This window comes from Spermophilus citellus (assembly GCF_964194105.1).
Source record: "Spermophilus citellus genome assembly, chromosome: 2".
Taxonomy (NCBI): domain Eukaryota; kingdom Metazoa; phylum Chordata; class Mammalia; order Rodentia; family Sciuridae; genus Spermophilus; species Spermophilus citellus.
In genome coordinates this window covers 250,890,410-250,959,613 of record NC_138183.1, presented here as the reverse complement: position 1 = coordinate 250,959,613, position 69,204 = coordinate 250,890,410, and the positions used below count along the sequence as shown (strand labels likewise).

The following is a 69,204-nucleotide window of genomic DNA, read 5'->3' as shown; positions in this document are numbered from 1 at the left end:
GTTGTTGTTGTTTTTTGTTTTTTTATGTCAAGTTTGTATCAACACAAAATGAGTTGGAGAGCAGGGTGTGGTGGTGCACGCCTGTAATCCTACCAGTTTGGGAGGACTGCAAATTAGAAGCCAGCCTCAGCAACTCAGCAAGTCAGTCTCAAAAAATAAAAAGGGCAGGGATTGTGGCTTAGTGGTAAAATACCCTGGGTTCAATCCCCAGTACCAAGACAAATAAATTAGATTAAATTATATTACAGATTGGGGATGTAGGTCATGTATAGTGCATTTGCCTAGCATGTACAAGGCTTTGGGTTCAATCCCTATTACCACCAAACAAAGATTGGAATTCTGGATTTCTAAAATGTTTAGTAAAATTTTCTGTAAAACTAACTTGGCATTTCTTAAGGAGGTGACTAGATTTTGACTTAGATTTTTGTTTTGTTTTTGTGATGCTGGGAATGGAATCCAGAGCCTTGTACATGCCAGACAGGTGCTTTTCCACTGAGTTACACCTAGCTCTGAACTTTTAGTGGTGAAAGGTTAGTAAGGTTTCCTGTTCTTGAGTCAGTTATACTCTCAAGGAAAAATACTTCCATATTTTCTCATTTTAACTATGGCTTTAAATCTACTGGCACAAAGTTATCTGTAGACTTACCTTAGGTTTATAAGGTAAATCTGTATCCAAAGTTATTTCCTTTTCATATCAAATATCATTTATGCTTTCTCCTTGTATCCCTGTCACTCTTGGCAGAAGTTCATTATTAGTCTCTTCAAAGCACCAGCTTTTTGCCTTCATTCCCATTCATTAGTAGCTGTTTCTATTTCATGAATTTCTGCTCTTGTCATATTTTCCACTTACACCCCTTTGGGCTTATTCTGTAGCTCTTCTCCCCACATTTGTAGTTGTATACTTAGCTCCTAGTTGTTCAGCTTTTCCTCCTCCAAACCAAACATGAGAATTTTCAAACTTAAATAAAGGTTGAATTGTAAAATAATGCCCATATCCCTTCAACAGAGTCAGCTAAGAGCATTTTGCCATATTCTATTTATACACACAGCATTGTTACTTTTAGTTAATATCTCTTTAGTTACTTTTAATTTAGAACAAACCCCTTAACTTTTTTCTTTATAGAATTGGCTATTTTGACAAGCTCAATCACCCGACAAAAATATCCGGTGTTGGATTTGTATGATTGCTTTTGTGTGCTTAGATTTGAGACAAACAGCTTTTGCACCAACAGCACAGGACCAAGGTCTTACTGCACCTCTTGATATAAAAGTATGGTGTCCTGTTGTTTCTGAGTGACTACTCTAGGTAGTGCAGGTAAGGGACATCACATGCTTCAGGAGGAGAGGTCTGGTTACAGCAGATACTGATTTTAATCACCTGGGGAAAGGGGGTGGCTTCTAAACTTTTTCCATGTTGTTATGGTGGATATGAGGTGTCCCCTAAAAGCTCCTGCTAATGCAGGATTAATCAGAGGTGAAAGGTCAGATTACAGGAGCTGTAATCTAATTGGTCCATCTTATTTGGACAGACTAGGTGGTCATTGTAGGCAGGTAGGGTGTGACTGGAGGAGCTGGGTCACTGGGGGCATGCCCTGGAAGGGTGCCTCTTCCCTGTGGACCTTCCCCCTTTTCTCTCTGCTTCTTGGCTGCCATGAGGGGAGCAGCTTCCCTTCCCCACACCCTGCCCCCATGATATTCTGCCTCACTGTAGGCCCAGAGCTATGGAGTCAGCCACCTATGGACCGAGACCTCTGATCATGAACCAAAATAAACTTTACCCCGTCTAAGTTGTTCTTTTAATGTTTTGATCACAGTGACACAAAAGCTGACTAAGATACCTGTGAGGTACTATTATTTTCCCTTTGTAATTACCAGGTACCTGTGGGGCTAGGGCAATCAACCCTTGTAGGATAAAAAGGCTAAAGTTTCCCTTGATGCAACTTTTTTTTAAGTGTTGGTTTCTAGTGTTTTTCCTAGGTGTGGTAAAATACCCAATAATATGTACCATCTTAGCCATTTTTTCAGCATACAGTTCATTAGCATTAAGTACATTTGCATTGTGGTGCAGCCGACCTCCAGAATTTTTTACCCACTGACGATAGGGTACAAACTGAAAGAAGTTCCAGCAGGACAGTTCCCTACCCTCCAAGTGCTCCCCAGCCACACACTCCAGCTTCAAAGTGCTGAAGAGGAGGATGTGTCCCCAGACATTCTGATAATGCCTTAGTAAATGAATACCGCTAAGTATGTGGAACTTGATGCCAGTTGTAGAGTCCACCAGACACCCCAACTTTCTTTCTGCATACTGACCACAGATCACAGAGTGCCTGTCACCTGGTCAGCAGCAGGCTTTCCCAGCAGGCTGAGCCCAAGCCAGAGCCTTGAATATTCCCAGCTGTTTTTGCCCAAAACACTGAAAGAAACCAGTCTGGTATGGAGCCGGATTCTCTTACAAGAGGAATAGAGAGTACATGTGGGTTCCTTCTACAGAGTATGTGCTTCTCAGTAGCATGGGAAGTGCCAGGGCTAGTGAACACTGGTGGCATATAATTTCCAAAGACTCCAATCAGCTTTGGGAACGTAATTCCATGGGGCTAAGGGAGATGAGGCTCAGTGGCAGGCCTGCCTTACAGCTTCCTGATCTCCTGAAGGCTTCCTGTGGCAGGGGCCCACTTAAACATGACTTCTTGTCTGGTGGCCCAGTACAGGGCTTTAGAAAAAAATCTTAAATGTGGACTATGCTGGCTTCACTATCCAAAGAAGCCAAATTGGTGTAGGTCCTTCCTTTACAGTTGAAGACAGAAGGCCAGCACTTGATCCCTAGTAGTTGCTGAGGCAACCCCTCAAAAGTTACTTGGGTTAAGGACCCTGGATTTTCTCCTCATTCAAGGTCCAGCCATCTCTACTTACCTATTTGAGGAGTTTACAAAAAAAAGTGTGGGCGGTATTCCTCAGGGGGAACCACTGTCAGAATATCATGAATGTGAAAAATATAGTACCCCACTAGTGGCTCATATTATGTCAAGTTTGATCCTTTGGCATATTGCAAGAGAATCCAAGTGCCTATGGAAGGAACAAGGCATGTTGTTTGTTTGTTGCTTTGGTTTTTGTTATTTTTGCAGAGATGGAACCCAGGACCTTGCACACGTTAGGCAAGCACTCTACCACTTAGCTATATCCTAGCCCAGTTTTAATCTCCTTTAAAATTAATTTCCATCACTGATAAATACCTGAGATAAACAATTTAAAAGGAGGACAGTTTTATTTTGGCTCGTGTTTTCAGTCCATGGTTACTTGACACTGTTGCTTCAGGCCTGTGGCAGCATAGTACATCACGAAGGGAACACATGGCAGAGGATGACCAGCATCCCCTTTGAGAGCAACTCCCAATGACCTTACAACTTAATTTGTTATTCTATTAGGCTCCACCTCTTAAAGCTTCCACACTTCCCAATAGTGCCATAGGCTGGGGACCAAGCATATGACCTCTGTGGAATATTAAGATCCAAACCATAACTGAGCATGGTGGTACATGCCTGAAATCCTAGCAACTTGGGAAGCTAAGGCCAGAGGATCTCAAGTTTAAGGCCAGCCTCAACAACTTAGAAAAAAAAAGAGTTGGGGACCTAGTGAAGTGGTTCAGTATCCTGGGTTCAGTCCTCAGTACTGCAACAGACAGAAGATCCAAGCCATAACACCCTGTTCAACATTTGTTTTTTAATGCCATTTAAATGATTTTGAATCTGATTCTAGTTCTTTTTCATTTATATCTTAGTTAATATACTGGCTACAAGTTCTAATCTGAAAAAAAAAAATCTTAGAAATCTCTCCATTAATTCTTTCGTGATTGTGACAGATTCTGATGATGCTAAAATGTCTACTTTGTTATTTAACCCTTGCTAGGTCCTCAGTGAGTTGCCAAGCACCTGATACGCTTGTTACTAACCAGTCCGGGTCATTAACACTTGGACAGTATGGGCTGTCCGTTGCTTTAGTGCCTCTTGCTTGGACAGAGTGCTGACTTTCCTCCTGGTTCTGCCTGCAGGACCCTGGCCCAGGTGAGGAGATGCAAGCAGTTACTGGCAATGTATTCAACCAGTATTAATAGAAGCCACCAGCAGAGGCCACAATAAACACATCCACCCAGCACGTCTGCAACTTGCCCTGGGTTGCAGAACCCTAAAACATGACACCCAATTATGCAAAAAGGAAACAGTAACTTCAGGCCAGTCTGAGGGTCCAGATGCCCCAAACAGCAACTGCTGAACTCTAATGTGGCCTCATCCTAAAAGCTGTGGCAGGGGAATTTCCACAAAGGATTGCCTCAAATCTTCCTGAGATGGGGCTAGTTGGGATTCCAAAAAAAGAAGCACCACACGCCAGAGTGAGCAGTCCAAAGCTTTTGTTAGGAAAACTTGCTCACAGAGCACTGCAGCATATCCCTGGGATAGACCAGAGTGTTCTACTGTTGGGGGAAACAGGTCAGAAGCAGCAAGCAACACTCAGAAGGAGAGCTCCAAAGCCAGGTGTGATGGGGCAGGACTGTGAGTCCAATGAGTTGGGAGGATCATGAGTTCAAAGCCAGCCTCAGCAAAAGAGAGGTGCTAAGCAACTCAGTGAGACCCTGTCTCTGAATAAAATACAAAATAGGGCTGGGGATGTGGTTCAGAGGGTGAGTGCCCCTGAGTTCAATCCCGGTACCAAAAAAAAAGGAGAACTCTACCACGCGACCTGCGCAGTGGTTTCATTAATGAGGTTCTGGCATTAAGTTAGTTAGAAGAGATCAAAATAAAACACACAGACAGTACCTTATTTTACATTGCTAGACGGCTTGCCTCCCTGGTTCCCCGCCTCCAGCCGCCCAGCAGGGCAGCGAGGATTACTCTGGGCTAGCAGGAGAGAGAGAGAGTGAACACGCCTGGGAGTAGCCTTTTATTTGGGGGACAAGAGATTCAGGGGAGAATTCCATCCAATGAAGGTTGAGGGGGGGCTGCACTCCAAGGTCAGGGTCAGTGATTGGGTCTCCGGGGTCAGTGGTCACGCACACCCCCACACGGATGGGCTCTCTCATCAGGAAAGGGTCGGGATAACTCTGACACAGCCAGAGCGCCTCAGGCCCTTAACGGGAGTCACCCAATCACGTGTCAGAATGGCTCCCCACAGAGAACTCCAAACTTTATTTTACACCACCGGGCCCAGAAAACAAACACCAAATTCTGAGCACTGATCCACAGTTTCTCACAATGTTTATAGGCTATGTGGTGCCATAAAATTTCTAGTCTAGGGCTGGGATTGTGACTCAGTAGTAGATTGCTTGCATAGCATCCATGAGGCACTGAGTTCGATCCCCAGCACCATATTAAAAAAAAAAAAAAAAAAAACTAAATAAACAAAATAAACGTATTGTGTCCATCTAAAACTAAAAATATCTTTTAAAAAATTCTAGTGTACATGACAGAAGGCCTTGTTGGGGAGGGGGGTGTTGAGGGTTGGGGAAGTTTCCCTATTTACAGGAAGCCTATTTACAGAAGCAAAAAGTGATAAGAGAAACCAGCTCTTTTCACAGCCATCTCTAGCCTTGTCTCTGAAGCTTCAGGGGAGTTTACAGTTCCAAAGGGAGTAGTCAGATTCCTAGAGACAGTTATTTACAATCCAAAAGTAGGCACCTGTGGTTAATTAGGTTTCCTGAAGAAAGGCTGAACTGACCCTTTCCCCAGGTTTTTCAAGATAGTGTTCTTATAATTTCATTTTGTCAGGTCTGGTTTTGCCACCTCACTACCGGGTCTGTCCTCAGTGAGTGAGTGGACAAAGGAGTGTATGGAAGGGTTTAAAGAATCCGGCTCCATGCCAGACTGGTTTCTTTCAGTGTTTTGGGCAAAAACAGCTGGGAATGTTCAAGGCTCTGGCTTGGGCTCAGCCTGCTGGGAAAGCCTGCTGCTGACCAGGTGACAGGCACTCTGTGATCTGTGGTCAGTATGCAGAAAGAAAGTTGGGGTGTCTGGTGGACTCTACAACTGGCATCAAGTTCCACATACTTAGCGGTATTCATTTACTAAGGCATTATCAGAATGTCTGGGGACACATCCTCCTCTTCAGCACTTTGAAGCTGGAGTGTGTGGCTGGGGAGCACTTGGAGGGTAGGAAACTGTCCTGCTGGAACTTCTTTCAGTTTGTACCCAAATTGGGGTGCAGGGGACTCATGGCAGCCCTGTTGCTACGTGCGTCCCCTATAGGAACCCAGCTGCAGACAACGATATGCATCCTTTCCATTGTCCTCTGGGAATTCAAGGGGCTGTGGATCCTTGGCGGGAGGGCATGTGTGTGTGGGGGGAAGACCCACCAACTGCCATCTCTGAAGTGGTCCTCCCTGTCCCCAGGCCTTCTCACCACACTGTTTCAGCAGTTCCTTCTGACAGCCCCTGAAGCTCTTGGACTTCTGTTTTCCCTGCCTCTCCTCACTGGTCTCCTCTCTGAAGTCCCCAAATGCCATCCTTTTCCACATGGGTCCCCCAGCTGCTTTATGTCTGCCATAGGCTGGCATTGGCCATCAAGGTCTATTTGCCGTCTCTACCCACACCTGCCTTGCTGAGAGGGCTTCGACAGGAAGTGCTGACCATCTGCCCTCAGCTTTCTTGTTCCCCCTCTTATTGTGGCCAGAGCTGACAAATCAATGATTTAGGGAACCCTTCCTTAAAACCTCCCCAAGGCAGAGCACATATTGGCACAGAAGGGCTATTTTGTTTCTCTCTGTGCCCCCCACCCAACCCGGAGGAAAAGTTCCAGGGTCTGAGAAAAAGCAGGCATTGTGTCAGGGAGGAAGGAAACTAGAAAGGTAGGGCTAGAGGCCTCCAGGCCTGGAATGGCAGTCTGAGGGACTCTGAGAAACTGCGGGAGTGGACAGCATAAGGTGTGCCCAGAGTTCAGGGAAGAGAACATGGGGGCTGTAGGAAGGACTGAGCCCAGCTGGCTGGAGTGGAGGCCAACTCTGTCTTGGGAATATTTGGACCTCAGAGAAGTGCGGGTGGTGAAGCAGCTTTGAAACTCATCACAGCCCCATGATTGGGATGGCCACCCAGCACAAGAAGGGACACTCAGATTGAGCAACAGTGGGACTTTGATAAAAGATGAACTCAGAGAGTGAAAGTGGCCCCAGGGAAGTGGCTAGAGAGACTGCTACTGCTGTTTTTGTTTGTTTTGTTTTGTTTTGTACTAGGGATTGAACCAGGGGCACTTCACCACTGTGTTACATCCCCAGCCCTTTTAAGACAGGGTTTCTCCAAGTTGCCCAGGCTGGCCTCCAATTTATGATCATTCTGCCTCAGCCTCATGAGTTGCTAGGATGACGGGTGTGTGCCTCAGTTAGGGGAAGAGAGGCTTCTTAATAAAAACATGAATTGATGATGATGGCAGTGATGTCTGACTTGGGGGTAGTTCTTAGTGCAGTGGCACAAGCCTGTAATCCCAGCAGTTTGGGAGCTTAGGAGGATCATAAGTTCAAAACCAGCCTCAACTTAGTGAGGCCTTAAGAACTTAGTGAGACCCTGATTCAAATACATAAATAAATAAAAAGGGCCAGGAATATGGCTCAGTGGTTAAACACTCCTGGTAACAAATAGATAACTAAATAAATATACTTTTTAAAAGCCAACAAAAATACTGGATAATAAAATTATCTAAAACCAGAAGGGGCAACTATAATTAAAGGGATCCAAAGCCTTCCCTATGGCTTAAAGGGAAACAGAATTAAGTTTATGCTTTGTTTATGCACATGTTAAAATGTTAAGGGAAAGCTTCAAAGAATAGACACAGGTGTAGAACTTCCAAGAAAGTAAAAAGAAACATCAAAAACTCAGGCCAGGGTTGTGGCTCAGTGGTAGAGCACTCGCCGAGCATGTGTGAGGCTCTGGGTTCAATCCTCAGCACCACATAAAAAAATAAATAAAAATAAAGATATTATGTCCATCTGCAACTAAAATATATATTTTTTATATTATATATGTATATATATTATATATATATATATTATATATATACATATATATTTATTTTTTAAAAAAAAACTCGATCATTTAAAAAAAAAAAACAGAGCTGGGATGTAGTTCAGGAGCAAAGTGCTTGCCTAGCATGTGAACAAGGCTCTGGGTTCCAGCTCCAGCACTAGAGGGGAAAACAATAATTATTCAAAAAGGAGAAAAACAATAGAAAGCAGGACATATAGAAATATTAGTTCTAGGGCTGGGGATGTGGCTCAAGCGGTAGCGCGCTTGCCTGGCATGCGTGCGGCCCGGGTTCGATCCTCAGCACCACATACCAACAATGATGTTGTGTCCGCCGAGAACTAAAAAATATTAAAAAATTCTCTCTCTCCTCTCTCTTTAAAAAAAAAAAAGAAATATTAGTTCTATATGAAAGTTGTTGTTTAACTAGAAAAGAAATTTTCTAGATCATTTTAGATAACTCATGGGATCTTAGGAAGGTCAGAGAATCAAGTCTCAGGTGGCTGCCTTTTTGCTCTTTATGTCCCAAGCCATTATTCTGTTCTGATTTCTAATAGTAGAAATGATTTTGCCTATTCTTATACTGAACGGAAGCAGACGGTGTGTAGTTTCATGTCTGACTTCTTTACTGCCGTACTGTGTCTGTGAGATTCATCCATGAATTTGTTCTGCTACATGTGAACATCCACCATTTCTTTATCCTTCCATTGACGGACATGACAGCTGTTATAAACATGCTCTTGTGAACATTCTTGTTCACACCTTTCACTGAACATCTGTACGCTCTTCTGTTGCTAAGCCAACACAGTTTTCTTCTATTTAAAGCAAAGTTTCATAATGGAAAAATTTCAGAATAGCTCAGAAATAGATGGAATGTAATAATGAATCCCTCGTGCCTATCACCCAGTGTAAGTCTATCCACATCTTGCTAGTCTTGCCTAATATCCCTGCCCCTCCATATTTTTCTTATTTATTTATGCTGGAGTGATTATATAGTAAGTCCCAGCTAGCATTACATTCATCTGTTTATATATTTTAAGTATCTGTTATGGTTTTAGCTATGAGGTGTCCCTCCAAAAGCTCATGTGTAAGACAATGCAAGAAAGATTAGAGGTGAACTGATTGGGTTGTGAGAGCCTTAAACTAATCAGTCTGATAAGGGTGTGACTAGAGGAGGTGGATCACTGGGGGTGTGCCTTTGGGATATACATTTTGTCTGTGGTGAGGGGAGCTCTCATTCTCTGCTTCATGGTGACCACATCCTGGCCACTTTCCTCTACCACACTTTTCTGCCACTTTATGGACTGAGATCTCAATAAGTTTTCCTCCTAAAATTGTCAGGTCTTTTGGTCACAGCAGTAAAAAAGCTGACTAAAAAAATCTCTCTTAACCAGAAGGGAATACAGAATGGGACACAGCTGACCAATGGAGCTGGAATACAGCTTTGGGGCTTTAAGGAGATCTGGGGCACCTGGGCAGGATGTAGGTTCAGCTTGGCAGGAGCAGGATCTCAGAGCAAAGTGGACAAGGCCTGTTCTCAGAACAAAGGCCACACCAGTGTTGGACAGCCAGCCTGTCCCGGGGTTCCCCTCGCCATGACCAGATGGCTCACGAGAACAGAGGGGTGTTATGTGGTGTGGCTGAGCCCCCCCAACTTCCTGCCTTCTGTGAGGTACCATGGGGGAGGCAGGAGCTAGGTTTCCTCCCACCCCATCTGGTCATGCCCTGTTCAAGGGTTACCCATCCCTTGGGCCTTAGCCCCACGCGCCCTGGAAGCCTTAGTTTGGCTCCTCTGGTTATGCAGGCCGGCAGCCAATGTTTGTTTAAGTTAAGAGATGGATTTCACAACCATGCCTTTCACCAGCCCTAGAAATCTGGGCTCATGGACTCCATTTTACAGAGACTGAGTAACTTGCCCAAGGACAAACTGTAGTAAATGGAAAAGACATCAGACATCAGTGCCTGCTGGGCTCACCTGGCATCCCTGCCCGAGGGACCATCGTCCCTGAGGCTGGCACTCCAGTATCACTGGGCCCAGGAGCCTGAGGGTCAGGGGGTGTACTGCTGGCCTTGCCCAACTGCTGAGCAGCAAAGCTGGGTCCTACCTGTCCTGGGTGCGCAGGCCTCTAGGGCACTTGGTAGCCCCTCCTATCGGGGCACCTGGGCTGGGCACAGCCTAGGGAGTAGGCTAGAATACATAACAAAAAAGTAAGTCCTCAGCCTGAGAACCCGGAGAACTGAGAGCCACAGGATGCAGAGAGGAAGCAAGCAGACTGCACCAGCTTGGAGCCCCTCAGGTGTCTTGGGGAGCCCTTCTGTTCCCTGACTTGCCATTTAATCTGCCCAGTGGCCACAGATAGAGCCAGAAAGTTCTACTCTGGAGCCATCTTGGCTCTAGACCAGGCCTGGGATAAAGCAGCCTATTGGTCCATTTCCTGCAAATAAGGCACGAGCTTCAACAGCCAGCCAGACGCACCAGACTGTCAGTCCCAACACTGGAAGCACCGCATGCAGTTTTGAGAGAAAGGACTGATTCCCCAGTCCTAGACCCACCAAGTGCACCCTGCAGGCACCTACCTTGAGGGCACAGCCAAAGGGAAAAGTAAATCAGAATAAGTTCAACAGAGTGAAAAAAGTGGCCTGCCTGCTTTGTGGTCTTTACAACACAGAAATCACATTGTCCAACACTAACAGTTTATTTTAAGGCAACTGGGTTTTGTCCCTTACATTCTCCCACTCCAAGATTATATTTTAAAGTTCACCATTTCCTTCAATTAATTTTTTGGTTTCATTCTTTTATTTTAAAATCTGTGACCCATCTGGAATGTATCTGGGGGATAGGGAGCAGGTCACCCACTTTCTCTGATGCCTGAGGTAGCAGCTGGGTCACTGTCCACATATGCTGGGCTCTCAAGTATCTTGTTGATGGCTCATGCTGCCCCAAGAGCTCACTCCCAGCAGGAGCCCTACCTCTCCTGGTGCAGCTGTGCCGGACAAGTCTTCAAGTGCCTTGGCTCAGCCGACCTGGCCCTGGACAAGGTGCAGCTGGGATGGCCCTCACCTTCACAGACTGAGGCAGCCAAGGAGGGCGGACACAGGTGGTGGCCCCTCCACCCTGTACAGAACTCAATCCCTATCCCACTGGGCTGGGCAGGCCTGGGCCACCCTGCAAACTGTCTAACTGGGGAGATTACAGGGCAATGGCTCAAGCAGCCCTGGAGATGCCAGGGGAACCAAGACTCTAAAACACCTTCCACGTCATATCAGGAAGTGTCCACCAAGAAGGCATGAGGGCATCTCCACAGCAGGACCTGTGCCACCAACAGGTGGAGAGGGCAGGGTACACACTGGTTTCCCTAGCTGGCTGGGGCCAAGGCAGGTAAAGGATCATCTTCAAGGATCCATACTAGTTGTTCTCTGTTATCTCTGTTCAGTTAGTTGTGCCATCTGATGACTGGGTGTCAACTGGCAGAGAGGGCAGACTCTGAGTCTCACGTGTTCGGGGATCTGTCCTATCTTGCTCATGCCCAAATTCCAAGGGAATGAGTGAATGAATGAGCTCACTGAATCTGCACATGAAATCCTATGAAGCAGAGCTGTTTTGACTTACAAAAGGCAGAACTGAGGCTCAGAGAGGTTCAGCCACTTGCCTGAGTTACACAGCTGATGGGGAACAAGAGGCCCAGGCTGCCTGAGAGTACCACCTACCCCTCCTCCTGGGCATAACCCTGGACTCTGCACCACGACCAGGGAGGAAAAAATAAGGAGGGAACTTTATTTAACATTAAAGTTGGAGAGGGGCTTTGGGGGAGGCCAGCTTCACTTGGTGATGGTGTTCCTGCAGGGAGAAGAGGGGTGTAAGGCTCCAGGGAAGTGGGCGCAGTCCCCCCACCCCCTCCCCATGCACCTCCCACTCACGCGTTCATGCTCTTGCCGCTGCCACTGAGCACAATGTATGGGGTCTTCTGGGCCTTCTGCTTCTCCTGGAGCAAAGCCACGGTGCCCAGGGGCGTGTCACTGGAGCTCATCTTCTTCAGGAGCTGTGGGAAGGGGCCAGTTAGCACAGGGACAGAAAGAGGCCCAGCATATCACCACCAGCACCCACAAATGCAGCACGTCCCTGGGCACCCACCGCCTCCTCATCCAGCTTCTTCATCCGTCGTTCTGTCTTCATCTTGCCCGAGCCTTTCCCATGGAAGCGGTGGGACAGCTGCCGGAAAGCCTGGGGACACAGGGCATGGGCCAGGAGCTGCAGGGACTACAGGTGAGGCCAGGGCCACCTGTACCTGGGAGGAGCTTCCCAACAGGGTGAGGGCGTGCTGATTCACGCACTCCAGGGCTAGGCCTGGCAGCAGAGAGGGGGAGAGGGCACAGACTCCGGCACGACAGGGGACCTGGCGTGAGACCTGCCATTCGGGGCTAGGGCTGGACACAGTGAGTGTGGGGTGGAGAGCCACGGTAGAAGCCTGGACACGCCCTCAAGGATGGTGGCCCTCGGGCTGGGGGCTTTGGCTGCAGTAGGCAGGCAAGAGGTACAGAGGTGCCTGTCTGACCCCCGTGCCAGGTGGGAGGGGATTGCTGACTCTTGCCCACAAGAGCCAAAAACCTATCTCACCAGGTCACTCTACCACCTCACCAGGACCCCAGTCAGAGGCAGCAAGACAGGCCTCTCAGTGGGCTCTGGCCTTTCCCTGACCCAGTCACCATTGGCCTGGCCCTATCTGCAAAGGGGCCTGCACGTACCTCCTTGGGTGTGAGTTTCCGGCCCGTCTCATCCACATACTCGATCTTAACATCAGGCTTGTAGCCGTCCTTCTCCTTGAAGTCCTGGGTGAAGCCTCGGTACTCCTCCCGCCGGCTGTACTTATCATCGATGGCCCTGAAGCAAGAAAAAGGGGCTCAGTATGAACCACTGGCCACCCACTCCCTGTGTTCCGGGAAGGCCTGCACCCCTGCGTGCCCACTTACATCTTGTCCTCGATGCAATACACAGCTGAGGGAAGGGACTTGTTGGGGGCCTTCACCCGGGCTACCTTCTGCACTGTGGTCTCCAGCAGCCCTGGGGATAGAGAGGCTATGAGACTCCAGACTGCCCACACCCTTGACAGGCCCAGCTCCGAGGCACCCTGAAGCAGCCCCAGCATGTGGGTGCTAGAGAGCCTCCGCCCTGCTGAGTATGCCCACTGCACACACAGGTAAAGACCTTTACCCAGGAAATGGCAGAGCTGGGACCTAACCCCAGTCTCGCCTCACTCCTTCCTGAGGAGACACGGAGTCCTGACAGCACAGCAGAGGGACAGGTGCTGCCACCGAATGCCCAGAACTAAAGTGATTCAAGGCCCCATGTTCATGGCACTGGGGCTGAGGAAAAGGCAGCAGAGGGGGACAGAGGCATGCACTGCACCTGCCTCACCCACAGGCAGCACCCTGCCTCCCCGCCACGGCACCCAGCCCGCACCTTTGTTCTGGCAGAGCAGCAGGGCAGCAGCCAGCCCTCTGTTCACGATGGGCTCCTCATCCAGGATGGTGGTGGAGGAGGCAGAGAACTAGGGAGGACATGTGGGGCATAAGCGAGCCACACAGGCTCCTACCACCCCCTTGGCCCCGTCACTCCCCACCAGGCAAGGACCCTGTGGACAGCCTCCCAACCCCAGCCAGCCCTTGGGCCTCAGAGCCACTCTAGGGACGAGGTGGGGGTTCTGGGGCACAAGGGACACCCCCGCCCACACCCATCCTCACGTCCTGCTGCTGCTTCTCCTCATCCAGGTTCACGGTGCTCCAGCCGATGTTCTCCTCCCCATCCGATTCCGAGCCTCCATTGGCAGAGCGCTCCTCGTCCCGTTCAAAGTCCTGGGGTGTGAAATTAGGGTCAGCCTGGGCTGCCCATTCCCTCCCCTGAGCACTAAGCCTGTGGCTGAGAGCAGAGCTGGCCAGCCAAGAAGAGGGGGCCATGGGACCCACCATGAGTTCCTCCTGCTCCTCCCGGTTGCCAGCCAGACCATAGGTGGGGATTTCCCCTAGGGTGCGGCAGAACTCAGAGGTGGCGTTGAACACGATGGCCCCCTTTCGCTCAGGATCCTCCTCCTCCTCCCAGCCTCGCTGGCGAGACTCCAACTTCTTCACAATCTCCACCACCTGGGGGAGGGAGCAGCTGTGGGCAGACCCAGAAGTTTCTGGGGTGATGCCACTGAGACCCGGGACCCTCCAATTCTCCCTGGGTACAATAAGCAAGCCATTCCCACAGCTCACACTGGACCTTCCAACTGGTCTCCACTCCAGGGTCCCTCCTGCCACCCACATCTCACCTAATCAATTCCCCTTTCAAGGACTCACTTCTCCCTTGACCCTGCAGCTCCCTGCAAGAAAGTAAGCTCCTGAGAGATTCTGTCACCATGTCTACTTCTGCCTGGCCGGCCTCATGTAACTGCCCTGGAAGGCTAGGAAGGCTATGGCCTCCAGGCCTCATACAAACTGACCCCGCTGACCTCTCACCTCGGCTCTCCATCTATCTGCTTGCTCGCTCCCTACCCCAGCCTACTCAGGCCTCAGGCACTCCAGGGTCACTTCTGAAGACATCTGCTGTACCACAGCCTCCACCCCTCGATCTCCTTGTGTTACCTAGGCCTCAGCTCAGCCTCTGATAGGCCCTCTCTGAGCACTGACCTCACGCTACCTTGTTTTACTCTGCACAGCTCTCGTCACTATCAGAAACTACTGCCTGCCTCTCTGCTCACAAGGTCACCGCTGTCCCCAGCACACTAACAGGGCCCTGGGGCTGTCCTGCTTGCCAAGGATGCCCAGGCTTGAGAGTGGGCACAGGAAAGCAGATGCAGGGAGCCCCCACCAAGGCCAGAAACTCGCTCAGGACCCGGCTCTGCACCAAGGAGACCCCTGGTGGGACGCAGTGCCGCCTGTGCTGACACAAATGCGGGTGCTCATGGGCACAGGCTGTCGCAGTCATACTGGCACTGGCCTCACCTTCTCCCCGCTGTCCCGCAGCTGCTGTAGCTGCCGCAGCCGACGCCCCTTCTCCAGCTGCTTCTGCAGCTCCAGCTCCGCCTCGTCCTCCTCCAGCACCTCTGGAGACCCTGAAGGCAGAGCTCCTCCGTCCTCTGGTGAGGAGATGGAGGACACCTGTTCATATCACTTCCTTGGTCCCCAACCCATCCCCACCTGCTGCTGACCAGCCCCTCACCATCGTCACTGATGTCCATGTTCTCCACACGGGTGTCATCTGACGGCGGGGGCTGGGGCACAGGCTCCTTCTCCTCATCCTCTGGGGCTGCCGCCTCCTCCACTTCAGGCACTCGGCGCCGACCCCGGCCCCGCAGTCTGGGAGGAGGAGGGCCCTCTAGTGAGCCCCGGCCCAGGCCAACCCACCCTCACACCCCCTTTGCAGTCACACCCACCTGGAACCAAAGTCCCCGTCTTGAGTCTGGTCTCCAAGAGGCAGCAAGTCGTCCGCCCGCACTATCACTTCCTTCTCCTTCTTGCGGATTTTCTTCACCCTCCGCTTGGTCTTTTTAAAGGTCACCTGAGGAGAGATGAGAGATGTGGAAGGCAGAGGCCTCCATGATCTTGATAACGGCTACCATTTTCTGTTTTTCAGTTGTACCTGGGACTACACAGGGTGCTCTGCCTATGAGCCACACCCCCAGTTCTTTTTATGTTTGTTTGGTTTTTTTTTTTGAGAGAGAGATGAGAGAGAGAATTTTTTTAATATTTATTTTTTAGTTTTCAGCGGACACAACATCTTTGTATGTGGTGCTGAGGATCGAACCCGGGCTGCATGCATGCCAGGCGAGCGCTCTACCGCTTGAGCCACATCCCCAGCCCCACGTTTTGTGTTTTTTCTTTAATATTTTTTAAATTGTTGATGGACTTTTATTTTCACTTATTTGTATGTGGTGCTGAGAATCGAACCCAGTGCCTCACGCATGCTAGGCAAGCATACTACCACTGAGCCACAACCCCAACCCCTCTTTTTACGTTTTAATAGGATCTCACTAAGTGGCTAAGGCTGGCCTTGAACTTGACATGCTCCTGTCTTAGCCTTATGAGTTGCTGGATTACAGGTATGTGCCACCACGCCCAGTTCAGTGACCACTTCTTTAGTGTTATTCTGTGCCAAGCACTGTCCCCAGTACTTCCCATATACACATGTGAAGTGGGTGCTATTAGCACTCTACTGTGAGATGAGAGAAATGAGGTCAGAGAGGGTACATACCCTGCCCAAAGTTGCCCAGCTCCTAAGTGGGAGAGCTAGGCCTGGAAGCCTTCGTAGTGTGGCTCCAAGACTCTTTCCCCTTTAGCCAAGACACCAACCACACCTGTTGTTTGCCTCTGTTCACAGTCCCTCTGAGCCCAAAATCCATGTGAGCCTCTAAAATTATCATCTGCACCCATTATCACTATTCATAGTAGCCTCATGAGGTGGCTGCTGTCATTGCCACTCCAGATGGGCACCTCAGGCTCAGTTAAATGACTCACCCAAGACACAAGCTGGCTGCATTGCAGAGCCGGAACACAAGCTTGGATCCATCTGGCTCAACAGTCTCTGTTCGTCAACACCCAACTCCTCCCTCGGGCAGCCATTTACAAACCACCTAGGAACCCAGCCCTGTGCCAATGCTCAACCTCCCCGAGTGCAAACTAGCAGCCCGCAGCCCAAGGGGCACAAAGAATCTGCACTTCAGTATGATGCACAGAGGCGCTCACCATCTCCTCAGGTGTCAGGTACTCTGAGGCCACACGGGGCCCCACAGAGCTCAGGGACTGAGCCTGCAGCCGCAGCTTGGCCCTGATCTCTTCCAGCTCCCGCTCCCGCAGACCATCAGCAGTGCCGCCTTGCTCCAGACGAAAGGAGTGTGGCCGCTCGCCTTCCAGCTCCTCGTCATACTTGGCCAGGATAGAGCGAGGTTTTTGCTATAGGGCAAGAGGTACAGATTGGGACCCAGGGTGGCTCCTTACAAGCCATGAAGCCCATCTCCTCAGCAGCCCAGGCCCTGCCCCGTTCACCACCCTGCTGGCATGCCTGTGCCAGGTCATCCACACTCTCGTCCTCAGCGTAGGGCAGATAGTCAGGCTTCTTCTTACGCAGCTCTACGTTCTTCTCTGCCCGCTCCTTATCGACCAGGTTCACATTCACCAGCACATCCTCCTCTTCCTGCAGCACACCTGACAGGGCAGAGGCAGTGACCACCCACCCTTGCCCTTGGCTCAGCAGTGTCTGGGACCTCCTCCAGAACACCCAGCTCGCTCACCTTTGTCCTTGAGGGTAAGGATCACAGTCTCCCCTTCTCGGAAGGAATCAATGGCATGTTCCACAGTGAGGCCCTGCAGGTCCCGGGCACTGTACAGGTCCTAAGGAGGAAGATCCAGCTGAGTCAGGAGCTGTAACTCACCCAACCCTGAGATCCCAGCACCAAGGTGGCAGCACCCCATCCTGCCCTCCCCAGCTGCTGCAGCCTTACCTGTCGCCTCTGCCCAAACTCCTCCTCCACCAGAGTGCTGACACCAAACTCTTGGTCCATCTCCTCCAGCAGTTTCGCCTATGGGACAGAGAGGGGTGGCCTGTGACCTCGGGCCATTCAGCATCACCAGCAAACACCCAGGTCTCTAACAAGAGGAAGCACAAAAAGGGAAGGCCTCGCAGGCAAGCTGCAGATAATTCATGGCCCGATCATGAGTCCCCCTCCTCTCTGAGCCATCTCACCTCTCAAGGGCCAGGCTCCAGCCTCACCTGGCAGCCCCCAGAGGCCCCTAGCAACCACCCCAGCTGCCCTGCTGCTCACCCTCTTCTCTGCCAAATCCTTCTCCTTCTGCAGCTGTCGACTCCTCTCGATCCAGGCTGCAGTATCATCCAGCCAGGGGTCATCTTCCCCCAGTGTCTTTATCTTCCTGAGGAGGGAAGGGAGTGAGGATTGGGGGAGCTCACCACCTGCTCCCCAACCCCAACCCATGAGGCAGCAAGAATAGCAGCCTCCTCTGCCTGTCCCTGGCTGGGACCCCTCACCCCAACTTTTGATTCAGTAGGCGCTTTTCCTTGGCAGCTGCTAGCTTCTCCCGGAGCTCTTCTCGCTGTCGTATGGCCATGGGGTTGATGACATCGGCCGCCACGGGCTCCTCCTTGGTGCCCGCCTCTGGAAGGGGGGCCCAGACGTGAGGCTATGCCTGCCCATGGCTGGTGGGGAGAGGAGGGAGCCACTCACCCTGCCCCCTTCCAGCTCAGAGGGCCAGAAGGAGCCAGGGAAAGGGGAAGAACCCTTCACCTCCCTGCCCCCGCTCCATCCCCATATTCCTGTGTCCCCCACACAGAACGACAGGACCCTCTATGCTTTCCAAACCTCCTCAAATAAATGTTGTTCTATTTTAATTAAAAAACCAATCTCACGCAGTCCAGTCAGTTTGCAGCAACTGTGCAAGTCTCAGCCCGACTAAGAGCACCTTCCAGCCAAAGTGAGGATGCCATGGTGAACCAGAGCAAGCCACACACCAGGTCCCCACTACAGTAAGGAGAGGCCTTATGCTCTCTGGCAGATACACCCACACAACCACTGAGTGCTGCTGCCTCTGCACTCTAACACCATTTTCTTCACAGACCCTTACAGACGGTCACTGTACCTCCCTTGACCCCATCCTCAGCCCTAAACTTACCTTTCTTGACAGCACTGACCTCCAAGGGTTTCAGCCCCAACTTCGCCCGGAGTTTACTAAGGATAAGAGACATAAGTGTTAGGGGCTGCCAAATAAATGAGGTGTCAGGTTGGAGATGTAGATCAGTGGAAGAACACTTGACTGGTACGCATGATACTCTGGGTTCCACCCCAACACCACAAAAACAAACAAAACCCACAAGAAATGGGGCACCACATGCATTTTTGGACAAATAGGAGGTAAAAATTAGGGTGGGAATGAGTAACCCTATCCTAAACATAGACCCTAAACTGGGCAGCCCTGGATAGTGGAAATGGCACTGGTCTCCCTACCAGGGAATATGGGTGCTGGTCTTGGCTTGTCCCCAACCAGTGAATACCATCCTTTTTCCTGCGTCTTAATTCCTCCCTCTATAACTCAAACGCTTAGCTAAGACAATTCATACAACCCTTCCAACTCCACCTGGCCCACTTTAGTGTGAGAATGTCATCCAATATGGCTGCCCCAGAAGAAGAAAGCAGAAGCTCAAGGGAAATAGTACTCACTTGGTCTCCTCAATGCTAAGCGATGAGGCATCTCCTGAGCTAGTTTTGGAGCTGGCAGCTGAAACAACAAGAGGCATGGCAGGGGCTGAACACAGGACCAAGAAGCTAGCATCACCAGCTCCAGCTGCAGGGTCAAAAATGAGGGCCCCTCCCCAGCACCTGGGCCTGCTGAACACCAGACAACAGCAACTTCTTCCTCTCTGGGCTCCCTAACAGCTCCTCTACACAAGTTTCCATTGACAGATCTCTCTCTCTTCTATGCATCCTCCTTTCCTGACCCAAGAGGTCCAAATTTCTGTACCCCTCACTTTGCCCTCTTCACTTCTGTATATTCTGAATCTTCAATCTAAACTGTCTAATCTAACAATCTAATCTGGACTTGCCCTCATTGACAAAAAAATCCTATCCAAATGCAAAGATCAAAACACCATCTCCTTCATGAAGCCCCATTCAATTGTTAATCAGAATTAACCATTCTGCCATGAACTCTGGCACAGTCCATCATTGCTGGGTCTGTTTCTCCCCACACAGCAGGGGCTGTCTGCAGCATGACCGTGTCCTCTATGCAATTCATGCAGTTGAGAAACACTGGTGACTCTTCTATGTGACATGTTCAGGACACTGATAACTCAGCATGTTGGACCTCCCTCGTCCACCTCACAAACAGCAAAGAACTTCACTGAACACTATGTAGAGAAGCTGGACACCACTGGATAGAGCATCCTGCCATTAGGAGCAAATCCTTTCCTGAATCCCTATCCCCATAGCCTACCTCCTCTTAAGTACCCAAGTTCTCTTTCTCTCTACATGGCCCTGGATCCCAGCCTCTCCAAGGTCACCAGCCTCCTTCAGTTCTGGTTTTGCTTGATCCCTGTGGAGTCTAACATTACTAATCACTCCCTCCTAGCAAAATTCTTGGTTTAGACCACAATCAGCCCTCACTGGTGGGTTTATAGCCCTCCTGACTCCTGGGCCTCCAGTCCTGTCTTTGAACAAGTTCTCAATGCGGTGGGCTTCACAAACATGAATCTGACCCATTCCCTAACTCAAATCTTAGGCTCCCTACCGTGAGCAGAGCAGAGCAGAGCATAATGCACAGGGTCCTTCCGTATTTAGACCCCGCCCACCTTACTGCCTCAGATCTCTACGCGATTTTCCCAACACCAGGTTTTCTCTGGCTTCGGGGACACACTGATACCACTTCATCCAGTCGTTCATTTATTCCCCCAACACATTTATTTGAAGGCCTGTCATGCAAGACAACTGAGGAAAACAGAAGACGTTCGTCTTCACGGGGCTCAGTGCAGGGGATCAACCTTTAATCCCGACACCCTTTAACAAGTGCAGGTGAAAAGCGCCCCGGGCGAGCTTCAAGCAGGCGCCCGGGCCCCGCCCCGCCCCGCCCCCCGCGCAAGCCCCGCCCTCACCGGCCTCGTAGCCATCATCGCGCTTCTCCCGCTTCACGCGCCGCTCGGAGGGCTCGGCCTGGCTGCGCTCCCGCCCGTGCGCGCTGCTGCGGGCTTCGGCTTCGGCCCCGCGCCGCCCGCTCCCGCGCTCGCCCCCACGTTCCCGGCTCCGCTTCCGTCGTTCACCGCCGCTGCTGCCGCCACCGCCACTCCGGTGCTTGTGTTTCTTGTGCTCCCGATGCCGCGGCGGCTGCTCGGTGGTCCCCCCAGTGCCGGCCGCCGCCGTGCTCCCGGCCGCCTCTTTCTCTCCGCGGTGCTTCTTTGAAGACCCCATAGTGGTACGTACGCCTGGAGCCGGGTAGCCGCCGAGCCCCGACGACGCAAAATGGGAACACTTCCGGGTCGCAAGGCCGCCGCTGTCCTATTGCCGGAAACCTAGAATGGCTGCTTCCGGCGTTCGCACGAGAGTGGGCCCCAAAGGCTCACGGGAAGGCCCGAATCAGGGTCCGATTACGCATTCGCGGCCGCCTCGGTGCGGTGGCGGTCTGTGCGCATGCACTACTCGGCTCGGGGTTAGCCTCTCCTCCAGAAGGCCGAATCGCAGAGCTGTTAGGAACTGGATGCTTTTGAAATCAGCATCCCCCGAACTGGAAGCCTTTTCCTGAGCTCCGCTCTCATTCCCCCAGCTGCAGGCTGCTCCCTCCTCACTAGTGGGCGCCCTTCTTGTGGGCTTCTTGGGGTGTTAGATGGTGCAGAATGTTTTCCTCTTCTCTGAGGCCCCAACTGGGAACTCTCATAACCAGTATTGTGAGCATCGTGCCCTCGCGTTCTCTGGATTTTTTTTTAACCTGCTCTAAATTGCTCAGGTGTTCTAGGAGCTTCTGTGCGCCTGTAAACCCCGTGAAATTGAATACAAAAGTGGACACGAGGACTGGGGATGTGGCTCAGTTGGTAGAGCACTTGCCTAGCATGTGTGAGGCACTGGGTTCGATTCTCAGCACCACATATAACTAAATAAATAAAGGTCAATCAACAACTAAATTTAAAAAAAAAAGTGGACACATTTGTGTGCACTTATATCATATTTCTTTCTTTTTTAAAACTTGAGAAGGATTTTAATTTAAAATTACCGGGACTTAAAAGCCCGGTTCAGGCTGGGGATGTGGCTCAAGCGGTCGCGCACTCGCCTGGCATGCGTGCGGCCCCGGGTTCGATCCTCAGCACCACATACAAACAAAAGATGTTGTATCCGCCGAAAACTGAAAAATAAGTATTGAAGAATTCTCTCTCTTTCTCTCTCACTCTTTCTTTAAAAAAAAATAAAATAAATAAAAGCCCGGTTCACACAACCCCCCCCCACACACACACAGGTTGCTCCCTTTGTGGACTCCCTGTGTGACCCATCTCAGATATTAGGATAGGTCATGAGTTCCCCTTTAAAGCCCCACCCCCACCCCATGGGAGTACTCAAATACAGGAACCTTTTCAACACCCCCCCTTTTTTTGGGGGGGGCGGGTACCAGGGATCCAGGGGCCCTTAACCACTGAGCCACATCCCCAGCCCTTTTTTTAAAAATATTATATTTCGAGACAGGGTCTCACTGAGTTGCCGAGGCTGCTTTGAACTCTGCAATCCTCCTGCCTCAGCCTCCCTGGCTGCTAGGATTACAGGCATGAGCCACCATGCCCACGTTCTTTTCCCTTTTGAATTTGACTGCTTGGAGAAGTCTCAGCTGTTGCTTTTTGAGATGTACCACTCAGAAGGAGAGGCAGGGCTGTGTGTGCAGGGTGGAGACGGCAAGAACAGTCAGAGCTCCTGGGGGATGTGGAGAAAGTGAGGCCTGCTGCCCCTTATTTCCCGCCCAAAGTCTCACCCTCCCCCCCCCCATAAACCCCACACTGTATTTGCCATAAAGCCTTTAATTTTCATCTTGGGGACAGCCCTCTGTCCAGGCTGGCGGAAAAGTGCCTGTCAGGCTGGCTGCCAGTGGGTTCTGTCTGGGGGGCTCCGAGAAGAAGGCTCCATTCTCACCCCCATTGTCCTGTGGCTCCTTAAAGACACAGATGAAGGCCACTGGGCTCCACAGCCTCCACTCCATGCCCAGGAAACCACTGACCCAGTGGCTTCAAATCCTGCACCTGTGCTAGCATGCTGAATGACCCTGGGCAAGTGACTCCCCCTTCTTGAGTCTAATTTTCTTTACTGCAAAGTGGGCCTCATGATCCCTGCTCTATACTGCGTTATTCTAAGGTGTAAGGGACAGTATGTATGGAATGACCAGCGTGGCACTAGCCCCTACTGGGGTTTGGTGTGCAGCTGCTCAGAAAGCTGCAGAGTCCCAGACTGGTTTGGCTGCTTATTCACTCCTATGTCCTTAAGCAAGGCCCTGCCCCTCTGTCTTCATTGGAAGCAGGAACAATAACCCTGGTCCCTGCCTTCCCAAGTGACATGAGGGAAACCCTGGAGGGCTCAAAGTCTGTTCTTGGTTCCTTGTCCTACAGTAGTTCTGTAGATCCAGTCTTTGGCTATCCAGATTACCTCACCTGGGTTTCCTGGAGGTTCCCACTGTGTCCCTTTTATGTGTCTCAGCCACCAGCTCCTCCTCGTTCACTCCTAGTGCTGACAGCACCTGGGAGAAGCGCCGGGCCACGGTGAGCCTGGCGTTGGTCTGAGGAAAGAAGGGGTTTCCTTCTCTGCATCAGGGCTGCAGAGGCCACCGTGGAGCATTGATGACTGGGGGTGGGGGTGTCTTGGGTTTCCCTGGAGGCAGCAACACAGGGACCCCACCTGAGTGCCCCGCTTCCACCTGGCTACCCTGCCCACTCAGCTGGCTCCATGCTCCCTGGTGGCCATTGGCTTTGATAGGTGCTGTCCCTCACCTGCATGGCCTGCTGGAATAGGAAGGGCCGGGCCTGCACCCTGTGTTGGATGCCCTGCAACTCCGCCTGGTACTCAGCAAAGCGCTGTCGCTCTTGGCGCCTGTGGGGGAGATAGGGCTGTCCATCCCTGTCCACAGCCTGCTTGTCCTCACTAAGGGTTTTATAAAGGTCCCTGCTCTGACCTTTATAAAGCCATTTCATACATAATCCTGGCTCTGGACCCCTCCCAGGTCTGCCAGGGTGGGAATTACTTGCCCTACCTTACTGATGGCTCAGGAAGGTCAAGGGACTTCTCTAAGGTTGTGCAGCTGGGAAGTGAGGGACTGAGCCCTGAGCCCTAGGCCAAGCTCTGGCCAGGGCTGGCTCCTTGTCCTTGCTACCCCCAAGGGAAAGGAGCCAGCATTGGCTTCCCAGATCCCCCTCCCTGTAGTCCACCCGTCATTCCCCCTCACACAGGAGCATGCTGTGATTGCTGGCTGTGTGACTGAGGAGTCCCCTTTCTGGGCTCTGGTTACCTTCCAGGCTTGCCAGTGGTGGCTCTGCTCCTTCTAAGCAGACGGCTTAGGAAAAGGTCCAGAGAAACCAAAGAAATGTGTTGAAATGAAACATTCCTGAAAGGTCAGGGCTCCATTGGGGTAGCTGATGCCATTTACAAAAGCCCAGTTTGTACACTTGTCAGAAATTTGCTCAACCAGTTGAATGCCATTGCTTGTTGAGAGAATCCTGGTGGAAGGGGACCTTCTGGCCACACCCCACATGGGACCATATGTCCTTCAGGAAAGCACCCAAGACAACCCTTGGGATGTGGGGGCAGCACCTGGATAAGACAGGAGGGAGAAGTAGAAGAAACCTGAGACGAGCTGGGCTCTCTGGCAAGTGTTCTGGCTCTCTGGCAGAAAACTCTTGCCTCGCTGGGCCAGGTGCCCAGGAAGGAACCTTCCCTCATGGAGAAAAGGATGTGGACTTAGAAATACATGGCCAGGAAGAAAAGTGCCTGCAAACTGGGGCTTCACCATTCAAGAGGGAATTTACAGCAGTTTCAAGTTTGGGTGGGGGTGGGGCAGCGTCACAAGCTGGCATTAAGTATCTGTCTTTTCCATGGTTGTTGTGTGTGCGTTTTTCTGTTTTTCTTTTTTTTTTTTTTTTAATAATTTATTTATTTAAGTTGTTGATGGACCTTTATTTATATGTGGTGCTGAGAATTGAACCCAGTGCCTCACACATTCAAGGCAAGTGCACTACCACTGAGCCACAACCCCAGCCCATGTGCGTTTTTCTTGCTGTCTACTTTTGGGTTTGTTTTGTTTTTGCTTTTGGTACTGAGGATTGAACTCCAGGCCACTCAACCACTGAACCACATCCCCAGCCCTATTTTTGTATTTAGAGACAGGGTCTCACTGAGTTGCTTAGTGCCCTGCCATTGCTGAGTCTAGCTTTGAACTCACAATTCTCCTGTCTCAGCCTCCCAAGTAGCTGGGATTACAGGCATGCACCACTGCACCTGGCATTGCTTTATACTTTTTAAAATGCAAATTTTGCTGTTATTGTATTGGATCAGGATCTCGTTGTATTGCCCAGGCTGCTCTCAAACTCCTGGGCCCAAGCAATCTGGGAACAACTGGCTTGCACCACTGCTCTCAGCTTCTTCCTGGATACTTTATCCTATTTTTGGTAGAAATGACAGGAAGCTCATGTCTTGGAGCCCCAAGAGAAAAAGGACTCAGTGCCAGTGGATGTCAGTTCTGTGTGTTATATTGTTTTTTTGTCATTATTTTTGTGCTGCTGGGGATTACGCCCAGGGCCTTATAAATGCTAGGCGAATGCTCTGCTACTAAGCTACAGCCCAGCCCTCTGTCTGTTATCTTGGAATGATGGGAAGACATATCTCCCTGCCATCAGGCTACCTCTTCTGTGCCTGCCCCTGCTGGGCAGGGTAGAGTCTCAGATTTAGCTCAGACAGCAAATTTCCCAGGCTGTAAGACTAGAAGATAGCCAGGGAAAGATCTGTGTATGCCTTCATCTCCCAGGTGAGAAAGAAAGGCACGTACTGCTTGGAGCTGAATCTCACACTTCCCATTGCTCAAAAAACAAGTGATTAACTGGAGGCTTGGCAATCTTTGGCCAAGGATCCCCTAAAACACTTGACCTCTCAAAGCCCATTTCCTCATCTGTAAAGCTGCGGGGACAAGACCAAAACTCAGAGAATAGCTGATCAGAGCTCCACCAAGTCCTCAGTGGCCCTCATCCCTCTCCCTGCCACTCACCAAGGTCAAGAGAACAGGAGGGGTGGAAAGGGCGTCCCTGGAACCAGCTGCAGTCTGCAGGGTCAGATTATTATTTTTTTTGGGTCAGATTATTAACGCTCTCTGTTTCATAAGATTGGGCTCTTGGACGACCATCTGGTGCCCTTCCCTAAAGGTTGGGCACTGGGCAGTATAGCAAGGACTGTTTTGAACGACTGCTGGAGCCAAAGCTCCAGCTCTGCTGCTCACTCAAGAGTGGGTGGATCATTTAAGCTCTCTGTGTTTCAGTTTTCCTCATCTGTAGGACTATGTGGGTAGTGATGCTCCTTATTTCATGGGCCTGACTCATAAATTTGCTTTTTAGAAAAATGGAAGAGAATAAAAATGCATCTGACCATGCATAGCAGTTGTCTCTAGAGTAGGACCAAGTTCTACATTAATTATTTTTGTGATTTCAAATCTTTATAATAAGCATATCTGGGCTGGGGATGTGGCTCAAGCGGTAGCGCGCTCGCCTGGCATGCTTGCGGCCCGGGTTCGATCCTCAGCACCACATACCAACAAAGATGTTGTGTCTGCCAAAAACTAAAAAAAAGTAAATATTAAAAATTCTCTCTATCTCTCTAAAAAGAAAAATGTATTAAATTTGGTCATACTTAAAAATAATAATAATAAGCATATCTGTCATTGGAAATTGGAAGAACAAAATTGGGAAATGCATGCACAACTTTTGATCTTGAGCATTGGACAGCTGAAGGGTTATTATTATTCACTAGCTCACCTTGGACCAAGACCTCCCACCATCCTCACACTACCTCATTATCTTCATCTGTAAAACTCAAGGATAGGGATGGAGCTCAATGGTGGAGTCAGCATGAGGCACTGGGTTAGTCCCCAGCACCACAGCCCCCCCTTAAAAAAAAGCCATCTGTAAAATGCTGCCAAGTGATCTGGCCAGCTGCCTTGGGGTCCTGCAACCTGACATCCAGCACAACTTCTCTGCCTTACCCCAATAGACTTTTGGCATGCCAGGCTCCTACCTCAGTTCCTCCACCTTGCGCTGGGTGGCACTGGGTCCCCGGCCCCCTGGGGGTGCATAGGATGCTAGGCAGCGGGCCACCTGCTGCTGAACCCGATGTTCCTTAGTCCTGCGCAGCTCAGCCTGATGCTGCTGTTCCCGCTGCTGCCGCTCCCAACTCTGCAGCAGGCTTCTGTGTGGGGAGAGGGAAGAGGGAGGCGGGAAGAAGTCAAGGGGACCAGGAACCTCAGGGAAAGCTAGGGGTGGTAGGTGAGTATGGAAGCATAGCACATACCAGCCTTGAGGACCTGGGCTGAAGGACTTTGGGCCCAGAGAGCCAAGGGCCTGAGAAACAGGTTTGTCATGAATGTCAGACCCGAGGGAGGTTGCATCTGGCCATTTGGCCATGGGCCCCCCTTAGGCCTTTCCTTGCTCTCCAGCAGTGAGCCCAACTCTGATCTGTGCGCAGACCTCCCCAGACACTCATGCAAAGCCTGAGGCCCTCCATCATTGCTCACCTCCCCTTGAAGGCAGGGGACAACTGCCCACCCCCTCCCTTCCCGGCTGCCATGAACTGACAGCTTTCCTCCACCACACCCTTCCACCTTGATGTTCCTGCCTAACAGCTGGCCAACCGTGGACTGAAGCCTCTGAAATCGTGAGCCAGAATAAATCTTCCTTCCTTTACATTGTTGGTGTCAGGTATTTTGGTCACAGCAGTGAAAAAACAACACAATTTACATCTAGTAAGAGGTTAATATCCAAAATATACAAGGAAGTCAATAGCAAGAAAACAACCCAATTAAATAACGAGCAAAGGACCTGAATAGACATTTCCCAAAAGAATACAAACAAATGGCCAACAGGTATATGAAAAACTGTTCAGCCAGGAGCAGCAGTGTTACTCAGGAGGCTGAAGCAGGAGTATGGAAAGTTCAAGGTCAGCCTCAGAAACTTAGTGAAATCTTGTCTCAAAATAAAAAATTGAAAAGGACTGAGGATGTTGCTCCGTGGTAGAGCACCCCTGGGTTCAATTCCCAGTACCCTCCCTACCCAAAAAGAAAGAAATAAAAAAAAATGTTCAATATCACTATTAGATAAATGTGGATTAAAAATCACAATGAATCTGGGCCTGGTGGAGCAAGCCTGTGATATCAGCGGTGCAGAAGGTTAAGGCAAAGCCAGCCTCAGCAACTTAGTGAGGCCCTAAGCAAATCAATGAGACCCTGTCTCTAAATAAAATACAACAAAGGGCTGTGAATGTGGCTCAGTGTTTAAGTGCCCCTGGGTTCAGTCCCTGGTACTGGAAAAAAAAAAAAAAAAAAAGGAACTAGCTGGGCCCAGTGGTGCTTGCCTGTAATCCAAGCATATCAATATGCTGAGGCAGGAGGATTGCAAGTTCAAAGTCAGTCTCAGTAATTTAGGGGGGCCCTAAGCAACTTAGTGAAAACCTGTCTCAAAATAAAAATCAAAAAAGGGTTGGGAATGTGACTCAATGGTTAAGCACACCCCTCCAAAAAAAGGAAACAAAATCAGTATTTTTTAAATATTTTTTCCTAGCTGTCAGTGAACTTTTATTTATTTATAGGTGGTGCTGAAAATCCAATCCAATGCCTCACACAAGGCAAGCACTCTACTACTGAGCCATATCCCCAGCCCTATTTTGTTTTTTATTTAGAGACAGAGTCTCATGGAGTTGCTTAGTGCCTCTCCATTGCTGAAGCTGGCTTTGAACTCATGATCCTCCTGCCTCAGCCTCTCAAGCCTCTGGAATTACAGGCGTGCACCACCGTGCCTGGCTCCAAAATCGGTATTTTGACAAGACATTTGCATTCCCAAGTTTACTGAAACATTATGCACTGAAGCCAAGATATAGAATCAACCTAAGTGTCCATCAATGGATGAATGATAAAGAAAAGGTGGTATATACACATAATGGAATTCTATTCAGCTTATAAAAAGGGTGGAAACTTTATTTGGAATAACATGGTGGAAACTGGAAGACATTATTTTAAATGAAAGAAGCCAGGTTTAGAAAAACAAATACTGCATGATCTCATGCAGGTGGAATCTAAAACAAAACAAAACAAAAACTGTTCTTCTAGAGTAAGATAGTGATTACCAGCGTCTCAGAGCAGGGGAGGACTGGGGAGGTGTTGGCACAGGGTATAAAATTTTAGTTAGGGGAAATAAGTCCAAGAGATCTACAATGTGATTGTATGCTTGAAAATCACTAAAAGAGTAAATTTTAAGTGTTTAAAAAAATAGGGGCTGAGGATGTGGCTCAAGCAGTAGCGCGCTCGCCTGGCATGCGTGCGGCCCAGGTTCGATCCTCAGCACCACATACAAACAAAGATGTTGTGTCTGCCAAAAACTAAAAAATAAATATTAAAAAATTCTCTCTCTGTCTCTCCCACTCTCTCTTAAAACAAACAAAAAAAAAGTGAGATAATGCATAGGGGATCAGCTTGATTTAGCCATGCCACAGTGTATACCTAATTCAAAAACATATATATATATATATATATATATATATATATATATATATATATATATATACAATGTTAAATTGTCAACTGAGTACATTTAAAAAAAAAAAGGATTGAGAGTGTTATAATAAAAAATGCTGAATGAGGGCTGGGGTTGTGGCTCAGTGGTAGAGCGTTTGCCTAGCATGTGGGAGGCACTGGGTTTGATTCTCAGCACCACATAGAAAAATAAATAAATAAAAGTCATTATGAAAAAAAAATGCTGAATGAATTTTCCCTGACTTCTCATGCCACTTCTAACCAGTCACCAAGCCCATTGAGGTAGTCTTTAAATATCTCTTAAGCGCATCCCCTTTTCTCCATCCACCTAGCCGCCTGGTTCAGGTAATCATCTCTTACCTAGTCACTGCCAACAGCCCTCTCATAGCCTCCAGTTTCTCCCCTCTGTTCCTATGGCCTCTTGTTCAAGCCCAAGTGTAGAACCATCTGCCTGAACTGTTGTACTTGCCCATCTCTCTCCTTTCCCAGACCTTGAGCTTTCTCAGGACTGAGCCAAGTCTTTTTATCTTTATATCCCAAGAATTCATGAGCAGACACTCAACCTATGTTACATTAATCAGTTAGCTAATAGGTTAATGAATGGATACAAGGAAAGATGGAAAATGAGTGGAAATGGGTTGTATCAATAGACAGTTGTCGAAGTGGAAGACACAAGCTGGTGAATGAAAGCTGGGAATAGATGCTATCAGGAGATAGTCGGCGACTCGGAGGCTGAGGCAGGAGGATCAAGAGTTCAAAGCCAGCCTCAGGAACGGTGAGGAGCTATGCCACTCTGTGACACCTTGTCTCTAAATAAAATACTCAGTGGATGAGTGCCCCTGAGTTCAACAATCCTAGGTACCAAAAATAAAGATGGATGGGGACTGAGGTGTGCTTAGTGGCAGAGTGTTTGCCTAGCAGGCACAAGGCCCTGGATTCAATCCCTGGTGTCACCGAAAAAAAAGGGAGAAAGGAAAAAAATGGATGGATGGGTGGATGGGTGGATGTAGGATGACTGGTCGGGCAGGAAAGCGGAACCATGAGTGGATGAAGGAATGGATGAGCGTGCAGTGACGGCCTGTTGGAGAACTGGCCCCTTCCCCAACCCTTGCCCTTGGTTCCCACCCTCCTGGCTCTCCCTGCTTACCTGGTGGCCTCCTGTCGTTTGTGGAAGGTGCGATTAGGGAAGCTGGCAAACAGGAACTTTTCCTTTTCTCCCAAGTCATGGGCTTTCTCACTCTGGATGGAGGCAGCCCGGAAAGCCTTCCAGGACTGCTTTTGGGGACCTATTAGCAGTGGAACCGAGTCAGGGAACCCCCCCCCTCCTGGCCCACTGGGCAGTCCCCCACCATCCCCCAGAGCACAGCACAGCCCAGTTTGAACTCTTGGCTCAGGCACGGCTCCCTGCCCCTTTCCCCCAGGGCGGCTTCCAGGGAACCCAGGCCTGGCAGGTGCACTCACCACAGTTCAATTCTTGCTGTAACTGCCCGTGCAGCTTCTCTAGGTCCCAGGGCCCCTCCACCTCTTTGGCCTTTGACATCCCCCTCTGTGACCCTCTGAAACTGTTGAAGCTGGAGCTGCTTCCCTGGCTCTGGCCCCGCAGCTCCCCTTCTTCCAAAGCCTCCTTTCCAGAATTCTGACCTTTTTTCCGAGAGCTGCCCTTCCTCCTGTGGGGGGCGCTGTGATCCCACTGCTCAGCCTCCTCAGTTGCCTCTGAGAACCGCTCCTCCTCCAAGATCAAGCCCCTCCTGGGGATCTGGAGCAGTTCCCCAGGGCTCAGACCCCTCTCCACCTCCTCCACACCTAGGCCCTCCCGCTCTGCAGCCTCCTCGGACTCTGTTTCTGATCCTGACCTCTTCCCAGGCAGCCAGAGGCCACACTTGCTAGATGGCTCCAGCCCTTGGTTCTCCCCTTTGCTGGGAGGGAGGAGGATGCCACCCCAGGCCCCCAGCTGCTGTCTCCGTTCCAGATTTTGCATCTCCATCTTCTGGCAGAAATCAAGGGATTCTGGGAAGTTGAGCATGGACTTGCGCCTGGACTTGTGCTGGAGGATTGCTAGGGGCGAGGGCAGGACTTGGTGGCCAGGGGCCTCAGGGGAGCTTGTCTGAAGCAGAGCCTGACCATCCATGATGAAGTTCTCCCAGGCCCACTGGAAGGGGAAGGAGGGTTCCCGGAGAGGAGCCGGGAAGAGACTGAAGAGGGAGAGGACAGGGGTCAGCATCAGGATCCTCCTGGCCCCCTGCGTCCCTCCACCCCATGCCCAACTGCTTACTCCTCAGCCTCAGCGGAGACTTGTCCTTTCTTGTTCCGCCCCTGGGTTCCGCAGTCCTTCTTCGCCCTCTGCCCTGCGCTCTGAGACCTCTGTGGCCGGCCCTGCCTGGCCACATCATCATCATTCCCCAGGTTCCCCTGGGCAAGGACCAGAGACGGGGCCAGCTCTGAGCAGCCTGTTGGACCACTCTGTGCCTCCCCAAGGGCCTCCGTGAACACTGGCTGGCCCTCATTACCACTCACACTGACCCCCACTCACCACCATTCTCCGTCTTAAAATTACAGCCCGAATAAGCAGATTTCCTGTGCTCAGTACTTGGAGGCAACAACACAGTCAACCTTCCCAAGGGCTATCACCCCATCATGCATATGCAAAAACAGGATCAGAGAAGCTCAGAGAGGTCCAAGAGCTGAGGTCACACAGCCTTTGTAAGTTGTAGAGGCAGGACCAGTACATGTGGAGTCTATTGCCAGAATCCAGATTTGTTTGTCACCCTCTGCTGCCAAGAAGGAGTTTGAAGATTCCCAACAAAGAGATGATAAATGTTTAAGGAGATAGAAAGGCTGATTACCCTGATTTGCTCATTACATAATGTCTACATCTATCCAGTTTCATATTGTGCCCCATAAATATGTGCAATTTTATGTGTCAGTTAAAATTTTGAAAATTTAAAAATAAATAAATAAAATTTTAAGCTGGGTGCAGTGGCACACGCCTGTAATCCCAGAAGCTCGGGAGGATGAGGTAGGAGTAGCTCAAATTCAAAGCCAGCTCAGCAAAAAGCGAGGCGCTAAGCATCTCAGTGAGCCCCTGTCTCTAAATAAAATACAAAATAGGGCTGGGAATGTGGCTCAGTGGTCAAATGCCCCTGAGTTCAATCCCCAGTATAAAAAAAAAAAAAAGGCTGGGGTATAGCTCAGTTGGTAGAGTGCTTGCCTGGCAATAGACACAAGGCCCTGGGTTCAATCCCTCACACACACACACACACAAAAAAAAAAAAAAAAAAAAAGGAAAGAAATATCAGTACCTCTCCCCTCCTCACACAAAAAAAGCCAGCCTCTGCAACTTTGGGAGGTTCTAAGCAACTTAACGAGACCCTGTCTTTACATAAAATATAAAAAAGGCCGGGGATGTGGCTCAGTGGTTAAGCACCCCTGGGCTCAATCCCCAGTACCAAAAAAAATAATAAAAATAATATTTAAAAGAGAATCAATTAACCAAGAAAAAAATAAAGAATTAAAACAAATAATGAAGAACAGTTCTTCTGAATGTTCCACAGGGCCTTGGGCTTTCTACAGCCAAGATGGAAGGAATTAATTTTCTTTTCCAAAACCTGCTCCCCTAGCAGTGATCCCTAAATTGCTTCCTCATTCCTCATCCTTACCTCATATCCTTTAGGCTTCCCCACAGTCCCTGTCCCAGAGGTCACCCAGACCTCAGCTCCAGGCTCTTGGCTTCTCAGAGCCTCCCCCGGCCCTGGCCTGCTCTAGGCGGCTGGCAGTCTCCCGCACTGGGCCCGCTTCCCTCACCTGCTCTGCAGGGGAAAAGCCGGACAGAAGCCGGAGTAGGCCTGTGGCTGTCTCTGGAGTCTGAGGGCCCAGGTCCTGAGCTGGCCTTTCCGAGTTGGCCCTGACCAACTGTTGATGGGTGTTTAGCATGTTGGTGTCCGGCTTCATTCCCCACTCCCACCTGCCAGCCCTGGAACTGTCCTCCAGGCCATCTCTATGGCAACCAGTTCTTGGTCAGTTTCAAGGGCTTTGTCAAAAAGCACAGCCAGGTGGGGTCAGTATGTATGTGAGGCCTACTTCTTTCCACAGGGAGAGTTCAGCAGGGTCCAGGGAACCATCAGGGCTGTGACCACTTCTTCACCCTACAAAACTGGGTGATGAGCCCAGGTCATATGTGCGTTTCAGAGACTAAATGAAATCATAAAGGTGACGCACTAGGTAAATGTGGGTGATTATGACTACTGACTGGCAGAACGTCCTGGCTGAAGGTGTGGGGAAGCAGTTGTTCTTCTTTCCCTGTCAGTACACACAAGCCACCCCAGCTGTCACCATCTTCATGGTGTTTCATACTACAAGCAGCATAATGTACTTGACCCATCTTCTCTTGTCAAACTTGGGCACAGCCCCCACTTGCTTCCCTCCTACAGAGAGGGCAGCTGGGGATGTCCTTGCAAATGTGCCTTTGCACACCTAAGTATTTCTGCAAGATAAGCGCCTTAAGCAGTTTACATTTTGACAGTGCCTAATTACTGCCTTCAATACTGAATCAATGTAGATTTCCATCAGCCAGCAAAGTATCTGAATCTTTCTATTATAATCTTTCAAATTCCTGAAAATACATGAAAAATATTTTTCTTGTTGCTGTGATGTGTATTCCCTGCACTGTTTACGAGACTCGTGTATTTCTTCTTGATAGGCCATTGGTGCCTTCTGTACAAGTTGCCTGTTCATGTCCTTTGCACACATCTCCTTTTCTTTTAGTCCTCAGGAGCAGAGAGCTGAGTTCATTATCTTTCTTGTCTCACATGGTATGACAAGCATCAGTGGATGCAAGGCCGCCTTCTTGTTTTGGTTTAGTATTTTTCTTCTGTATCTTTGATCCCCATTCCCATCCCAGTTACAGATGAATGGGTCCTTTGAAGTATTTAATGCCATTTTTTTGTGTATTCATGGTTGTTTTTTATAAAAACTAAATGTTAAAATTTATTCCATCATTATGATTATAGACGTTACAGGGCAGGGTGGGCAAACAAGGCAAATGAAGCAAGCACTTTTCCCCTCTATTTAACCAGATTCAGCATTTTGATGTTTTTTGATGCAGCATGACTTAATTCATTAACTTGGGTGGATAATTGGCAATAACAAATTTTTGTAGTTTGGGTTCTTTTGTCATAGCAACTCCAAGTAATGTAATTCCAGAACTATGCTGTGAGCTCTGAAATGGTGTTCATTTTAACATCTTGAAGCTTTCATGTCTTAATTGAACACCTCTTATTAAGGCAGGGGACTGATAAAAAATATCTTCCTCTTTGCTAACCCAGGCCACGAGCAATCTTTAACTGTTAGTTACTATATAAAAATAAACTGGATGAAACTGTTGTGCCTGGATTCCTTTTTAAAGCATTAGCTCCCTGAGAGAAGAAAGAGGTCCTAACCAATTGCTTTCGTGAACAATGACCGCAGTACAATGTACTTAATGTCCTTTGCAGCAAAACCGAGAAGTCAGGCAACCCTGATAATCTCGGCTAGTTTATCAATAATTTATATACCAGATATATTTAAAGCTGAATCCAGACCATGTATTGCATCTATAATCCCAAGAAACTATTCAGTTTTAGCCCACTGAGGTTCTGGAAGATGCCAGAACAAGTGAGAAATCATCTCAAAGCAGAGTGATGGTTCATCATCTTTTACAAGTGAGAGGAAAACATCAATAGAGAAGAAATAAAACATCTGCCTCCTAAATTCATTGAATTCCACAGCTATCTTCATAGTCTTAGTTGACAAAATCCAGAGTCCTCAATTTTCTGATATAGGGATCTATTTTCAAGATGATAGATAAGGGACTGGGGCTGTGGCTCAGAGGTAGAGCACTTGCCTAGCATGTGTGAGGCCCTGGGTTTGATCCTCAGCACCACAAATGAGTCAACAAATAAAGTGAAAAATCCATTGGCAACTAAAAAAAAAAAAATTAAAAAAAAAGATGACTGTTAATATCAAAAAGAGTTTTCAGGCTTTTCTTTGCCAGGAACCTCTTTCTCTTTTATTGCTTTCTGAACACACTGCTGGTAGCGATTAGAGAGGTCGATGCATGGGTCCCTTGAGGAACTTTCCAGCAAATCAGTGATTGAAGCCCTGGTCGTACCCACGCTTCACGTTGGTGCCTGCCTCCTGATGCTGTTCGTGGCTCTCATGTTTTTAGCTTATATAAATGGTATTATGTGTTCTTAGTTCGTATAAATGGTACAGATCTCATTTTTGTTCCTTACTCTGTTTCTTCAATATTACTGTGTTTAAAATTTTCCTGTGTTGGTTCTCACTACTGCAGATTTCTGTAGTTTTCCTCCATCACAAGTCACTTAGTCCACTCTCCTGTTGGGAAATGCCAAGGTTGCTCCCAACTCTTGTTTCCACAAAGGACACTGTGGTGAAAGGACCTTGTACACGCCTCTCTGGATACCAGCTAGAGAACTTCCCTGACTTATTTATCAAGGATCAAGAGTGTGAGGACTTGGCACAAACACAAGACAAATTTCAGATTGCCCCAGAGAAAGGCTATACCATTGTACATGCCCTGCAGAAATGACCACAGCTTTCTGCCTACATTCTTTTTTTTTTTTTTAATTTTTAATTTTTTTTTTTTTTTTTTTTTTTTTTTTTTAGTTCTCGGCAGACACAACATCTTTGTTGGTATGTGGTGCTGAGGATTGAACCCGGGCCGCACGCATGCGAGGCGAGCGCGCTACCGCTTGAGCCACATCCCCAGCCCCTCTGCCTACATTCTTGCAAATGTTAGTATAATTCACCTTGTGATTTTTTCCTAACCCTGTGAGCATAAAATGGTATCTTGCCTTATTTATACTCATACACACACTCATTCACAAGCAAGCGCGCGCACGCACACACACACACACACACACAAACGTAATGGTACTAGGAATGGAACCCAGGGGTGCTTTACCACAGATTTTTGCTTTGTTTTCTGCAGTGCTGGGGATGGAACCCAGGGCCTGCCTGGCACATGCTAAACACATGCTCTACCACTGAGTCCCACCCCCAACACTTCTATTGTGTTTTTGTCTTTTACTGATTGACTTGCAGTTCTATATGCCCTGGATCATAATCATTTGTCCACTTGTCTCTGAGGGTCTTTGTGGAACAGAAATTCTTTTTTTTCTAATATTTATTTTTTAGTTATAGTTGGACACAATACTTTTATTTATTTTTATACGGTACTAAAGATCGAACCCAGGGCCTCGCACGTGCTAGACGAGCACTCCACCGCTGAGCCACAACCCCAGCCCCCAGAAATTCTTAATACTGATGAAATCAGATCCAAAAGTCTTTTGGATAGGGTTTGTATTGGTGGAGTTTTCCTTTTTTTTTTCCTTTTTTCTTTTTCATTTTTGCAGTGCTGGCTAGGCAAATCCTCTGCCTCTGAGCTGTACCCCAGTCTTGTGGAGTCTCGACAAGTCCTTTTTCCACCCCTTAGGTGCGGCAATCTCCTATATTTTGTTCTACTAGTTTATGGTTTAACATTGTGTCTACAACCCAAAGCTCTATTTTCCTTTCCTTTTCTGGATCAGGAGTCAAATGAGGAATTGGGCAGCCTTCTCTCATTCCCTGGCTTTTGGAAAACCTGACGTAAGATAAAGGTCATCTGTCCTGTGTTCTTCTGGTGGAAGTCCCTCTAAGAGTGTCTGTTGGGGCTCCTGTACACTGGAGTCTTACATATGATTTTCTTTACTGATTATGGTCCTATGAAAGTTTGTTATATTATGCCAATTTGGGCATTTCTCATTTTTCTATAAACATTTACTTTGCTTAAGTTTTTATATTTACTAATATATAATTATTTGTAATATTCTTTGGTGTTTTTCTATTTAAAATCTCTGTGGGGGCTCAAGGATCAGGTTATAGGGGATCTGGTGGCCATGCGGAGGATTCTGCATTTGTCTTAAGGCGATGGGAGCAAGAGATTGGAAACTGCCACTGCAACCTCTGGGGCAGAAGGGACAGGAATTCCAAGATGACCTGCCAGGGACAACATTTAAAGAAAACAGGAAGAACCTGTATGAAGGAGAGACAGACCCAATATGATATTTACATAGATATGTGAGAAGGGCTTATTAGGGGAATTGGCTATGCAGTTATGGCTGCTGAGAAGTCCCATGACAGACCCTCTATCTGCAAGCTGGACACAGGCAGCATGGCTCAAGCCAAGTTGGAGGCCTCAGAACCAGGTAAGCTAATGGCGTAACTCTCAGTCCAAGGCCAGAAGCCGAAGAACCTGGGACCACTGGTGTAAATCCAAAGGCCAGAGAGCCTAAACCAGGCACAATAACACATGCCTGTAATTCCAGCAATTCAGGAATTTGAGGCAGGAGGATCACAAGTTTGAGGCCAGACTCAGCAACTCAGTGAGGTCCTTAGCAACTTGTTGAGACTTTTTTTTTTTTGGTCGGGGAGGGGGTACTAGGGACTGAACTCAGGGGCACTTGGTCACTGAAACACAGGGTCTCACTGAGTTGCTTAGCACCTCACTGTTGCTGAGGCTGGCTTTGAACTTGTGATCCTCCTGCCTCAGTTTCCTGAGCTGCTGGGATTACAGATGTACGCCACTACACCCAGCAACTTCTTGAGACTTTATCTCAAAAGAATAAAAAGGAGCCAGATGCTGCTGTGCATGCCTGTAATCCCAACTGCTAGAGAGGCTGAGACAGGCAGATTGAAAGTTCAAAGCCAGCCTCAGCAACAGCAAGGTGCTAAACAACTCAATGAGACTCTTTCTCTAAATAAAATACAAAATACGGGGCTGGGGATGTGGCTCAAGCGGTAGCGAGCTTGCCCGGCATGCGTGTGGCCCGTGTTCGATCCTCAGCACCACATACCAACAAAGATGTTGTGTCCACCAAAAACTAAAAAATAAATATTGAAATTCTTTCTCTCTCTCTCTCTCTAAAAAAAAAAAAAAAAAAAAAATAGGGCTGGGGATGTGGCTCAGTGGCCAAGTGCCCCTGAGTTCAATCCCTGGTACCAAAATAAATAAATAAATAATAAAATTAATAAAAGGTCTGGGGATGTAGCTCAGTGGTAAATTGCCTGTAACAGTGGTCCACTTTATGTTTTGAATATAACTCTCACTGCTCTCCACTGCAACTTATTTTTAAAATGGACATGTTTCTTTTTCTTCTTCTCTCTCTGTTCTTTTCTAATCCCTCCCTTTCCCTAATCTCAGGGAAAACAGGATTACCTTTCTTCCTCATCCTAGGCAGACTTCTCTGTCCTTGAGTACATACCTACCATAGGAAGAAGCAATCCAGGGCTGGGGCTGTGGCTCTGTGGTAGAGCGCTTGCCTAGCATGTGCAAGGCACTGGGTTCGATTCTCAGCACCAAATATAAATAAATAAGGCTCCATCAATAACTAATAAAAATATTTCTTTAAAAAAAGGAAGAAGCAATCCAGACTTTGGAGATGGTAACAGAAGATCTCAGAAATTACTATCTCCCAAATTAATATGCGAATTACAACTTCAACAGAGAACACATGAAGTGTAGCCTTTGAGTCTCCTCTTTAAAAGCCCCCTGTTCTTGCTGATGGGCAGAATCACAGCCTTTTGGACAGGAGTCCCCTGTGTTTCTCCCTTGCTAGCAATGCAATAACCCTTCTTTTTCCTTTTTTTTTTTTTTTTTTTAAAGAGAAAGTGAGGAGAGGGGGGGGAAGTTTAATATTTTATTGCTTAGTTCTCGGCGGACACAACATCTTTGTTGGTATGTGGTGCTGAGGATCGAACCCAGGCCGCACACATGCCAGACGGGCGCGCTACCGCTTGAGCCACATCCCCAGCCCTCTTTTTCCTTTTTTGTAAAACCTTGTCCTCATTATTGGATTGGCATTGGGGACGAGGACCTAGCTTTCAGCAACAGTCCTGGGTTCAATCCCCAGTACTGAGGGGAAAAATAAAAAGGGAAAAGAAATCTCTTCACTTTATGTATCCTTAATCCAATAAAGTTGACATGCAAAACTAACAAGCACAAAATCCATTTTGCCATTCTTTAAAAAATAAAATAAAATAAATATATGTATACACACATACACATGCCTATACATACATATACATATATTTAACTGGGGATTAAACTCAGGGGCACTTAACCATTGAGCCACATTCCTAAGCCTTTTATTTTGACATAGGTTCTCACTAAATTGCTGAGGCTGGCCTCGAATTTGCCATCCTCCTGCCTCAGTCTCCTGAGTTGAGGGATTACAAGCATGCCCATTGTGGTTATAAGGTCCTTGCTTAGTATTTGGATGCCATTCTAAGTGACAGCCACCATTTTAAGGAAAAAGTTTCACTTTTCCACCCAAGGGCCTTTCTGAGAAAGGCTCACCACTCCCTCATACCAAGCCAACCTTTTTTTTTTTTTTAAGAGAGAGTGTGAGAGAGAGAATTTTAGATATTTTTATTTTTTGGCAGACACAACATCTTTATTTGTATGTGGTGCTGAGGATCGAACCTGGGTCGCAAGCATTCCAGGCGAGTGTGCTACCGCTTGAGCCACATCCCCAGCCCCGAGGCCAACGTTAATCGAAGGCATTAAGACCCACCCAGCTCTGATTCCTGAGCCTGCCCTATAAAAACCCCAGAACCCAAGCCTGCTTTGCCTCTCTTCACTATAGAGAGATGGCCTTTATTTGTCAGCTCTGACAAACCGTCATGTGTACCTCTGCCTGGTCTCTATCTTTCATTTTTTGCTTACCCGTCTCTCATTCCTTGCTTTCCCTTCAGTGGTACTGGGGGTTGAACCCAGAGCCTATAAACTTTCTGAACTACATCCCCAACACCCGTTCCTTTTTTCTTTGGTGGTACTAGGGATTGAAGCCAGTGGTGTCCTATCGCATCTCCACATCTTCATTTTGTTTTTTATTCTGAGACAGTATCTTGCTAAATTGCTGAGGATGACCTCAAACTTTAAATCCTCCTATTTCAGAAACACAAACAGCTGGGATTCCCAGCCTACACTTCCAGGCCCAGCTCATTCTGCCACTTGAAACCCTTATCTATCTCAAGAGGTTAAAGAGATCAAGGATGGATTTTGAGGGAGAAAATTGGTAATGAGATAGATTAGGGTGAATGTGTTGCTGTGTCCAGGGCTGGAACTGGAATATAGGGAGTTATCTTCCCATCCTGGATCTGGTACAGAGGGCCTGGAAAGCTGGGGGCGGGGGTTGCTGCAGTTATGGCAGCCCAGCAGGCCAGCAGTAAAAGAAGCCTCCAGAAAAGATGTGGCCCCACAGTGGGAACTGGCCTTACAGTAAGAGTGTAAAAAGGGGTCCTGCCCAGAGAGTTTGTGTTATCCTGCACAGGCGCCCAGGAGAGAGGGTCTTGGGTGTGCCTGTCGTCAAAGAAAATCAGAGCCAGCTAAAACAGAGGACCTGCTGTTTCTCAGGAGTTGCAGTGAAAGTGGGGGGATCTATAAAGGAGCTCTAGGAACCCCTGAAAGCATCCCTAGGGCAGAAACCAGCTTTAAACATGGCCACCCAGAGAGATAGATCACATTCCACCAGAGCCAATCAAATAAACACTTCCTTATCCCTTTCCTTCCTACTTCCCCAGGATCCCCCTTGGCAATGGCAGGGATTCTCCAGGGTGTGGCAGGAGGGGGAGGGGGCAGGGACTGGGCAGATCTGCTTTCCCTCATCATCATCAGGGGCTGCAACGGCCAAGGAAGCAGAGAATATTTCATTCTAAATGAAGTTCAGAGATTTGGCTACTGCACAAAACCAGGCATTTTTAGAGAGATTCATTAAACAGAAAGTTGACTTCCTGTGATCATAGAACTATAAGGAAGCAGGACACGCTCACGGCCTTGTGACTCTGACTATTGAGGGGAAATTAAACTGGAGGGCCCAGGAACTTTGCTAGTACAAAGACTGGAGGACTTGGCTGACAGACTAAGAAGGGAAAGGAGAGCAGAGGTCAGGAGATAGAGGCTGGGCCGCCTACTGCTCAGAGGTCAGGAGAGGTCAGGGAGATGTGGCCATGGGGACCAGAAGAGAGCGGCCATGAGAGTGAGGGCTCCTAGCCAAGTGAAGAAGTATTGCAAACAGAAGGGAAGTGACCCACTCTGACAAGAGCCACTGAGAGGTCAAGGCAAGGCAACCGAAAATTAACTGATTTGGCAACCTTACTGGTTTTCTCGGCCCATCTCGGACTTTGGCTATTGGACTGTGGCTAGGCTTGATCTCTACCACATCCCTCAATACCTTCTCCCAGGGCCCTATCTGAAACTTCCCCTTTGACACTAAAGTCTAGGAACAATTTATTTTCACTGAGGAACTTGTGTATTCTGTCTGCTCTGCTCTGAAGAAAAAAAAAAAAAAGAAAGAAAAGGTACTACAGCTCTCTATTTGCTTTGGGTGTCAGGAAGCTCAGAGCCAAATTTAATATTCAATTAATAAAACATCTTGGGCTGGGGTTGTGGCTCAGTGGCAGAGCGCTTGCCTAGCATGTGTGAGGCACTGGGTTTGATTCTCAGCACCGCATACAAATAAATAAAAAATAAAGGTCCATCAACAACTAAAAAATAATTTAAAAATAAATAAATAAAACATCTCACATGCTTTTATGGACTGCATATTTGTACATTGATCCTAATCCCCCCCCTTTTTTTTTTGATACTGGGGCTTGAACCCAGAGGGCCTTTTCTGAGTTGTATCCCCAGTCCTTTTATTTATTATATTTATTTTTTAAAATGTTTTAGTTGTAGATAGACACAATACCTTTATTTGCTTATTTTTATGTGGTGCTGAGGATTGAACCCAGTGCCTCATATATGCTAGGCAAGCGCTCTACTACTGAGCCACAACCCAAGACCAAGCACTTTTATTTTTTTGAAACAGAGTCTTAGTTGCTTAGGGCCTCATTAAATTGCTGAGGCTGGCCTTGAACTCACAATCCTCCTGCCTCATCCTCTGGAGTTGCTGGGATTACATACATGTGTGTGCCACCGTACCTAGTCTTGGTCCTAATCTTCACTTCCTCTAATTATGTTTTCACATTCTTGATTAACCATTTCTGTTTTTTACTGGAAGCCACTTCAGGTGCCCAGGGAAAGAGGCAGATGTGTAAATTTATTCAATTCATTCAGCAAATATATGGAGATATAGTAAAGATTTTATAGTAATCAAGTCCCTTTGGTAAACAATTGACAGAAATAAATTAAGCCAAAAACAATAAAATAAATGATTAGTTTATTTTATCAGAGTATGAAAAGGGCAAGAACACTCCTGACCTCAATTTTGTCTAGAACAAGGGCCTTGAGAACCTTTGCCTATGCTGTCTATAAGCTTGGACCTTGTCCACCAAAGGGGACAGAGGATCCTTATAACACAGGTAGAAAAACCCCAGAAAGGACTCTGACATGTCCTGCCTTGAGTTTCACAGCCACCCCTGGACCAGTTATTAGAACCAGTAGGGAGGGGACCCTGACCAACAGTCCTGGAGGTGCCATGTGATTGGAGGGGTAAGCAGCTCTCTAAAGATAGGGGTATGATCTGACATGATCTGGAAAAGGGGCAGGAAAAAACAATAGGCAGGACATGTTCACCATATACCTTTCATGTGCCAAGTCCTAAGACACACCCATGAATGGGACAGGCCCCCTGCCCTGTAGATGGTCACAGTCCAACTGGGGGAGACAAAACACCATAATTCAATTACAGCATGTGAAGAACCTAGGAAGAAAGCAAGGGAAAGAACTTGGGGAGTGGAAGGAGGGAGCCCTTTCAATTCTGGCCACAGGGAAATGAGCAAGACTAAAATTACCTCTTGGAGTCAGGCATGGTAGTGCATGCCTGCAATTCCAGGCCAGCCTCAGCAATTTAGCAAGACCCTGTCTCAAAATAAAAAATAATAATAAGGCTGGGAGTGTGGCTCAGTGTAGAGCACCCCTGGGGTTCAATCCCTAGTACTGCAAAAAGAAAAAAAATTAGATAATCAACTGGCCACAAACAAGAAAGAACCTGGACAAAATACAGGAAACAACTGCTTTCATATGTTAGACAACAGGTGGCACTGGACTAAAGGAAAAGAAGAGGTAAGTCCTGCCATTGTTGAGGGGTACATCTACTATCTGCTTAGGAGTAATTTGTTGTTTCTGTGCAGGAAGGGAGCCCAAACAGGGTCCACCAATCTCACTGAGTTAGAGAGAGAGAGAGAGAGAGAGAGAGAGAGAGATAGATAGATAGATATCAGGGCTTGCAAAAGTATATAGGGCAGCTATAATTTATAAGGCAGGATACATAAAAGGAACTTTTTTTTTTTTGTATTGGGGACTGAACTCAGGAGCACTCCACCACTAAGCCACATTCCCAGCCCTATTTTGTATTTTATTTAGAGACAGGGTCTCGCTGAGTTACTTAGTGCCTTGCGTGTGCTGAGGCTGGCTTTGAACTCACAATTCTCCTGTCTTAGCCTCCTGAGCCTCTAGGATTACAGGCGTGTGCCACCATGCCCCAGCCATAAACGGAACTTAAACAGAGCTCCTGCAAAGGGTCCCCTGGTGTTAGGAGTAGTGCTAATCTGCAAGAGGAAAAGGCTAAATCCACAAAGCTAGGTAAGAACACCTTTTAGGAAAAGAACAATTACTATAGAGACTAAAGATTCTGAGAGCTCACACAGGACTGGAAGTCTTGCTTTGCTTTTACTGGGATTGAACCCAGGGCCTCTTACATGCCAGTCAAGCACTCCCATTGTATAATTAATTAAATAAAATCCCCAGACCATTTTTTTTTTTAATAGCAGCCAGGGTCTCACTAAGTTGCTGAGGATGGCTTTGAACTTGCAATCTTCTTGCCTCAGCCTCCAGAGCTGATGGGATTACAGGTGTGTGCTGCCAAGCCCAGAAAAACTAATCTTGAAATGATCAAATCTAACCACAAGAGCCTGGGGTTGTGACTCAGTGGCAGAGTGCTTGCCTAGCATGTGTGAGGCACTGGGTTCGATTCTTAGCATCCCATAAAAATAAATAAATATAGGCATTGTGTCTACCTACAATTTAAAAAATTAAAAAACAAAAACTAACCACAAGTATTTTGACCAAAAGTGACAGAGAAAGTCCAATATTTTAAAAAGAATTCAATAAACTTCAATACAACAATGTGAAATTCACAATGTTTGGCACCCAATAAAACATTTACTTATAGATATGTATATATATGAAAAATGTAATTCTTAGTCAGAAGAAAATGTGTCAATAAAAACAAAACCAAAAAAATGACAATTTGCTGTAAAAGGATTTAACTCAGACCCTACCAAAATCTCAGCTATGTTTGGCAGGAATTGATAAGCTAATCCTAAAATTTATGTAAAAATTCAAAGATCCCCAGAATAGCCAAGTAACCCTTAAAAAGAACAAAGCTGTTAAGACTCACATTTTTCAATTAAAAACATATAAAGCTAAGTCAGATGTGTTGGTGTACCAGCAGCTCAAAGAACTAAGGCAGGTGAATTGAAGGATCCCAAGTTCAAAGCCAGCCTGGGCAATTTAGCAAGACCCTGTCTCAAAAAAAAAAAAAAAAAAAAAAAAATTCCTGGGGATGTAACTCAGTGGTAGAAGGCTTCGATAGCATGTTTGAAGACCTGAGTTCAATCCTCAGTACCAAAAAAAAAAAGAAAGAGAGAGAGAAAAAAAAAAAAAACAAAAAACCACAGTACAAAACTACCATAATCCAGATCAATGTAGATCAATGAAATAGAATTGAGAATCCATAAATTAGAGCTCTTATATGTATGGTTAATTCTTGTCAAGACTACTCAATGAGAAAAAAATAGTCACCAGGTACACTTGTGCACACCTATAATCCCAGGGCTTGGGAGGCTGAGGCAGGAGGATTGTGAGTTCAAAGTCAGCCTCAGTAATTTATTGAGGCCTTAAACAACTCAGCAAGACCCTATCTCAAAATAAAATAGGGGCTAGGCTTGTGGCCCAAGTGGTAGAGTGCTCACCTAGCACGTGCGAGACCCCAGGTTCGATCCTCAGCACACATAAAAATAAAAAATAAAGACATTGTGTCCACCTAAAACTAAAAAATAAATATAAAAAATAAATTAATAAAATAAAATGTAAAAAGGGCTAGGGATGTGGGGCTGGGGTTGTGGCTCAGTGGTAGAGCACTTGCCTCAAGTGCATGGGGCACTGAGTTCCATCCTTCGCACCAAATAATTAAATAAAATAAAGAATCATTTTTAAAAAGGGGGTGGGGGACTGGGGTTGTGGCTCAGCAGTAGAGCACTCACCTAGCACGTGCAAGGCCCTGGGTTTGATCCTCAGCACCACATAAAAATAAATAAACAAATAAAAATATTGTGTCCAACTACAACTAAAAAATAATTTTTTTAAAAGGGGGGTAGGGTGGGGACGTGGCTCAGAGGTTAAGCGCCCCTGGGTTCAATTCCTGGTACAAAAAAAAAAAAAAGAAGAAGAAGAAAGAGAGAGTGAGAGAGAAACAGTCTTTTTGGGCTGGGGTTGAGGCTCAGTGGGAGAGCGCTTGCTGAGCACATGTGAGGCATGTGTGAGGCCCTGGGTTTGATTCTCAGCACCACATAAAAATAAATAAAATAAAGATCTATCAACAACTAAAAACTATATTTAAAAAATACTTCTATCCCTTAAAAAAAAAACACATGGCGCTAGGAGTGAATATTCATATACAAAAGAAAGCAGATAGACCCTACCTCACACCATATACAAAAATAGTCTCAAAATGAATCACAGACTTAAATGAAAGAGCTAAAACTATAACACCCTTAAAAAAAACTATAAAAAACCTTAGTTAAAAAAAACAAACTTAGAATTAAATTCTCATAACCTTGTACCAGACAAATGGTTCATTAGGTTTGACACAAAAATATGGATGACAAAATAATAAATACATTTGATTTCATCAAAATTTAAAACTTCTGTGCTTCAAAGAACACCATCAAGGAACTGAAGAGACAACCAACCCATAAAATCAGAGAAAATATTTGTAAATCATATCTCTTATAAGGATTTGTATCCAAAATATATAAAGAATGCAGGGCTGGGGATTATAGCACTTGCCTAGTATGTGCAAGTCCTGGATTCCATCAGAAGCACCACACACCCACCCACCCTCTCTCTCTCTCTGTCTCTCTCTCTCTCTCTCTCTCTCTCTCCAGAAAGATATATGGACAGGTAGATATAGACATATATGTAAGCTCTTACAACTCAACAATAAAAAAGGCAAATAACCCAATTTAAAAGCACACAAAACGATTTGAATACACATTCCTCTAAAGAAATTATACAAATGACCAAAAATCACAGGAAAAGATGTTTAATATCCTTAACTATCAGGTGAATGCAAATTAAAACCACAATGAAGCCAGGTGTGGTGGTATACACCTGTAATCCCAGCAGCTCAGGAGGCTCAGGCAGGAGGATTGCGAGTTTGAAGCCAGCCTTAGCAACTTAGTGAGGCCCTGAGCAACTCAGCCAGACCCTGTCTCTAAATTAAAAAAAAAAAAAAAAAAAAAAAAAAAAAACCTTTGGGGATGTACCTCAGAGGTTAAGTGCCTCTGGTTGCAATCCCCAGTACCAAAAAATAAAAACATAAAAACAAACAGAAATTAACAAGTGTTGGTGAGGATATGGAGAGACTGGAACTCTTATATACCACTGGTGGAAATATAAATCAGACAGCTGTCATGAAAAACTCAAAAACTTAAAGGTAGAATTATCATGTAATCTAGCAACTCCAATTCTGGGTACATACGCACAAGAAAATTGGAGGCAGGGATGTACTAAGGAGTTTACTAAGCAGATGTACTAAGTGTAACCAACTTGCCTGACATGCAAGAGGCCCTGGGTATCTTTGATCTCAGTACCACACACAAAAATAATAATAATAATAAAAAAGCAAGGACTCAGATATTTGTATACCATATTCATAGTAGCATTATTCACAATAGCCCACAAGTGGAAGCAATCCAAGTGTCTGTAACAGATGTACAGATAACATGTATGATTGCATGAATGGTGTGACTCTGCATCGTGTACAACCAGAGGAATGAAAGTTGTGCTCCATTTGTATAAAAAAAATTAAGATGTACAGGTAAAGAAAATGTGGTGTGTGTGTGTGTGAGTATATATATATATATATATATATATATATATATATATATATATGGAATATTACTCAGCCTTACCAAGGAAGGAAATTCTGACATAAACTCCAGCATGTTTGAACCTGAAAGATACTGTGCCAAGTAAAGCAGGCCAGCCACAGCAGGACAAATACAGTACAATTTCATTCACATGAGGCATCTGGGGTGGACAGAGAGCAGAGGGTGGTTACCAGGGATTGAGGGCGGGGTGTGCCAAGTCATTAATGGGGACAAAGTTTCAGTTGGAATAATAAAGTTCTGGAGATGAATGATGGCCACAGTCGCACCACAATGTGAATGCAACTGAACTACACACTTAAGAATGATTAAAATAGAAAAAAAAAGAAAACGAGCCGGGCACAGTGGTGCACACCTGTAATCCCAGCTGCTCTGGAGGCTAAGGAAAGATGATCACAAGTTCAAAGCCAGCAACTTAGTGAAGTCCTAAGCGACTCAGTGAGACCCGGTCTCTAAAATACAAAAAGGGATGAGGATGTGGCTCAGTGGTTAAGCACCACGGGTTTCAATCCCCAGTACCAAATAAACAAATAAAATAGAAAATAAAAAAGAAGAAAATGTAAATGGTGCAAACATTCCAGGGACTGGGTTCGTTCAGGGCTGAATTCCAACAGCTCTTTATAAAAATCACAAAATCCTCGAGACAACACTAGGAGGCAGGAAAATTATGATGTCCGTTTTATAATAAGGAAACTGAAACAGAGAGGTTGGGGTACTAGAGACAAGAGGCCACCAAGAGTGGTGCTAGAATTAAAATACAAGGAATATCACACCCAAGGACAAACTCTTAGCAGGATGCTAGCTTCCTCTTCACAGTAGCAGGTGGACCCCTGGGGAGAGTGGGCCAGATGAGCCATGCAGAGGGACCTTCCCAGAACAGATGGGGGACCAGGCCCTTACCCCAGCATCAGTCCCCTACCCTGAAACCGATCAGCTTCCCAGTAATGGCGAATGTGATTCTAGACAAGGTCTAGGAGTTGGAGTAGGGGGAACGGAGGGGACACCAGGAACCAGAGGAGGGGAGAGACACCAGGTTGGGGGAGGATCTGCGGCTGAAAGTAGGGACTTCTGTCCCTGCCCTGCTTCCGCACAGGTGTTGCTACTTCAACACTGTTGTCCTCCTGGGTTGCCAGAACAAACAGGTTAGTACCTTCTGGCCTGTATTCCTTTTATTTACTTTTTTGCTGCTGAAGATTGTACTTAGGGCCACCACGTGCTAGGCCACACCCAGCCCCTTTGCAGCACTTTTCACCCCAGCATTCAGGGTTAGAGATTTGTTTACCACCTGCCTGTCACCCACTGACCAACTGGACTGGCATGCTCGCAGGACAGGAGCTATATCTTTCCCTGCACTCACCTCCCAGGAGCGTGGGACAAAGCCCTGCACAGAGCAAGTGCTCAGGGCCACCATTTACCAGGCCCTTAATCCTGAAGATAAACTGGTTTAGCTCATTCTTAAAGATCACTGGCAAAGTATGCCCACATCTTATGGTGTTGAAGAGGGCACCCAGGGCCTCATGCATAAGCCTCTACCACTGAGCGACCCCCAGACCCGCCCCCAAGGCACCTCCAATCTGCCTTCCAGGCACTGATTTCCATATATGTGGGAAACAGGGAGCACCATGGATTGGGTGTTACGTATGCCAGGCACTGTGCTAGGCACTTCAGGTATCATATCTCATGTATCAGCTCAGTCCCCATAAGAGATGCACTTATTGTCCCCATTGTATAGATAAGGAAACTGAAGTAAGAGAGCTTAAGTCATTTGCCCAAGGTCACAGAGTAAGTGGCAGAAACATTCAGGCTTGTTGCATACCCCTGTGTTTTCCACAAGTGGTGCTGTGCTGGAGATCCAAAGTCCCTGTGCCACACCCCCGCGCCTGCTCCCTGCTGCTTCTCTCAGCTGGAAACAGATGCTGCCATGAAGTTCCCCAGTGACTTTGCCTTGTCTAACAGGCCTAGGACATATCTTTCTATATGTGAGAGTTCTACCCAAGAGGGGACATGCTGGGGTCATTTCACTGCCAACTGTCCTCTATTTCCATTCCCACCAAGACACCACACTGCCCTTTACACACTGCCCTTCACCACACTGCCAGGTGGTTCATTTGACCTGTCCTCGCAGGTCTGATGGCCGTCATATAGGATCTTGCTTTCCTTTGCAACTCTCCTGATTACCCGTATGGGTGCAGAAAGCTCAGCCCTTATTCCATGTTTTAAAAATGACATTTGAACACACACACAAACACACACAACAGAAAGACTGATTTCAGAATAAAGATGGCTCTCCCTGATGATAGGAGGTGGGTGTCACATGGCCCTGCTCACTCTCAGCTATCAGGAGCCCCAGAGAGAGTCCTGACCCCCTGTCACCAAAGGCCCTTCACCAAGGCAAGGAGAGATCAGGACCCTGGTGGAGCACCTAGATCATGGATGCCACTCCCCTATCACAGGGCCCACAGCCTAACAATGGGAACTTGGTCGCTTCCATGTCCTGGAGCTGAGTGCCACTGCACCTGAGAAGGAACAGCAGCAGGTCCAGGGTGGGGAAGATTGCTAACTCTACCTCCCTACATGCTGGGCCAGGCACAGTCCTGTGCTGGCCAGGGTCTGCCTCTTTGCCAAGAAGTCGCCTCACTTCTCTGTCTAAAGGGGGTGAAGCTGCCTGCCCTTGAGAAGGGCGGAGGCAGGAAACCTATAGTGGCCTCAGATCTAACAGCACAGGGAAGGAGCTGCTCCACAGGGGTGGGGTGGGTAGAAGGTAGAGCCCAGAGAGGGGAAGGGAAGGCCTCTACCCTCCAGGGCAGGGAAGAGGCCAGGTGGGTGAGGCCACTGCCCTCCTCAGCTTTCCTCCTTGGTCTCTGGGGCCCCAGGACAAGCAGCACCCTGGGCAGGTGTGAGGTAGGACCCCCACACGGTGGCCCTCCCCCTCCACAAAGCTCTGGATCCTGAGGGGCTGCCAGCACCACAAAGACACTCCTCAGCCAAGATGGGCCTGAGTAGGCTTGGCTGGGGGCTGAGGAAGTGGGAGCAGAAGACCACAGAGGAACCCATAGAAGCCCCCCAACCTGCCCAGCCCCTGCCTTGCTGTTCCCTCTACCTGGAGCTCTCTCTCTCCCCACAGAGAGCTGGGTGGCCCACTCACTCCTCACCCTGGAACCTTCTATTCATTCTCATCTCATTCAGGCCACCTCTGGACCTGGAACAGGGTGCTGGGCCACCCTTCCTGCCTGGACTCCCCAGGCCTCTCATTTTTCTTTATTTTCCTCACAGCACGAACCTCCATCTGACATGCTATTTCTGTTCTTTATCGTCTGTCTTTCCCCTTCAGAAACACTCCAAGAACATTCTGTTCATAATAATCACTACTACCTAGAACACTGCTTGACAGATAATAGATTCTTGGTAGGTAGGTAGAATAAATGAATAAAATTTTTATGAGGATACCATAAAAGTACACAAATCCTAAGTATACAGCTGGATGTAACTTTGTATATAACCACCATGCAGTTCAAGTTATACAGTATTTCCAGAAGGTTCCCTGTGCCCCCTCCCAGCCAATCCCCACCCTTACTGACTTCTGTCAGCACCAATCTCATTTAAATGAGTTACATCATTAGTGTTCCTTGCCATTGAGCTGCTTTTGCTCAACAAAACTTCCACAGGATTTACCCACGCTGAGGAACAGGGGCCCGCTCCTCCCTGCTCTTCTAGCACTCACAGGCTGCCATGTATCCACTCACGTTCTTCTTGATGGGCGCTGGGCTGTTTCTAGGGCTATGAACACTCTCATGTCTTTGGTGGACATGTGCCCTCACTTCTCTTGGTAAGATACCTAGGAGTGGAACTGTAGGGTCACAGGGAAAACCTGTAGTTACAGCCAAATGCTTTTCCAAGGTGGTTGTCCCCATTGATATTTCCAAAAGCACTACGAGCTCTGTGACATCATCTCCTCGGTGAGGTCACTTTTTCTTTTCAGGTGTCTGGGTGGGTGACGTTGAGTAATGATGATGGGTGCTCAATAAGTGCTGCTGCAGAGGGGCCCTCCATCTGGGGGAAGGTCAGTCCTTGGCTGCCACACTGGCCTTGGAAATTGCTCCCCATTTCACACGTCTGGTCACATTTAACACACCGTGGCACAGCCAAGGCCAGGCTGTTATCAGACAGGACTTGGTCTGAGGAGCCAGGCTCCCGGCTCCCTGGTGGCTAAAGAATGGAATCACCTGTTCCCCAGCAAAGCTCTGTAGGCAGGGCACTGTGGCTGCCCCTTTCTGGTATTTGGTGGGGCCCATGGGACTATGGCCATCTTCACCCACTGCCAGGCACCCAGAGGCCTGACCTAGCCAGGAGCACCATCTCCCCATCTCCCCATCTCTCCACCATCTCCCTGCCCTCTCACTCTGACACTTGCTGAAGGCTGGGCCAGGCCCTTTCCGCTGGTCTTAGAGGTCCTGTGGCAGAAAATGATTGGTGTCTCAGGTTGCCTGTCTCAGGAGGGGAACTGTGATCATCCCTAGTCTGTGGGAGGTGAGCAGAGGCACTGGATCACTTCATGGGTGTCTGAGCCTGGAAATCATGGGCTGAGGATGGCAGGGCCACAGGAGCTTAAGCCCTAAAGTCTCCTTAGACAAGTGTCATCTATTGGTCAGATAAATCCCATTATGAACCTTACGTAGGCAAGATACAAACTGCCATTGCATTTGAGCCTATATAGATCGGGTCTGTTAAATCGATAAGCTTGCCTTCATACAGGTGTGACGACAAACTGTTGCATAGCACACATACCTAACAAAGGTAATATAACTAGCTTACTCCACAGCTGAGAACCTGAGGCACACAAGTCCTGACTTGAACCAGGTCCTGGCTCCAGAGGTTCCAGTTCTACACACTCTGCCTCAAGGTTCAGCCAAAAGGCTGAGAACCCAGAGGGTCCGGCCAGCTGCTCTGGGTGCCTCCTAGGGACTTTTGCCACAATGAAGTGAGGGCTGCTTCCTGCACCATGGCCTCTTTGCCTTCCCACTATTTTCTGAACCCTCTGTTCAGAGCCCACCTGGGATGGACCCTGGCAATAGGTTCCCATGGCTTTCTTCTTCTCCCATCCCCAGTCCTCATCTGCTCAACAAAAACCTACTGCTAGAGAACACTTTTTGGGGCAATGGGGATCACCTAATGTTCATGGTCCCTGTTTTACCCAGAGTTATTTCAGTTATGAGTAACAGAAACCTGACAGCTTGGGGGGACACTATTTATTGGTTCATATAATTAGGAAGTCCAGGTACACAAGGATCTGAAGGGTCAAGATCCAGGCGCCAAGACGCCATCAGAAATCTCTATCTTGGAACACCTGGCTCTGTCCTCAGCACTGGCTTCAGCCTCAGGCAGGATGGCTCCTTGAAGTGGCACATACCTTCCAGTAGCTCCCAGCCTACTTGTGTCCCACCAGCTTTGCTACACTAGTGTGACTGCCATTGTCATCCGTGCCAGTGATCTTGTCAAAATCCTTTCCCAGTGGTCCCACCTAAATCCCCAGGGTTCTCATGCACTAGAACTCCCACCCTGCACTAGTCACTGTGGCCAGAGTAGGGTGCTGTCCCTGGCCAGGCTGGTGCACCTGCCCACCTCTCAACCTCAGGGTGTGGTGTCAGTTTTGCACACATCCCAGGTTGGGGTAAGGGAGAGATGGCTCTCCCAAGGGAAGCAGGAGGGAATGAATAGGAGGCAGCTCCTTGAACGTCCATGCCAGCTGCCCCACACCAAGATGCCTCAAGCTGCAGATATTTCCACTATCCCTGGAGCCACCTCAACCTACCTTGTCCCTTACATAAGGCAGATGGTCCTAACCATCAGAGAAAACTCTGGGCACCTCAATGCCCCACCCAAGCCAACTCTTCTTCAGATTGGGGTTTGCCTCAGGCCTACCACCTCAATTCACCAATTCTATTCTCCCTTCAGTCTCTCTCTCTCTCTCTCTCTGGAAGCTTGTTTCTGCTATCTTAAAAACAAAAACTAAGCCAGGTGTGGTGGTGCACGCTTGGAATCCCAATGGCTTGGGAGGACAAGGCAGGAGGATCATGCGTTCAAAGCCAGCCTCAGCAAAAGCAAGGCGCTAAGCAACTCACTGAGACCCTGTCTCTAAATAAAACAAAAAGTAGGGCTTGGGATGTGGCTCAGTGGTCAAGTGCCTCCAAGTTCAATCCCTAATATCAAAAAAACAAAAACAATAACTGAGCTGGACACGGTGGCATGCCTGTAATCCCAGCAGCTTGGGAGGCCAAGGCAGGAGGATCACAAGTTCAAAGCCAGCCTCAGCAACTTAGTGAGGTTCTATCTCAAAATTTTAAAAAATAAAAAGGACTGGGAATGAAGTTCAGTGGCTAAGCACCCCTGGTTCAATCCCTGATATCAAACAAACAAAACAAAAAAACAGCAATATGAACAACAACAACAAAAAAAAAAAAAAAAAAAAAAAAAAACACTGCCAGGTGCAGTGGAACATGCCTATAATCTCAGTGACTTGGGAGACTGAGGCAGAAGGATTATTGCCAGTCTCAGCAATTTAGTGAGACTCTCAGCAACTTAACAAGACCTTGTCTCAAAATAAAAAACAAAGGACTGGAAAATGTGGCTTAGTAGTTAAGCACTAAGTGGTACTGGGGGTCAAAACCTTGGTTTGGTCAAAACCAAAATAAGAACAAACAAAATACCAGATCTTATTCTTTCAGTGGTCTCACAGAGCAAACACAGAACCCCCTCATCCAGAGCTTCTCACCTTAGCTCCCATTCTTTCATCAACCACCATGGTACTGAAGCAGCTAGTAAAGGCTCCCCTGAGGCTAAAGGACACCTGGCAGGTACCACCTCCTGTTCTGCAGCATTGGATAGCTGACCTCCTCCTTCCAGATGCAGCTAGGTGGCCCAGGGCCTGATGGTTCTTGTCTGCTTTGGTGGCTTACTCAGGCCCTCCCCTCACCTGTCCTCCAGGTCCATTCCCTGCCAAAGCGGCTACAGAAAGAAATAATAATTCCTTAATAATTCCTTCCCTCTAAGCCCCCACGTCAAGTCAAGCCAAGGCCAAAACAAGCCTCGGGTCTGCTAGGCTCTCTGTGCTTCTGCCTTACCCTGCCCCGCAGTTTTCAAGGACCAATCTCTTTGTCTTGCCTGTCCTTTCACAGCAGTCCAGAGAAGAAAGGGTCACATAGCACGAAACAGGCTGTCCCCCAGTACATCTAGCACCTGCTGACATGGGCACTAGACCACCCTCCACCCATCTCCTTCCATCAGCATCCCTGGTGCTATCCTGGCAAATTGTGGCCTCCAGCTTCCCTGGTCAACTCCCGTTTTACTTAGCTGCTGCCTGGCCTACCAAACCAAGGTCCCTGAGCATGGAAAGGCAGTGGAGTGGATGGGAAAACAGTCACAAAGCCTTGAACACAGGCTGAGAAGACACTGATGTTCCCTTTTATTTATTTTTTAATAAATTTAAGAACAGTTTATCTCTTCCCCCCAGAGCAACTAAAATCAACTAAAAGGGGGTGCGGCCTGGGGGGCAGAGGGTGCTAGGAGTCATAGTCTTCTTCATCCTCTGCATCAGGTGCTGAGGGGCCTGGGGGGGCCGGAGGCAAAGGCAAAGTAGAAGTAAAGGGCATGAAGGGGGTCGGAGGGCTGCAGGGCAGAAAGCAGGAGGGAAAATCAGGCTTCGCTCCCATGCCCATCCTGGCCCACTGAGCCCACCCCCCCATCCTCCACAGAGGTAGCTGTGGAGCTGGCCACCCTCTGGGACCATGGAGAGCCAAGCCCCAAGGACGGGAGGACCCAGAGCAGATCACACGGCCCTGCCCAGGCTCCACCTGCTGCCTCTGACCAGGGTAGGGACAAGACCTTCTCAGAGAACGTCTTTTGCCTTTAAGCACCCCTATTTGCTCCCCTCCCATCCCCCAAGCCTGCTACAACCAACAAAGCCATGTGGCTGAGGAAGATCACAGGGAAAACCAAGTGATCTTGAGGACTCTGGTAGCTCCCTCCTGATGCCCTGGGCTGCTTACCTCTGAAAGTGTGCAGAGGGGCGGCTGGTCTGGGGTGGGGGATGCGGTGTCTCTTCTTCCCCATCAGTATCTGTGTCCTCAGACTCATCCTGTGAGCAAAGCAGGGGTCAGAGTTGACAAGAAAAGCCATGAGCCCATCAGCAGGGAACCCAGATCCCTGAGAGTGGCAGGGACAGGAATAGACCCCCAGAGCTAACCTATACAGACACTGAGTTGCAAGAAGTCACAGATAAGGTTGAGAAAAAACCTTAAGCCAGCACAACCTGGCACAGGCTGCCCTTTTCATCACCACAGGGCAAAACAGATGGCTGGGGCCTCACTCACCTCCTGCTCCGAGTCTGTTCCGGATAGTTTCTTGTCCTTGCCTTTGCCTCCCATCCCACCATTCTTCCGGCCACTACTGCCTGGCTTCCGGCCCCTGCAGGAAGGTACAGTCCATCTGCCCAGAGGTCTTCCCCCTCCTTGGTTGCCCCCCAGCCTCCCCCAGTCCCTGTAGCTTTGATCTTCCCCACCTGTACACATGACCCTGGCCCCCACCTGCGAGGACCCTTGTCCCCATCCATATGGTTGTCTTCTCCATCACCCTGCATATCAGGCACCGACGCCACCAAATCCTTCAAAAAGTCAAATTGTTGCTCCAGTTCAATGCACTGCTTCCTGGAAGAGGTAGGAAGGTGAAGGTATTTCAGTGGGACCCAAACATTAAGGCCTTCAGCCAGGGACATCAAGAAGCCTGGATGTCAGGAGTGGAGCCTAGAAAACCCCTCCCCAACTCCACCACAGCCTCCCTACTTTGCTCAGGTTGTCCCCTCTTCATCAAACACTCAAGCTTTCCTCCGCCAGTTTCTTAGTCTTGCTGGTCTCCCAGCAGCATCCCATCTCCCTGTCAGGGCACAGCCTTCCCACCAGCCCCTCTCAGCTCAGCAGCCACTCACAGGTGGGACGTTGTCATGGTCTTGGCGTTCCGGGACTGGGTCACCTGGCAGGCCTTCTTCAACAGCGACTCCAGGAAGAGCTCGAGCGCCCGGGCTGAGTGGTGTCAAGGAGAACGCGGGAAGTGGGGTGCCCGGTCCCTCCCCCAGGCTTCTCAACCCGGCCAGCCCCCCGCAGGATACAGATGATGACAGGCACAGCCGCCGCCACCTTCCCAATCTCTTCGTCCGTCTGCATGATCTTCTTGATTCGTGCCTACAGAAGGGGGCAGAGTTCGGAGCCGGTCGCAGTGGTCCCTGAAAGGGTGCTGGGGGGAGCGAGAGGGGTATCCCGGGAGAAAGGGGCGGGGGGCACGGACGCCGGCAAGGCCCGGAAGGGGGCGGGGCGTCCAGGCCCCGAACACCCAGATGCGCCCGCCCCCCCACCCCCCGGCCCGGCTCAGGGCCGGAGCCTCCCCCGGAGCCCGGGCCTGCTCCCGCCGGGCCAAGCCACGAGCTCACCGGCGGGAACCGCGCGTTGTACTTCTTCTTCTTGCTCGGCATCTCGGGGCCTCTGTCGCCGCGCCGGGCCCAGCGCCGCCGCCCGCAGCCTCCGGGCCCCCGGGCCTCCGGGCCTGCTCGCCGCCCGCCCGACGCAGTTCCCCCGGGTCCTGGTGCCGCCCGCTCCGCCCCCGCCGCTCTCTACAGGGTCCTAGCGCCGCCTGTCGAGACGCCGCTCACAGGGCCCAAGCGCCCGTCTCTTGGAGCCTACCCGGCAGCGTGCGTCGGTGCCGGGCCGCTCGGCTCCGCCACTACCGCCCGCCCCCAAGCCAGAAGAGCGAACGTTAGCCCCGCCCCCGTAGACCCACGCCCCCTGGGTTCCAGCAATGGCCCCGCCCCTCCTCTCCGGCCCCGCCCCGCAGCCGGCCAGTCCTGCCCGGTGGCCCCGCCCCGTGGTTGCGCTTGTCTATAAAGTTGTTGTTGAGGCGGCGGGGCGCTAAGATGGCGGCGGCGGCGGCTGCCGTGGCGGGGGCGGGGCGCGGCGGCGACGGCGGCGCGGAGCCCCGGCAGGAGCGGAGTCGGGCCCGAGGCTGGGCCGGCGCCGAACGCAGCGAAGGACGGAGGTGACTGCGGGGCGGCGGGAGCAGCAGGGCTGGAGCGGGGGCGCTTCTCGGGCCGAAGGTGCTAATGGCGGCGGGCGCGGCAGGGCCAGAGCCTGGCTCTCCCGCAGGTTCTAACCAGCCCGGGTTCGAGTCCGGGCACCGCCCATTGGTCTCGGACTGGTCACTCTGGCCTCTCAGGGCCTCTGTGTGCCAGTCTTTAAGTGGTCCCGAGAACGTCCGCCCGGGAGGCCTCGCCCTCCTGGGCCTACCTGGGGGGCTGCGTGAACCTGTGCTTCTTTGCTTCTGTCCATTAGATCGCAGCCTCTTGGATACCAGCCGGTCTCTACAGGAGGTGTTGCTGGGGCTGCTTGCTCCCACACCTGAATTCACATTCCTCCTCCGCCACTCACTACAGGTGTGACCTTGGGCAAGTCCCTTTTCGCTGAGCTTACCTGGTCTGTAAGCGGTGAGAGTAGTAATAACAATAGCTTATGTGGGGCCCACTCCACCTCAGGCATTTCATTCTCACAACAAATCTACTGGACAGGATCGGTTGTTATTTCATTGTAAAGATGAGGGACAGCCACATTTAGTCTTGCCCAAGGCCACACAGTTTAGTGTAGTACTTTGTACCTGCTGGGACCCAGTAAGCCTTAGTTGTCTCAGACCTGCCCTGATTCTGTTCCCTCATAGCAGGATGGAGCCAGGTGAGGAACTGGAGGAGGAGGACTCTCCGGGTGGCCGAGAGGATGGCTTCACTGCTGAGCACCTGGCTGCGGAGGCCATGGCAGCTGACATGGACCCCTGGCTGGTGTTTGATGCCCGCACTACACCTGCTGCTGAGCTGGATGCCTGGTTGGCCAAGTACCCACCATCCCAAGTCACACGCTATGGGGACCCCGGTTCACCCAACTCTGAACCTGTGGGCTGGATTGCAGCCTATGGGCAGGGCTATACCCCCAACTCAGGTGATGTACAGGGCCTGCAGGCAGCCTGGGAGGCTCTGCAGACCAGTGGGCGGCCTATCACACCAGGTACCCTGCGCCAGCTGGCCATCACCCACCATGTGCTTTCAGGCAAGTGGCTGATTCACCTGGCACCTGGCTTCAAGCTGGACCATGCCTGGGCTGGCATTGCCCGGGCTGTGGTTGAGGGCCGACTTCAGGTGGCCAAGGTGAGCCCACGGGCCAAGGAGGGTGGGCGCCAGGTCATCTGTGTTTACACGGACGACTTTACGGACCGCTTAGGTGTACTGGAGGCAGATTCGGCCATCCGTGCGGCAGGCATTAAGTGTCTGCTCACCTACAAGCCAGATGTCTACACCTACCTGGGCATCTACCGGGCCAATCGCTGGCATCTCTGCCCTACTCTCTATGAGAGCCGTTTCCAGCTTGGAGGCAATTCGCGTGGCTCTAGGGTGCTGGACCGTGCCAACAATGTGGAACTCACCTAATAAGGCCAAATGGGGGAGACTGTCCTCTATCCCCACCCTGCTGAGGATGGACCCAACTGTCTTCCTCCTCCTCGTCCCAAGGCCAAAATCCCCCAGCTCTGAGGATTAGGTTACTTGGTAACTTCCTGCATCTTCAGTCCCCTGGAATTTTTGCCCTTTGTTCAGGGCTGGCTCCAGCCCCAAAAGACTTGGGGCTTGGCTCCCTGAGGGCCAAGCCCTCAGCCTTCCTCTTTGCTGCTCCCATCACTGCCCAGGATCACAGTTTGGGTGCAGATACTCAAGAAGAGAACCTTCCTTGGCCACCCTTGTCCCCAGCTATACCTTCCCCTCCTCCTGCATTCTTCCCTTCTTTCCTTCCTTCCTCTCAAGGGGAGAAACTTAGTGCTTCCATTCCCTCTCCTTGGAGCCATCATAGTCCAGGGGACAGGGGCCCTGCAGGACTGAGCATGCCATTTTGTTGGGAGGGTCGTTGTACCTGCTCATACCCTGGCAGAAAGGGGACTATGGGGCTGCCCCTCCCTGCCCACTCACAGTCTGCACCATCTTCCTCCCTTCTCTGGCTACCTTGACATGTGCCTGTTCCTGGCATTTCAATAAAACCCAGCTTGGGTCTGTGTCTTGAGTGTTTTTTAAAATACTGTTTTGGTGGTTAACTGCTTGGTTGCTGGGAAGAGGCTGGGCCAGGAGAGACTGCCCCCTGAAACCCCACTGCCTGCCCAGTAATCGGATATGCCTCACTGCCAACAGTGATCTCCCTTCTCCCTCTTTTCTTTTCCTTTTTTTTTTTTTTTTTTTTTTTGCAGTACTAGGAATTGAACCTAGGGGTGCTCTATCATGAAGTACATCCCCAACCCTTTTTGCTTTTTATTTTGAGACAGGTCTCACTAAATTGCTGAGGCTGGCCTTGAACTTGTGATCCTCCTGCTTCAGCCTCCTGAGTCATAAGAATTACAGGTGTATGCCACTGTGTCCAACAATGGTCTCCTTTTTCTGAGAACTTCTGAAAAGCCAGCCCTGATTCCTTTCATCCAAAAAGTCAGTTTTTCCATAAATCTGGGGTTGACCCAAGAAGTCCCAAGGGAACACTCCTACTCCCCAGGGTGCGTTTGTGTTTGTGTTTTCTTGGTCCTGGCAGTCCCAGACTGGGGCCCACCATTTGGTGAGCAGAGAATGTGCTGGATTTCAATCTCTCTTGGCTGGACAGTCTCTCTCAGTGAATAACCTATACAACCATAAGTGGAGTCTCCTGAGACTTTTCCATGTGTCCTCACCTCTGCTATCTATCACAAAAGCCACCGGTTCGTGAAGCACTTCCATCTACACCATTTAACTCTTAGGAACTCTTTAAGGGGACCACCATCCTGTTTTCAAGGAAATTGAGGTCAAGAGTGAAAGGGGTTTTCTCAGGATAATCCATTGAGTGGGCAGAGCTGGGACTTGGGTCCTGTTCTTTGTCTTCTTCAGGCAGAGTGTGGTCCTGGACCTAGAGGAGAAAATTTTGCCTGCCTTCATGCTTCACAACCCACAAAGCACATTTACTCACGGTCTCATGGGACACCTTGCTCCACTCAGGCTGCTGTAGCCTCTGGAAGCCTGGCTCCTGCATCTTCTGCCTACCCAACTCTACGCCTGGCCCTGCCTTGGTTGAGGGCCAGGGAATTTGGCAGGGCACCCCTCTGGATGCTGCTCTCGTGCCGAGCAGGAGCTGACTCAGCCTCCAGCAGCCTCACCAAGTTGGAATTTGGAGCAAGGGAGCGGAGATGCCACTGGGCTGACTGGGTGGAAGTGGCTGAGTCATGAGATGCTGGCTCAACCCCCTCCCCAGCTTCCTCCCCACCCTGAGCTTCCCCAGGGCTGAGTCCCCCCAGTCCAGCCTTGGGAAGTCCCCAGAACTGACCTTGGAATTGGAGCCTGTTGCCCTGCCTATCTCAGACCATCAGTGCTTTGTATTTGATTGAAGTGGGCCAAGGTTTGGACAGGCCATCATGGGTGCCTGTCCAAAGATGCCCAGGTGATATGGGCAGCCCTGGTTCTCCCATAACAGCGCGCCACACTCATCCCTGTTCTCCATCCCCCTGTCTCCATGGCCCTGCATTGGCCCTTTCCTCACCATCTCTTCCAAACAATGGCAACAGCCACTAGTTTGCCTCCTCTGTCTTCCCACACCTCCAGGTCTATGGACACTGCAGCAGAGCTGGCCATGCATCTGAACTGCTCAAAGTCCTTCCATGGCTCCCCAAGTCCTGTAAGAGTCCACTCTTCTGGGCTGGCATTGATCTGGCCCTCATCAGCTGCCCCAGCTTCCCTCGGACATCCCTACCTGCCCATGCTCACTCCACCAAAGCCAACTGACACTTCCTCACCTCTGGGCCTCGAGCCTTCCTCCTACTAGAACACCTGCTTTGTAGCCCTATCACGAGACCTTGTGGTTACTTATGTAATCACCTGATTGATGTCTGTCTCCTGCTGTACCCTAAGTCACCAAGACTGTGTGCTGTACAAAGCCAGGAACAGTGTCTAAATTTCAGCCCTGAGTTCACCTCTCCATAAATTATTAAACAAATGAAGAAAGTAATTAACTTGGAACCAGCTCCCTTTGTCCCCTCCCACTGCATCTCTCCCCTACTCCCTCCTCATCCTTGTTCTAGAATCGTGAGCTGCATGTGGTTTTCTTGCACACATTCTGACGTTCTAGCCTTTCTCACTTCTGTGCCTTTGCTAGGCATGCCGGTTCCTCACCCACTTTCCTAACTCCACATCTCAGACCTATAGACTCAGGGGTCATCCCTACAGGCCTTCTGCCACCTATCTTCACCCCAACTGTTCTAGCACATTCCTAGGTTCCCAGTATAGCCACCCACCTGTGGTATCCATCTTTTGTTTGTTTGTTTGTTCTAGGGATTGAACCCAGGAGTTTACCACTGAGCTACATCACCAGCCCTTTTAATTTTTCATTTTGAGACAGGGCCTCACTAAGTTACTGTAGCTGGGCTCAAACTTGTGATCCTCCTGCCACAGCCTCCAAAGTCACTGGGATTGCAGGTGTGTGCCACTTCACCCAGCTTTGTGGCTCCCATCTGCGCGTCCTGGATCCCTTGAGGGCAGTAGCAGCAGTTTACCTATCCTCCAGGGTATCCTCAGTACCCAAAATAGCACCCAGCCTAGCGGAGGAGTCAATAAACATTCTTTAATAAATAAACATTCTTGAATAAATGCATAGTTGAATGAAAGTTATTTTGTGTCTGTAGGCCTTAGTTTCCTCATTCTGTTGACAAGAGCCAAGTACTGGCTAAGTGTTTACTTGGATTACCTCACACAAGCTTCATTTGGCTTGGCTATTATGGCCATTTTGCAGAAAAAAACAGGTTCAGAGAAGTTCAGTAATTGACTCAAGGACACAGTAGGTGGCAGAGCCAAGATTTAAACCTGGTCATTTGCTCCAGAGCACCTGCAACACGATTGAGCCTTCATTGTATGGAAGTGATATTGGGGTGAGTGCTGCAGAAATCAATGAGATCCACTAAGGGCTTAGGATCAATTGGTAAAGCACACAGGTTGGGTCCTCAGAGACCTCTGGGAGATAGGCCAAGGCACATGGAGAGTCCCTTTGATACTGATGAAGAAACTGAGGTTCAGAGAGTGCAGCTACTAGGCAAGAAGGGTGTCCTGGGCCTACAGTGAGGGACTGCTCCCCTGTCGGTTCAAGACTCCCCAAAACCCACCCCTCAGGCTGGCAAGGCACTTGGCTGTATTCGGCCAGGTCCTGTCAATGTGGAGCAGGGAAGTGGCCAGGTTTGGGGTGGTCTGGCTAAACTTGGACAAGCCCCTGTGCTATGCTCCTTTTATAAAACCAAGGGAAGAATGACTGAGGCCAGGGAAAGAAGACCCTCCCCTCCTCCGCACTCACACATACAGTCCTCTACCACACACTGCAAACCCCCAGGTCCTGGAGAGGAGGCACCAAAAGGGCTGCTAGTGAGGGGAGACCCTGCTCGACCCCAGGACACAGTGGGCAGAATCAGGAGGACAGGAAACAGGGCTGGAGACACTCAACCAGAGATTTGGCAGGATTTGGGGGATTTTCCCGGTGGGGCAGCTGCACCCCACTCCCACCGACTGGGAGGGGCCCTGGCAGGGATGGGGATTGGCTCACACGGCTGATTCATCTGAGGAGGGAAACTCCCCACTTCTCTGACGTGCATCCCCAGGCAACAGGGTAAGCCTGAGGGCACCTGGCCGAGAAGCCCACCAACCCCATGGTTTTTTGGTTCCTGGCCTCCCAGGAAGACATAACAAACCCTAGACTAGACAGAGAGCCAGTCAGGCAGGGTGACAGGCCTTCAGGAGTTTTCCCAGGAAAGAAAACCAGAGACTATACAACCAGACTGAGGGCTGGACAGGGCCACCTCAGGCATCCTTTATTGCCCATTTTGTAGATGGGGAAACTGAGGCTCGGAGAGTAAGAGCAGACCTGCTCTGTGCCACTCACTTCACTCCTCACAGCCTTCCTTTCACTGATGGGAAACTGAGGACCAAAGATGTTAAGGAATTTGGCCAAGGTCAACATTAGAAATACTCTGGCAGCGGCCATCACTCCCAAGAGTGTTTTCCACAGCTTTGTAGCAAGAGGCTTTGCCCCTGGTCCCTGAGCAGCTCTAGCTCCTGGAGGCAAAGACTTCTCAGAGGCAAAGTCTGAATTGGTTTCTCTGGTCCCAGCTCTGTCCCCAGGGAACCCTGGAGGGTGGACAAGTCCTGCACCAGGCCTTGGCTCTCCCCCCTCAACTAAAGGGAGAAAGCGGGCTCCTACAGAAAAACCAGCCAAATCCTCTGAGGCCAGGAGAGGGCAGAGTCATTCCCGCCAGAATCTCTCCAGGGCTTTGACGTTTTTCCAAACCCCAATCCCTTCCTCCCAAGTCAGAACCTCCCTTTTCTGTCTCACCACCTGTCTTCCCCAGCACACCACACACCACACACCACACACACTCCATGCACACACATGCTCGCTGATTATCCTGCCTCTAGGCTCTGCCCGCAGGGAGACTGGGCTGGTCCTGCTTCCCTCTGCCCCAGGGTCAGCGGCTGGCTGGGTATCAGAGCAGGGCTGAGGGTTGAGCTTCTCTGAGGTGTGGCCAGGAGCCCATGCAGGCGAGCTCTGCCCCATTTGGCTCCTGCTCACATGACTCACCCCCTGGGCCCCCATGACTCAGTTTACACCGGTGCCTGGAGGTCCTCCCAGCTAGGGTGGGGCCCTTTACTGACCCAGCCCAGGCCCGCCAGCCTTCCATCCCAGGATGAGCGTTTCATCCCACTTCTGGCCCAGAGCAGGAGCTGGCACCCTCAGGGGACAGCAGGCCTGGGTCCTAAGAGGCTGGGAACAGGAAGTGGGGGCAGTCCTAGGTCTGAGGGTTTAGGATGAGCCCAAGAATGGGTGACAGGCTCCAATTATCCTGGACCTGGGTCTTCATGGAGCAGGAACCACTCTAAGACCCTTAAGGGGCCAGGACAAGTGGACAGGGCCATCCTGGACACTGATAGCAGAGGGAGTCACCCATCTTTCAAGAAAAAGGTTCACATGGCACAAAACATGACAGCAAGCAAATGCTTGAAAACATTCTTGGCTCCTGTACTGTAGGAATTCCTTGCTAACCATTGTCCATGCCTCACCTCATTTATTCTCCCAACAACCTTGAAAATTATGTTCAAGAATTTCCCTCTTTTTCAAAAGAGGAAACAGGCCTGGAGAAATTAAGGGCATTATCCAGGTTATCCAGCCAGAAAGCTTCCTCATTAACAAAAGGAGGGCTGTGAGGAGTGAAGTGAGTTAGTGCCTGGCACAGAGCAGGTCTGCTCTTACTCTCCGAGCCTCAGTTTCCCCATCTATGAAAAGGGTGATAAAGGATGCTTGAGGTGGCCCTGTCCAGCTCTCAGTCCCTGGTTTTTTCCTCTGGAGAAGCTGCTCCCTTAGCTCTGTTACCTGCCAGGCTGTCTCATGCGATTAATCCCTTCTGCCTCTGGAGCTGTTCAGACTGGAGCAGGGTGAGGGCCCTTTGGTCATCTCGACTCTCTCCATTAATACCTTGGGTTTGAAGGACTACGGTATTTATGATTTGCTGATGTGCAGGAGAAGCTGAGGCTCCCAGAGGGAAAGGGACCGTACTGAAATCATATAAAAATTGGAGACCCAGCCAGGGCTGGGACCAAGTCTCAGACACCCCACTGCCCTGGTTGGAGTGTGGCTGGTGCAGGAAAGAGAGGCCCAGACAAGAATGGGGATCCAAGAGCTGCCCCTGATGCCTGGTAGCATTTATTTATTTATTTATTTATTTTTAAATATTATTTATTTTTTAGCGGACACAACATCTTTGTTGGTATGTGGTGCTGAGGATCGAACCTGGGCCGCACGCTGCCAGGCGAGCGTGCTACCGCTTGAGCCACATCCCCAGTCCCTGCCTGGTAGCATTTAGCCCAGCCCCTTTCCCTCTCTAGAAAACTGAGATCTTCATCTGCCTCATTACACAGTGGCCTGAGGCTCAGGGGACATCAAAGGGTTGGACACACGTGGGTCAAGCAGCATCTGGAGACTTCAGAGGAATCTGCATCCATGATGATACCCAGTCCTGGCTGCAACCCCATCCACTATTGCCTCTTCTTCCACAGTCTTGTCCTCACCATATGGCTTCCCCTGACCACCAAGAACCTGGATGGCCAGGCCACACAGACCTTCTGTGTTCAGCAAGGGGCTCTATCCCTTCCTCTCCAGACTCCAGCCACATCCCTGTTTAAACACACCTTGGCCTCCTCATCCCCCAGCCCAGATCAAGCTCCTCGGAGGGCTCTTCAAGGCGCTGGCTTAAGCCTCACCAGCCCACCCTTCCAGCTCACCACCCAACACACATTCCACTGCATGCCCTGGACCTCAGCCACTGAGGCCTCTCCTCAGCCCACCCACAGGCCTTTGTGCCCACTGTCTCCAATCCCAGGAATGTCTCCCTTGACCTCCAGTCCTCCTCTGCTAGGAAATCTTTTCCCACTCACCCCAACCCCAGTTGGAAAAAATCTTTGGGGGGAGTCCAGGAATTCCCCAAGCGTTCTCTGGCTCCTGCCCCCAGCACTGTCTCCCAGGACTGTTTTCCCTAGTGTCTGACCACTCCTTGGGCTCTCAGTGCCTTGGGGCCAGGACCAGGTCTTTATCATCCCTTCCACTCCCCCACTCCAGGTCTGGCTCCATCCAACTTTTCATTCAGTTAATTCAGGCTGATGGGTATAAGAACTGTGGTATACCTGGGCGACAGGATGCTACTCCGCCATGAAAAGGAGTCCATGGGGCCACACACAGCATGGAGGAGCCTCATAGCCATGATGATGCGAGCCAGAAGCCACACATGAAAGCACGTGCCATGTGATTTCATTGGTGTGGAATTCTAGAAGAGACAAAACTAGTCTATGGCAACGAAAATGAGTCAAGTGATTTCCTGGGGTGGGGGCACTGACTACAAGGGGCAGAAGAGAACTTTCTGAAGGGAATGAAAATGTGCTCTATCTTGATTGGAATGTGGTTACCCGGGCACATGCATCTATCAAAACACATAATCAGTGTACTAGAAAGCGTGAATTCCATTGACTATTAAAGCAATTTTAACCATGTAGAGTTTTTGTTTGTTTTGTTGATTTTGAGATGGGGTCTTCTCATGTTGTTCAGACTGGTCTTGAACTCCTGGGCTCAATTAATCCTGCCTCAGCCTCCATATAGTCATATACCACTGTGCCTAGTCCCCACCCTGATTTTTTTTTTTTTTTTTTTTTTTTGGTACTGGAGATTTAACCCAAGGGTGCTTTATCACTGAGCCATATCCCCAGCCCTTTTTATTTTATTTTTTTAAAATTTTTATACAGGGTCTTGCCAAGGTGCTAAAGGCATTACTAAGTTGCTGAGGCCAGCCTTATACTTGCAATTCTCCTACCTCAGCCTTCTGAGTCACTGGGATTACAGGCGTGCACTGCCATGCCTGGCTTTTCTTTTTCTTTTTCTTTTCTTTTTTTTCAAGATTCATTCCCTTTATTTTATTATTTTAAGAGGAAGATCTATACATACTGAGTGGAAGGCTTTCCAACATAAACAAAAACATGCCAAGCACAGTGGCGCACACCTGTAATCCCAGCAGCTGGGAAGGCTGAGGCAGGAGGATCATGAGTTCAAAGCCAATCTCAGCAATTTAGCAAGGCACTTAGTAACTCAGCAAGACCCTGTCTCTAATTAAAAAAGAAAAAGGGGCCGGGGATGTGGCTCAGTGGTTAAGCACCCCTGGGTTCAATCCCCAGTACCAAAACAAACAAATAAAAACATACAAACACAAAAGCAGGGCTAGGGATATGGTTCAGTGGTAGAACTCTTGCTTAGCATGTGCAAAGCCCTGGGTTCAATCCTCACTACTGAAAAAATAGAGAGAGGACACAAAAGCAAAGAATAAAACAGGTTGTAGAACAGGCTACCTGTGTAAAACAAAACACAAGAAAGCTCACAGTGAAGGAGAAGGTTTCTCACCACACACGCTTTTGTAGCTTTTGGATTTTGATATATGTAAGTGTATTACCTAGTCAAAAGAGAAGTGTCACTAAAAATTTTAAATATAAAGAAAAACAAAAATCATGTTTTGAAATACTTTCTTCTCTGCATCTCCTTTTCATGGTCACCAACTTGAGAGATGCAGGTTATAGACACACATAGAGATAGACACATATTTCTCTCCAAAATGCAAAACCTTTAAAAACTATTCTGGGCAGAGGGAAAACAGTAATATCCTCCATAGTACCAGGGAAGTATATTGCCCAAGGGATTTAACCTAGGCTGGGCCTCAGGGAAGCCTTGCTGAAGAAATAGTGGGGGAACCCAGAGCAGGAGGATTGGAGCATGGAGCGGAGGAAAGGCAGCTCTGCAGAGGGACCAGCCTGTTCGAAGGTGAGAGGCTCAGTCCAACAGAGGCAGAGCTGTGAGCAGGAACTGAAAGAAGAGCCATAGGCAGCCGGAGTCCACCAGGTTTGAGAAGGCCTGAAATCTCATGTTGAGGATTCTGGATGCTTTCATTCCTTGACCTCTGGCTTTTAGCAAGTTGCTTAATTTCTCTGTTCCTTAATTTCCTAATCTGTAAAATGGGTGTCATATTATAAGATCATGATCTATTTCACAGGATTACATAAATTACTTTGAACGTTCTTGGTTCATCAGAGCTCAGTGAGAAGGAGCCTCCAATGTTATCCTCTTTGTTCTCCCAACCACCCCCCCAATCCACGTGCAACTTACAAGAGCACAGGACACAGCAAACATCCTCACTGCACCCCTTCCAGGCCTCAGGTCCTCCTGTGTGGCAATTCTAAAAATGCCGCACCCGAAGCAGAGGGTGAAATGGTCAGAATTTTATTTTATTTTTGCCATACTGGGGATTGAATCCAGTGGCACTCTACCATTGAGCTACATCCCCAGCCTTCTTTATTTTTTATTTTAAGATAGGATCTCACTGTGAAACAGATTTAACATTCCTAGTTTATATATGAATACATGACTTATGTAACTCCAGATCATATACAACCACGAAAACTCAAAGTTATACTCCATGCATATATGATATATCAAAATACATTCTACTGTCATGCATAACTAAAAAGGACAAATAAAAAATTTTAAAAATTAAAATCGAAAAATTTTTTTAAATAGTATCCTGCTAGATTGCCCAGGTTAGCCTCAAACTTGCAATCCTCCTGCCTCAGAATTTTAAAAAAAAATTTTTTAAAGAGAGAGAGAAGTTTTTTAATATTTATTTTTTAGTATTCGGCGGACATAACATCTTTGTATGTGGTGCTGAGGATCGAACCCGGGCCGCATGCATGCCAGGCGAGCGCGCTACCGCTTGAGCCACATCTCCAGCCCCCGAATTTTAAAAATTTTTTGTGACCATTTTCATGATTTAAAGACTTCCCTTGAAGCTGTGCTCAGTGACACACCTGTAATCCCAGCTACTTGAAAGGCTGAGGCAGGAGAATCTCAAATTCAAGTCCTGCAACTTACCTTGAGACTATGGGGGGACAGGGATTCCTTGAATATAAAAAATATAAAAGGAGAAGAGAAATATCTTTTTTAAAATTCCTCTGCTGCTGGGTGGGAAATGGAGAGAATGGTATGAGCTGTGACAAACATTCAGGAAAGAAAGGAATTTTAAG

At 48.9% G+C, this 69,204-nt stretch overlaps 4 protein-coding genes across 9 annotated transcripts; 1 reads left to right on the top strand and 3 right to left on the bottom strand.

Moving 5' to 3' along the window:
* Positions 1-11,751: 11,751 nt before the first annotated feature.
* SART1 (spliceosome associated factor 1, recruiter of U4/U6.U5 tri-snRNP) lies at positions 11,752-21,495 on the bottom strand. The gene is made up of 20 exons (XM_081281850.1): positions 20,626-21,495; positions 19,199-19,256; positions 18,654-18,709; positions 18,013-18,139; positions 17,792-17,897; positions 17,471-17,548; positions 17,261-17,360; positions 17,032-17,174; positions 16,716-16,922; positions 15,407-15,531; positions 15,193-15,329; positions 14,976-15,109; positions 13,959-14,132; positions 13,737-13,847; positions 13,456-13,543; positions 12,966-13,056; positions 12,741-12,876; positions 12,130-12,219; positions 11,916-12,037; positions 11,752-11,835 (listed from the first exon to the last, which is right to left on the bottom strand). Exons 1-20 carry the CDS (start codon positions 20,936-20,938, stop codon positions 11,817-11,819), a joined length of 2,415 nt encoding a protein of 804 aa, XP_081137976.1. The 5' UTR covers positions 20,939-21,495; the 3' UTR covers positions 11,752-11,816.
* A 489-nt stretch (positions 21,496-21,984) lies between these two features.
* TSGA10IP (testis specific 10 interacting protein) lies at positions 21,985-54,470 on the bottom strand (the record flags this gene model as incomplete). The annotated part of the gene is made up of 9 exons (XM_081269363.1): positions 21,985-22,420; positions 23,149-23,273; positions 23,485-23,584; positions 26,768-26,938; positions 30,421-30,559; positions 30,735-31,465; positions 31,546-31,798; positions 33,075-33,079; positions 54,454-54,470. The coding sequence occupies 9 exons, from the start codon at positions 54,468-54,470 to the stop codon at positions 22,270-22,272; spliced, it is 1,692 nt and encodes a 563-aa protein (XP_081125489.1). The 3' UTR covers positions 21,985-22,269.
* Positions 54,471-54,919: 449 nt separating this feature from the next.
* Positions 54,920-57,242, bottom strand: DRAP1 (DR1 associated protein 1). 2 transcript variants are annotated; one of them, XM_081281905.1, is made up of 7 exons: positions 56,959-57,242; positions 56,641-56,713; positions 56,461-56,554; positions 56,063-56,182; positions 55,850-55,964; positions 55,526-55,614; positions 54,920-55,145 (listed from the first exon to the last, which is right to left on the bottom strand). In XM_081281905.1, the coding sequence occupies exons 1-7, from the start codon at positions 56,998-57,000 to the stop codon at positions 55,040-55,042; spliced, it is 639 nt and encodes a 212-aa protein (XP_081138031.1). In that variant the 5' UTR covers positions 57,001-57,242; the 3' UTR covers positions 54,920-55,039. The 2 variants fall into 2 exon arrangements, with proteins under 2 accessions (XP_081138031.1, XP_081138032.1); XM_081281906.1 differs by having other exon boundaries at positions 55,850-55,943; positions 56,959-57,237.
* Positions 57,243-57,404: 162 nt separating this feature from the next.
* Positions 57,405-59,485, top strand: LOC308642700 (UPF0696 protein C11orf68 homolog). Of its 5 annotated transcripts, none has more exons than XM_081281894.1 (3): positions 57,529-57,560; positions 57,854-57,954; positions 58,233-59,485. In XM_081281894.1, the coding sequence occupies exon 3, from the start codon at positions 58,237-58,239 to the stop codon at positions 58,990-58,992; it is 756 nt and encodes a 251-aa protein (XP_081138020.1). In that variant the 5' UTR covers positions 57,529-57,560; positions 57,854-57,954; positions 58,233-58,236; the 3' UTR covers positions 58,993-59,485. The 5 variants fall into 5 exon arrangements, with proteins under 5 accessions (XP_081138018.1, XP_081138017.1, XP_081138021.1 ...); XM_081281893.1 differs by having other exon boundaries at positions 57,530-57,560; positions 58,236-59,484; XM_081281892.1 differs by lacking the exon at positions 57,854-57,954 and having other exon boundaries at positions 57,405-57,560; positions 58,236-59,483.
* Positions 59,486-69,204: the final 9,719 nt, after the last annotated feature.

Bases quoted from the DNA above. Each gene is read 5' to 3' on its own strand.
- SART1 (XM_081281850.1), bottom strand. From the start codon at position 20,938: ATGGGGTCTTCAAAGAAGCACCGCGGAGAGAAAGAGGCGGCCGGGAGC. The intron at 19,257-20,625 runs GTGAGGGCGGGG...TTGTTGTTTCAG, and splicing joins CGATGATGGCTACGAGGCCG to CTGCCAGCTCCAAAACTAGC. The intron at 13,057-13,455 runs GTGCGGGCTGGG...CTCTATCCCCAG, and splicing joins GCTGCTCTGCCAGAACAAAG to GGCTGCTGGAGACCACAGTG.
- DRAP1 (XM_081281905.1), bottom strand. From the start codon at position 57,000: ATGCCGAGCAAGAAGAAGAAGTACAACGCGCGGTTCCCGCCG. The intron at 56,714-56,958 runs GTGAGCTCGTGG...CCCCTTCTGTAG, and splicing joins ACAACGCGCGGTTCCCGCCG to GCACGAATCAAGAAGATCAT. The intron at 55,965-56,062 runs GTGGGGGCCAGG...ACCTCTGGGCAG, and splicing joins GGGGACAAGGGTCCTCGCAG to ATGGACTGTACCTTCCTGCA.
- LOC308642700 (XM_081281891.1), top strand. From the start codon at position 57,439: ATGGCGGCGGCGGCGGCTGCCGTGGCGGGGGCGGGGCGCGGCGGCGAC. The intron at 57,561-58,232 runs GTGACTGCGGGG...GTTCCCTCATAG, and splicing joins GAACGCAGCGAAGGACGGAG to CAGGATGGAGCCAGGTGAGG.